The 65,209-nt window shown below is 35.6% G+C and overlaps 3 protein-coding genes and 1 non-coding gene across 5 annotated transcripts; 2 read left to right on the plus strand and 2 right to left on the minus strand.

Moving 5' to 3' along the window:
* On the plus strand, nucleotides 13,211–28,569 carry LOC109847939 (transcription factor TCP2). 2 transcript variants are annotated; one of them, XM_020417169.1, is made up of 4 exons: nucleotides 13,211–13,309; nucleotides 13,419–13,567; nucleotides 13,723–15,140; nucleotides 28,311–28,569. In XM_020417169.1, the coding sequence occupies exon 3, from the start codon at nucleotides 13,777–13,779 to the stop codon at nucleotides 15,121–15,123; it is 1,347 nt and encodes a 448-aa protein (XP_020272758.1). In that variant the 5' UTR covers nucleotides 13,211–13,309; nucleotides 13,419–13,567; nucleotides 13,723–13,776; the 3' UTR covers nucleotides 15,124–15,140; nucleotides 28,311–28,569. The 2 variants fall into 2 exon arrangements, with proteins under 2 accessions (XP_020272758.1, XP_020272757.1); XM_020417168.1 differs by having other exon boundaries at nucleotides 13,419–15,140.
* Nucleotides 29,702–34,289, minus strand: LOC109849728 (probable inositol transporter 2). Its single transcript, XM_020419592.1, is given in 7 exon segments — nucleotides 29,702–30,470; nucleotides 30,944–31,537; nucleotides 31,610–31,717; nucleotides 32,351–32,537; nucleotides 32,539–32,675; nucleotides 32,973–33,043; nucleotides 34,069–34,289. Coding segments are annotated over 7 exon segments (1,710 nt in total). The 5' UTR covers nucleotides 34,202–34,289; the 3' UTR covers nucleotides 29,702–29,990.
* TRNAV-AAC lies at nucleotides 50,790–50,863 on the plus strand. The gene has a single exon. It is a non-coding gene; the product is annotated as a tRNA-Val (tRNA).
* On the minus strand, nucleotides 59,111–65,203 carry LOC109850264 (p21-activated protein kinase-interacting protein 1-like; the record flags this gene model as incomplete). Its single annotated transcript, XM_020420241.1, has 3 exons — nucleotides 59,111–59,328; nucleotides 63,124–63,421; nucleotides 64,868–65,203. Coding segments are annotated over 3 exons (654 nt in total), but the record flags the coding sequence as incomplete, so codon positions are not given.

Genomic DNA, 65,209 nt, shown 5'->3' on the forward strand with positions numbered 1-65,209 from the left:
CATTCACGATCGACCGTGACGGTCGACCGTCAGCCTGTAAGTTTCCACGGTCGACCGCCACGATCGACCGTAGCTGTCTCTGGATATTTTCTCACTTTTGATTTTGCCTCGCGGTCGACCGCGAGTTTCCCACGATTGACCGTTGTACTATCTTTTCATTCCCAACGGCTATTTTCCTGCAGCCGTTGTTTGGGGCTTTTTGGTCTTTTGTTTGGGGTTTTTGGCCAACGGCTATTTTCCTGCAGCCGTTGTTTGGGGCTTTTTGGTCTTTTGTTTGGGGTTTTTGGCTGAGGCTTTGGGAGGCTATAAATACCCCCAGTTTGGGGTTTTTGGCTGAGGCTTTGGGAGGCTATAAATACCCCCATTGATCTCAGTTCTGAACTAACTAATGAGAGTATTTTAAATAAATTTTAAACAAGGGTTTACGTGTGTTTAGTGTCTATTTTGTTTGCGAAGAAGTTTTCTCAAGTGGAGGAGATCATCTTATTGTTTGGGCTTCAATCTCCATCTCTCCATTTTGTTATTCAGAGAAGAATCTCTAAACTCATATCTAGCTATTTATACGTTTGATTTACATTTCCATAAGCTAGTATTTGTATTGAGTTTAGATTTGATTTGATTTTCTCATTGCTTACACACACAACCATTGAGCTTATTGTATTTACATACATTGTATAATTAGGTTATAGGGAGTTGTAACAATTGAGAGTGAGCTACATTGAGTTCTCATCTATTGAGGAGAACATATTTGTTATTACATTGTAAGTATTGTAAGGTTTTCGGTGAGCTAGAAAACCGAGTGTGTTGTGAAGTTTTCGGTGAAGTAGAAAACCGAGTGTGAGGAGTGAACGTTGATCGGTGAGCGTTGAAAACCGACATTGTGAAGTGATTATGAACATTGATCGGTGAACGTTGAAAACCGACATTGTGAGGTATAAACGTTATTCGGGTGAGCGTAGAAAACTTGGTTGTGATAGTGGATTTCTCCCCGGGAGTGGGGAGCGGAGACGTAGGATGGAAGGTCCGAACTCCGTGATCATTTGAGTGTGTTTGAGTTTATCATTGGCGCGTTTGCTTTTGTATTTATCTTATATCACCAATTGTGCATTGCTCATTTATTTCATCTATTATCTTGTTTATGTTTATTTCACCCTTGTGTTAGTTTATATATCCCTGTATATATTTTTATCATATAGGATATATCTCATTGTTCATATTGCTTATCCTAGGTCATATATCTTATTGTATTTTATATTTGCTAGGATAACTTGTTAATTAATTTTAATTGACATAAAATCGGATTAGATTAGCATAAGACCCTAATCACCCCCCCTCTAGGGTCTAACAATTGGTATCAGAGCTTGATGCTCTTTGATTTAAGGTCTAATCGCCTTGAGTTAAAGATCCAAGTTATCTTTTTATGCTAATCTTGTTTTGATTGCATTTGTATCTTACTTACATATTTTTATAAATTATGGATATGAATGATGCATCTTGTTTAGGCTATGATTCTAGTATTGCTCTTAAATTCAATGTTTTCTCTTATGCTCAATGGTGTTTTAGATTCAAAATATTTGTTCAATCTAAAAATATCAATTTATGGGAAGTTATTGATTGTGCTTATATTGTGTCCACATTGGAGAAATCCAAGTGAAATAAAAATGATAAAAGACTATTTATTATGAACAAGCTCTTGTTGGAATTCTTACATAATGCATTTGATTCATCTTTGTCTAACAAGTTTGTTCATTTTAATAGTGCTTACACCTTATGGAAATTTATTAAAGCACATCAAGGGGACTTGGAGGCGATCCGACAAGCTTTGGAGGATCCGGCTTTAAGTTCATATGGAGCATCATGCACATGGCCACTAGGCGATAGCCCTAGTGAGGTTTGCGAGTTCGAAACCACTAATGATTTATCTAGTGATGAACTTGCTTGTGCTAGTGAAAAATTATTGCATGCCTATAACAAATTGCATAAAGATTTTATTGATTTACAAAGCAAGCATGGAGATTTAAAATCCGATCATGAGTTATTAGCATCTAAGTTTGAAACTATTTCTAATGGAAATGTGATCCTTAAAGAAAACAATGAAAAATTAAAATTGGATCATGTTTCTTTAACTTCAAATGTTGCTAGTTTAACTCATGAAAAAGATAATGTCATGTTAGAAGTAGAGAACATAAAAAATGATATTGCTTCTTTTATAAATGATTATTTATGTTCGATTATTTATGTTCTACTTCTAAAGTTAATGCTAATATGCCTAATGATGAGTTGAACAATGTTAAAAACCGTATTTCTTCTTTAGATTCAACTCTTACTACATGCATTAACAACCACAAGAAGCTTGTGGATATGTGTGCCAAGTCTAATACAAAATCATCCACTCATTATGCACACATATATAGCAAAGTTTACAAGTGTTCCTTTTGTGATCGTAAAGGCCATTTATCTAAATTTTGCTATGATGCACACAAATATAAGAATGCTAAAGCTCATTGTACATCTCATCAAGTTTCTTCATCACATACACATGTACATGCACACACTCATAAAGTTCATCATAAGCATGCTCATGCGTTTAAATGTGATCTTTGTGGACGTTTTGGCCATTTGGCAAAATTTTGCTATGATTTAAAAAAGACTTCAATTTTGCCAAATGATTTTAAAAGACCACAAAAGTTTAAGTATGATCGTTGTGGTAGATTTGGTCATTTGACCAAGTTTTGTTTTGATTTGAAGAGAGTTTCCCATTTGCAAAATAATTTTAAAGAACAATCTATTTTTACAAATGAGTCCCGTGCACAACCGTTTGGTCAACATATGCAAATGGATTTCTTTCATTGCATAAATTGCAATCGGAAGGGTTATTTGAGTGATTATTGCTTTGACCATGTTAGTACACCGCATATGCCCAAGAGGGTTCATAACCCTAGGGCTTTGAGCTTAAAAGATATGGGTCATGTCCCTAAATCTCTTGGTACCAAGAATTCTTGGGTACCAAAACAAATTTGATTTTTAAAACCAAGTATTTTAGTGTTTTTCTTTTTTCTTTTCTTGGTTTTGAAAATTATGTTTTAAGATCTTTTGGTTATGAAAACAATTTTTCTTTTATCAAATCTTTTGTTTTTATGATTATTAGTTTTGATTTTGATGAGAGGTTTGTATTTATATATACCCTCCGGGTTTATTAGGTGTTTATTCCCAAATCATGTTTACCGGATGCTAAAATGATTATATGGGTTGGAACAAGCTTAAGAGCTTGATATATTGTTGCCTCTCTTAAAATTCTTTTATTAAAGATTTTGTTTTGAATTATTACTTTGAATTCATTATATTTCACTTATATGATGATATTTATGTGTTTGTGCTAATGGATCATCTATTCGTGCTTTAAATTCTCTTGATTGATCAAACATCGTTTTTGGATTTAAACTTTGATTTATGATTTCTTTTGGTTGATTTGTTTTCATTTGAAAACTTTTTGCATGATTCTCATGTTCCTCTTCTTTTGTTTTCATAAATCTATTCTTTTATATGGTTTTTATATTTTTTTGTTAATGGGACATTATTTTCATTTTGACATATTTATATGTGTTCTCATTATCTTTTTTGTATGTGAGTTATGTTTAGCATGTTTTTAATCTATGCTTTCTCACATATGTATGCCTTAGCATTCATTTCATACATTCATGGGGCATTTTGATATGGGGAGCAATCCCTATATCTTTCTATGTGTTATACTCACCCATGCATATTGATAGGGGGAGCTTTCGCTCTCTTCATTCCTTTGTCCCCTTTTTGATGTTATCAAAGGGGGAGAAATATTGTGAGTATATTCTTTCTTATTTATATGCATGATATATTATACATTGTATATTCATTTCCTTTCATGCATATATCCTTTTTGTAAATTGTTTGTCATCATCAAAAAGGGAGAGATTGTTGGCCTTCTTGTTTTGATGATGTTTAACAAACAATTTACTTCTAATATTGTTTGTCTAGTGTTTGTGTTTTCATATTTATTGTAGACAAACATTAAGTTGGAAGATGGATGGAATAGAGCTTCAACGATCATATCCAATGAAGGTTGGCGGAGTAGTGGAGTGAAGCAATGTACATTCAAGTTAAAGATACAAGTTCAAGCTTCTTCCACAAGTGTACCAAGTCAAGCTTATTGAAGATCAAGATTGCTTGGGTAATATAGTTTAGGATTTATATTATGTGTGTTAAGTACCTTAAGCTCAATATCATATACACACACGTATTTGGTTTCTATGTATATATATAGTTATATATATTTATATACATGCATGGTTTTGGGTTTTCATGTTTATAAATATGAAATCACATATTTCATATTTAATAGATATAAAACAAATATATATTCATATACATACTCATATGTTTCATATTCTATTGTATTTGTGAAAATACTATATTCATTGTTTATAGACTTCATAACAATAGTTTATATCTTTCTTTAAGTCTATAAAATCATTTTGTAATGTTTCAAAACATGGTTAAGCTAAAATGTCAAAACTCATGTGTTCACATCTTCATGTTTTGGACTATTTTACAAAATGATGATATTTCTCATTTGGGTGGTTCTTTTTGTAAACCAATTTTTGTAGCATGTGTATTATCATGTTTACAATCATTTTCCAAAGTTTTACATTTTTCTGAATTAATTTGATATTTTTAAACAGGGTTTTAAGGTCACAAAAATTGTTTTCAAAACCTGTATTTTCAATATATCAGTTCTCGGTCGACCGCCATGGTCGACCGCGCCTGGTTCTTTTCCTGAGTGGGCAGCAGCAACTTTTACGGTCGACCGTGACGATCGACCATCAGCCTGTAAGTTCCCACGGTCGACCGTGGCTGTCTCTGGATATTTTCTCAGTTTTGATTTTGCCTCGCGGTCGACCGCGAGTTTCCCACGGTCGACCGCCGCACTATCTTTTCATTCCCAACGGCTATTTTCCTGCAGCCGTTATTTGGGGCTTTTTGGTCCTTTGTTTGGGGTTTTTGGCTAAGGCTTTGGGAGGCTATAAATACCCCAATTGATCTCAGTTCTGAACTAACTAATGAGAGTGTTTTAAACAAGTTTTAAACAAGGGTTTAAGTGTGTTTAGTGTCTGTTTTGTTTGCGAAGAAGTTTTCTCAAGTGGAGGAGATCATCTTATTGTTTGGGCTTCAATCTCCATCTCTCCATTTCGTTATTCAGAGAAGAATCTCTAAACTCATATCTAGCTATTTACACGTTTGATTTACATTTCCATAAGCTAGTATTTGTATTGAGTTTAGATTTGATTTTATTTTCTCATTGCTTACACACACAACCATTGAGCTTATTGTATTTACATACATTGTATAATTAGATTGTGGGGAGTTGTAACAATTAAGAGTGAGCTACATTAAGTTCTCATCTATTGAGGAGAACATATTTATTATTACATTGTGAGTGTTGTAAGGTTTTCGGTGAGCTAGAAAACCGAGTGTGTTGTGAAGTTTTCGATGAAGTAGAAAACCGAGTGTGAGGAGTGAACGTTGATCGGTGAGCGTTGAAAACCGACATTGTGAAGTGATTATGAATGTTGATCGGTGAACGTTGAAAACCGACATTGTGAGGTGTAAACGTTATTCGGGTGAGCATAGAAAACCCAGTTGTGATAGTGGATTTCTCCCCAGGAGTAGGGAGCGGATACGTAGGACGGAAGGTCCGAACTCCGTGATCATTTGAGTGTGTTTGAGTTTGTCATTGGCGCATTTGCTTTTGTATTTATCTTATATCGCCAATTGTGCATTGCTCATTTATTTCATCCATTATCTTGTTTATATTTATTTCACCATTGTGTTAGTTTATATATCCCTGCATATATTTTTATCATATAGGATATATCTTATTGTTCATATTGCTTATCCTAGGTCATATATCTTGTTGTATTTCATACTTGCTAGGATAACTTGTTAATTAATTTTAATTGGCATAAAATCGGATTAGATTAGCATAAGACCCTAATCACCCCCCCTAGGGTCTAACAATTGGTATCAGAGCTTGGTGCTCTTTGATTTAAGGTCTAATCGCCTTGAGTTAAAGATCCAAGTTATTTTTTTGTGCTAATCTTATTTTGATTGCATTTGTATCTTACTTATATATTTTTAGAAATTATGGATATGAATGATGCATCTTGTTTAGGCTATGATTCTAGTATTGCTCCTAAATTCAATGTTTTCTCTTATGCTCAATGGTGTTTTAGATTCAAAATATTTGTTCAATCTAAAAATATCAATATATGGAAAGTCATTGATTGTGCTTATATTGTGCCCACATTGGAGAAATCCAAGTGGAATAAAAATGATAAAAAACTATTTACTATGAACAAGCTCTTGTTGGAATTCTTACATAATGCATTTGATTCATTTTTGTCTAACAAGTTTGTTCATTTTGATAGTGCTTACACCTTATGAAAATTTATTGAAGCACATCAAGGGGACTTGGAGGCGATCCGACAAGCTTTGGAGGATCCGGCTTCAAGCTCATATGGAGCATCATGCACACGGCTACTAGGCGATAACCCTAGTGAGGTTTGCGAGTTCGAAACCACTAATGATTTATCTAGTGATGAACTTACTTGTGCTAGTGAAAAATTATTACATGCCTATAACAAATTGCATAAAGATTTTATTGATTTACAAAGCAAGCATGAAGATTTGAAATCCGATCATGAGTTATTAGCATCTAAGTTTGAAACTATTTCTAATAAAATGTGATCCTTAAAGAAAACAATGAAAAATTAAAATTGGATCATGTTTCTTTAACTTTAAATGTTGCTAGTTTAACTCATGAAAAAGATAATGCCATGTTAGAAGTAGAGAACATAAAAAATGATACTGCTTCTTTATAAATAATTATTTATGTTCTACTTCTAAAGTTAATGCTAATATGCCTAATGATGAGTTGAACAATGTTAAAAACCGTATTTCTTCTTTAGATTCAACTCTTACTACATGCATTAACAACCACAAGAAGCTTGTGGATATGTGTGCCAAGTCTAATGTAAAATCATCCACTCATTATGCACACATATATAACAAAGTTTACAAGTGCTCCATTTGTGGTCGCAAAGACCATTTATTTAAATTTTGCTATGATGCACACAAATATAAGAATGCCAAAGCTTATTGTGCATCTCATCAAGTTACTTCATCACATACACATGTACATACACACACTCATAAAGTTCATCATAAGCATGCTCATGTGCTTAAATGTGATCTTTGTGGATGTTTTGGCCATTTGGCAAAATTTTGCTATGATTTGAAAAAGACTTCACTTTTGCCAAATGATTTTAAAAGACCACAAAAGTTTAAGTGTGATCATTGTGGTAGATTTGGTCACTTAGGAAAGTTTTGTTTCCCATTTGTAAAATAATTTTAAAGAACAATCTATTTTTGCAAATGAGTCCTGTGCACAACCGTTTGGTCAACATAAGCAAATGGATCTCTTTCATTACACAAATTGCAATCGGAAGGGTCATTTGAGTGATTATTGCTTTGACCGTGTTAGTGCACCGTATATGCCCAAGAGGGTTCATAACCCTAGGGCTTTGAGCTTAAAAGATAGGGGTCATGTCCCTTTATTTTCTCATTGCTTACGCACACAACCATTGAGCTTATTGTATTTACATACATTATATAATTAGGTTGTGGGGAGTTGTAACAATTAAGAGTGAGCTATATTGAGTTCTCATCTATTGAGGAGAACATATTTGTTATTACATTATGAGTGTTGTAAGGTTTTCGGTGAGCTAGAAAACCGAGTGTGTTGTGAAGTTTTCGGTGAAGTAGAAAACCGAGTGTGAGGAGTGAACGTTGATCGGTGAGCGTTGAAAACCGACATTATGAAGTGATTATGAACGTTGATCGGTGAACGTTGAAAACCGACATTGTAAGGTTTAAACGTTATTCGGGTGAGCGTAGAAAACCCGGTTGTGATAGTGGATTTCTCCCCAGAAGTGGGGAGCGGAGACGTAGGACGGAAGGTCAAAACTCCGTGATCATTTGAGTGTGTTTGAGTTTGTCATTGGCGTATTTGCTTTTGTATTTATCTTATATCACCAATTGTGCATTGCTCATTTATTTCATCCATTATCTTGTTTATGTTTATTTCACCATTGTGTTAGTTTATATATCCCTGCATATATTTTTATCATATAGGATATATCTCATTGTTCATATTGCTTATCCTAGCTCATATATCTTGTTGTATTTCATACTTGCTAGGATAACTTGTTAATTAATTTTAATTGACATAAAATCGGATTAGATTAGCATAAGACCCTAATCACCCCTCCTTCTAGGGTCTAACAGAGAATGTGACACCTCACTACCAAGCACCATTTTTTGTGTTTGGTACCAAGCATACCCATTTTTCTCATATATATATATATATATATATATATATATAAGATTAATGGGTATCCTTGTCATAGGAGAGGATTTCCTCCTTGACGCCTCTAAAATCACATGATTTATTTAAGCGACATTATGGATGATCCGCCCCGCTTAAACTTGATCTACATATTCATTAAACCCTAACACACCAAGTTTTGCGGTAATCCGTCGGTCGTTTGACCCTCCATTCGAGCCATCGTGAAAAGTTGTCTATTCATTCAAAACCATAAAATTGCATACGAGTGGTAATGAATGGTCAAGACAAACGCCAGGCGTTCACCCCAAAACTTTGGTGTGTTGCGCGGTTTTAGATATGTTAGATCAAGTTCAACTGGAGCCCGATTCATCCACAATGATCGCTCAATTCATGCTGATTTTAGAGGCATCATTAGGAGGAAATCCCCTCCTATGACAAGGCATACCCATTCAATCTATATATATATATATATTATATATTATATATATATATATATATATATATATACATATATATATTATATATATATATATAATTATATATATATATATATTATATATTATATATATATAATTACTATATATATATATATATATACTATATATATGAGCGATATGGCCGTATACTTTGCTTTCGGCCCAAGCATTCCTTGGTAGGAACTGTGTTCTTTCGCACACATCTGTCCATACATCACACCTGGAGGTGCCGTGAAAGGTCCATCTTCTAGGTGCTGATGTATGGACGAAGATGTGTCCACATCACTACCAAGCGATCCTTCGGTACCAATTATACCCATTTTTCTCTCTCTCTCTCTCTCTCTATATATATATATTATATATATATATAAAAATATAGCAGAAAGAGAGCAGAGAGAGAGACGAGGCATGAGAGAGAGTGGACTGGAGAAGAGAGAGAGAGAGAAGAGAAGATGACGAGTATGCTTTGGTTACCAAGCTACAAATTTGGTTGCCTTGGTAGCGAGGTGACCACATTCTCCTCCCACTCATTTCAAATGGGGGACCACATTCATAATAATGTTCAGGGGGAGTGCATGCAGATATGCAATAATCTGATCATGGAGTAGAAGGGGATATGACACCTTACTCACCAAGCCCACTTTTTAGTGTTTTGGTACTTAAAGCATACCAATTTTTCTTTATAATATATTATATATGTATATATATATATATAATATATATATATATATATATATAATATATATATATTAGTATATGATATATATATAATATATATATATATATATATATATGTTACTATGTCGATCATTTCATTATTTTGCAACCAATGAAAAAATTTAAAAATACACACACATATGTAATTCAACTGAAAGTCTTGCCCAACAAGATATCAAAAGGCTACAGACACATTCACCAATATTTACATGTCATAGCCTTCAAGAGCCTTCAAGAGCCTTCAAGAGTCTTGGATGCCATGAAAATGACAGATTACAATATCCAAAATGCCATACATATCCGACCATTTTTTAACACATATCCAACAACTTTTTTACATTGCTGTCACAACTTGATGTTTTAATTTTGAAATAACAGAGGTTATAAGTTTATCGTGTAAACCTTTGCTTGAAGTCAACTCGTTTCACGGTGCAAATTTAGTTCCTCTAATTTAATTTACGAATGAATGTGATAAAAGATAATTTGTCAGTTTTAATTAATTGATTTAAATTAGAAGACTAATTTGATTTTAAGGAACTTATTTACAGTATCAACTTTTCAAAAACTCGTTTCAAAATATATGAGCTGGGGGCCAAATATCTTTAAAAAATTGAAAATACTTTTAAAAAAGATGTAATTACACGAGCATCTATGAAGTTTGTGTATTTATATGAGTAACCTCGTGATTACTAATTGTATTTACACATGTTATCTCGATATGAAAAATTAGCCTCCATAATAGACCGTATAATTACAACCAACAATTAAAGAACTATTTGTGCAAATTTACAGATTCCAAGGTTAGTTACATCATACTTTAGCCACCTTATTTTAACTGTGGAAAAATTATTAAATTTACAAATCAAAATTTTTAATAGAACTGCGTTTCCGATATGATATTTTTCTTCTTTCACCATGATATTATGGTATCAATATAAAAACTAATACTGATCTAGTCATCTTTCTATATAAAAAAATGCTAATTTGTTTATTTTTTATATTAAAGTAATACCAAATTAAAGTTAAATGTCGATGGTAGTATCATAATTTCACAAGTAAAAGAAAAAGCTTCATACTAGAAACATGGTCCTTTTACAATACAAGTATGATAACTTGGCTGACTAAATGGTACTTAAACATCCAATTATTTTATCATATTTATGCTTAAATATCCTAAATTATTCATCATTAGAATATTGTAAATATTTTTAAAAAAACTATTATGACAAAAATACAACTTCATATGGCAAATTAAAAAAAAAAGGATATGTATAGTGATAAATATGATAATAAAGGAGAACAATACAATTATAAAAATGTCAATGTGCTAATCACATGAGAACATTCCCATGTACATGTGCCATTTTTTATAACTTAGGTTACAAAAGTGATTTTTTAAATTATAATTTTAAATATATCGTTACTTTTTACAGCTAAGAATATTTAAATATAAGACTATCTCCAACAGGAGATATTTGGGGGGTTTTTTTGCTCCAACAGGTGGCTTTTAATGTGGTGAAATGGAAAACCGGAGCCCAAGGGGTGAATATTTCACCCCTGGTTTTTCTGAGCGCGTGGGTCCCGTGAATAGTGATCATCCCATGCAATGTGCCATGTGTCAAGGCTTGATTGGTTGGCGATTTTTGTTTTACTCCTAATTTTTAAATGATATTTTGGGAGATAAATACTAGGAATTAATTTATAATTTTTATAGCAATAATTTTTATTTTTTGAGCTCTATAAATAGAGATTAGTCTTGTGTAATTTGGACACCAAAAAAATCTGAGTTTTCAACACCTTATTCTCCTTCTCTTTGCTTTTGCTTCTATATTCTTCAAACTTTTTCAAATGGATCCTTCACAAAATTATCCTAATTTCTCCTACAACTTGTGTGTTTGACTTTAATGTTTTCAATAATTTGTGTGTGTTTGACTTTTTCGTATGCTTAATAAAATCATGTGTTTTTTTGTTAATATAAAAATATTATCAAAAATTAAATTAATAATATATATTATTTATGTAAATATTAAAAATTTATAATTATAAATAAATGAGTTATATTAGTAATAATAATAGTAGTAGTAGTAATATATATGAAATAAGAAAAAGAAATGAATAAATAAGGTGGGGTATATATGTTGGAATGATGGGGTTATAGTGGGTCCCAAATAAAGTAAAAATCTTTTGAAAAAACTCCTGCTGTAGAGATAATAGAAAATGGAGATTGTTGAATTATATGGAGGGGGAATAAAGTGATGTGGCAGGAGAGAGAATGTTAAAATTTCGACTTCTGCTGGAGATAGTCTAAGGGGCTGTTCGTTTCGCAAAATTTTTTGGGAAATCAAAGAATAGGAAATCAAAGAATAGGATTTCTTGAATTATGGTTGTTTGGTTGGTTAAAAAAAGAAGGAAATCAAAGAATAGGAGATGAGATGAGATGAGTTGTCATCATATTATTGGATGATGTGAGTGATTTTTTAAGAAAACTTGTTTTGATGTTGTTTGGTTGGTTAAAAAAATAAGAAAATGTATTATAAGAAACCTATTTCCTATAATAATTTTTTTCTTGTGTTTGGTTCATTCTTAAAAATAAGAAAATAGATGAGATGAGATGAGTTGTTTGTATATTATTGGATGATGTGACCCACACTTAAGGAAATCAATTTTTTTTTTTTTTTTTTGAGGAAATGGGTGGAAATGAAATGTTAATGAGATGAGATGAGTTGTCACCATATTATTGGATGATGTGAGTGATTTTTAAATATGAGATGAGATGAGTTGGATGATGTGACCCGTTTCTTGTGTTTGGTATATTTTTAAAAGTAAGAAAGGAGATAAGATGTGATGAGTTGGTGGATAAAAATAATATTTTATTGATAAAAGTGTATAGATTTCTTTTTCTTGGATTGAGTTTTATGGATGGAAGTGGATAAAAATAATATTTTAATAAAAAAATACATAGATTTCCTTTTCTTGGTTTTTAGGAAATCTCCCAACGCCAAACAAACGGGCCCTAAGTGAAAAAATTGTGAAATAATAGAATATTTAAGTGTCATTTAGCCAATTTAGCTTAAAGAAAATTAAAGGGGTGCCCCTGTAAATAACTCTACTGGCAAAAGGGTAATTAACGTCACACCCCCACCTCGCTCCTACGCAATCCTACGGCTGAAGTTGGTAGGTGAGTAGAGGCACATATTCGCTCGAAATCAAGCTACACCGTCCGAACGCCAAACGCCATTTACTCTCAACCAAACCCCGCCACCAAAGCAGGTAATTCCGTAGTTAGCCGGAAAAATCAAGGGCAATTTAGGTGGGGAATCCACTATACGAAGTGGAGACGGCGCGGTGCCTGTCCTTTCCCGATAAGCTCGGCGATTGCTCGAATGGGAACGCCTAGGGCATCGAAGCCCGAGCTCCCGTTAAATTAAAAAAATAAAATAATTTTTTTTTTATAAAACCCTAATTTTTCTGCCTCCTCTATACTCTCTCTCTCCTCGCAAAACCCTAAGCCCTCTCATCCTCTTCCCTTCAATCCTTTCTCTCTCCCCTCTCCGCCGGCGAGATCGAGGTCCGTTAAAACGACGCTCGATTTCAGCATTAGCGTGTGGAATGCGGCTAGATCTTCGAATTCTTTCGATTTGAGCTCAGATCCGAAGTCTCAATCCCTAGATCTGCGGTGAGCTTTTCTTCGTAAATTCTAATTTTGTGTGTAGGGTTTCTTTTGTGGTTTTTTGCAAATAGTGTGAAATTGAGGGGGTTTTGTGATTAATTGAGGTCTGCTGCAGTTTGTTGGCAGTGTTTGCAGTGGACGCAGCGCTGTAGAGAGGTGAGAGGAGGAGGCTCCCTCTGGAAAAAGAAAATTACAAAAACAAAAAAGGAGAGGTTTTTAAAGCAAAAGAGTCTTGATAATAGCTGACACTTTAAGCATTCAAAGGTGTCTTTTTTCTTCTCTCTTCCTTATCTTTTTTGATCAGCTCGTCATCAATGCAACAGTACAGACCTCTGCGTCCACCGCCATCCTCAGTTCTGAGACCCTGAAGGCTGAATCTCTCTCTCTCTCTCTCTCTCTCTCCTCCTTTCTCTCTGCAGAGAGAGAACAAAATTCAAAACCTTGGGCTTGGCTCATTGAGGCATGAAAGCGGGATGGAGATTGAAGAAAACCACCGCAACCACAAGCGTTCCCGCGTCGGCAACGGCAACCAGGCCGCCGCCAAGCTAGACGAGGACGAGGACGACGGAGACCAGAACAAAGAGCTAAGCATTAGCAATAACAACAGCAGCAGCAGCAACCGGATGAGGCCTTGGCACCATCCTTCATCGAGAATTTTTCGAGTCTCGAGAGCCTCCGGCGGCAAAGATCGACACAGCAAAGTCTATACAGCGAAAGGGCTTAGAGACCGTCGGGTTCGGCTCTCAGTTTCGACGGCCATTCAGTTTTACGATCTGCAAGATCGACTTGGTTACGATCAGCCCAGTAAAGCTATTGAATGGCTAATTAAGGCTGCGGAGTCTGCCATTGCCGAGCTCCCCTCGCTTGATACCACTTTCCCTGATCCGCCATTGGAGCTTCAGCAGCAGCAGAAGCAGCTTGCCATTGAGAAGGTGATGCCGAGCGATTCTGGGATTGATCCTGAAGCTGATCCCAGCTACAATCATCAGCAGCACAGCAGCGCGTCGGAGACCAGTAAAGGTTCGGTCTTGTCGCTGTCTAGGTCGGAGAGTAGGGTAAAAGCGAGAGAAAGGGCGAGGGAGAGGGTTAAGGAGAAAGATCGAGACGAAGCCCAAGTTGTTTCGCACCATCAGACTCTTGATCCGAGCTTGAACTCTCAGGGATCTTTCACCAAGCTTCTCACTGGAGGAAGTAGCAGCAGCACTGCTGTAACTGCGAGCTCCACTGCTGATTTCATCCACAACCAATTGCACAATCTCCCTCCAGTGACATCGACCACCGATTACTTCGGCATTCAGTCGAGTCTCTTGGGCCAGCAGCAGCAGCGGCAGCAGAAATCGACCCATCTGATTTCTTCAGCTGGGTTTTCCTCCCAAGCCCACTTTGGAAACAGCTCTCCCATCGGAATGGTACCGCTGTTTACCAATGCCGGCGACCATCCAACGACAGAGACGCAGCAGTTCGCTTTCGACCACTTTTTTCCGGTGGCCACGGCCACGGCCTCCACAGGAGGAGGAGGAGGAGATTACAGCCTCAACTTCTCCATCTCTCCGAGTCTTGCCGGTTTCCATAGGGGGACCCTTCAGTCCAATTCAACACCTCATCACCACCATCACCACCACCAACTCCAGTTATCTCACCACCACCAAGTTCAGGCACAAAGGTTTTCTTCAGCATTAGATGGATCAAGCGTGCCCTTCTTCTTCGGTGCACCGGCGACCACGACCACTGCCGGCTCTCACACCGAGAACCCGTACTCGTCGGCTTCAGGGTTCGATGGGTACAAGCATCTTCAGCTCAATGGGAAAGGGAAGAACTGAGTCCCTTCTTCTTGCTGGTAATTAATTAACCTTGGTTTAATTAATAGTAATTTAGTTGTTGTCTTATAAGCTTTTTGGCTTTATGTGTTTAATTGCTTCCTGCTTTTCTTTATAGAGACGCACACCCTAGGACTCGATCGTTGCTTGTATTTTTTTCTCGAGCTTGCATTGCATGTCAATTGTTTTTTTGGGGGGCAGTGAGAGAGAATCTATAGGCTGTGCCTTTTGAACCTTCAACAATTATCATGCACATATTTTATCTTTCCACTTAGTTTGGGAGCAACAGGTGTCTCTCTGCTATTAAGCTGATCAATGGAGAGATAATTAACTGTTAGCGAATAGCATTTTGACATGAGGTTTCAAACTGGTATCTTTTGGGTTGTGTAGTGTAGATATTCTACACGAATCCACTTCATTGTTCACTGAATGCTGCTATCGAAATTTGACTATTCTTGTTTAGGGAGAAATGAGTTCTACTGAGATGACAAATACTGAATTGGATTCTTTTTGAAACTTTGAACGAATTTATATTCCATTTAAGTGAGGATGTGAGGGACATCTTGCATCTTTGTCATTCCAAGTGTGCTGTTGATTACTTGTAGTTCAAATATAAGAAAAAGGTCACTGAATATGATGATAGGGTTTCGGTCGAAGAATGGAGCAGGAAAAAAAGGTTTATTTAGAAGAAAGATATTGTACTATAACTTCTTGATGGTATAAACAAGCTAAAATTCATATATATATAAGATCAAACTTAGGAGTTTCCTAGACCATTCAACTTTCTTCAACATCTTAGCTTTTACCATGGCTGGCAGCAACCTGATATTGGTGTAAAATAAGTCTCTTTTATATTATGTTGACGTGTCATCCTTAGCCCAAAGACATCCTCATAACTGTATAAAGATTTGAATGTAATCTAATTATAGCTGCGAAAGCCTATGTTTAGGATTTAGGAGAGTTTATTCTCTTAGCGCATGCATGTTGCATAGGAACGTACGTTTTACTAGGCATCACCTAGTTTACAAGGCATCTTTAGTCCTTGTGGTTTAGATTTTGCCTAGAGTATCGCTGAAATATTTATACTTGTTACTAAAAATTATAAAGACAATATACTAAGGGCCCAAGGGATAATAGCTTTTGGTAATATATTCTTTCAAATTTTCAATATTACTAACTGCTTTGAAGAAGCATTGCATGTACGAGAAGGGATACATTACATAGGTTTGTCCTTGTATGTTATCGTGAGGTGATGTTATAGTAAGGTGTAATCTTCTTTTCTTTAAGTAATAAATTTCACAATGTTTTTCAGTTATATCTAAGCATATTCCCAAGTTTCAATGTTAGAAGTGCATGATTGATGAACACTACATGTAAAAACCACTACCGTCATTGGAATTTCTCATAAATGTAAGTATCCACATTCATCTCTAAGCGCCATATTAAGAGAGCCAAATGGAATGATTGGGAAACAAATTTTAGTGATGAATGTCTGACTTAAAATTCTTATTAACATATGGTTGAAGTTTGAAAGCTAAAGTGTGTATAATCTTGACTGACTACCATTAGATAATGATATGAAAGAGTGGGTGTATTATAAATTAAATAGGGTAAAAATGTTATGTCTCCTTTAAAGGATCCAACCTAAAGCCTATCTCTTTGCTTGTATATCTCCAGGCATATTCTAAAGTTGCAATGTTAGAAGTGCAATACATGTAAAAACCGCTATCGTTATTGGAATTTCTCATAAATGTAAGGATCCACATTCATCTCTAAACGCCATATGATTAAGATTGCCAAATGGAATGATTTTGAAACAAATTTTGCTGAGTGGCTGACTTACAAACCTTATTAACGCGTGCTTGGAGTTTGAAGGCTAATGCGTGTATAATCTTGAATGGCTACCATTAGATAATGATATGAGGTGAGGGGGTATTACCAATGATATAGGGCAAACATGTTATATCTCCTTCGAAGGACCCAACCTAAGGGTGATCTCTTTACTTGTTCATTCAAATGCCTTTTATACCACAAGAAAGTTTTATAATTGATAGGGTAAACTACTGCTTAAAATAAAGTGTTGCGTTCAATTAGTATGAGGTTTGGCTCGCAATCATTGTTTAAGTAGCAATCACTGTTAAAATAGGAGGTGGATTATGGAAGGTCTCATGTTCAAGAAAGCATTGCATTAAATTGGTATGAGATTTGGCTTGCAATTAGTATAAGGTTTGGCTCATATGATATTTATTGATATGGAAAAAAACCTTATGATAAAGAGTCGAGAGAGATAAGTAGTGGAGTTTACAAAAGGAACAAGTATCTATCGATGTGTATGTGAGCAAGTGCTTGTGCGTGTGCGAAATAGAATACCAACCTGGATAAAAGCAAATTAAGGAGAGATAAACCGGTCTCTATTATCATATGTTTATTCAAAGATCAACTTTAAAGTTTAAACTTTCTTCTTGTGTTAGTTAATAACTAACTCATTAGACATACTCAAGATGATGTTACAATTTTTTAATTGAGTTACGTTTTGTATATTATTTTCTGATTATACAATATTAGTTGATGAGAGTATGAGGAAATAATTTCTAATGTAGAAAGATGGAAGGATGCTCTCGAAACTAAAGGATTTGAGTTAGTAGAACAAACTAACAGAATACATGGGATATCCTTTTAGTAAAACTATGAATAAGAATGAGCTATAGTACATATGAGGCTCAAGAAATATCTAAGGGTAATCACTTTCGCTTTTTGGATCAGTCACTTGTCAAGAAGGTGAGTTTGAGGGTGATGTTATTAATCACATTAAATCAACATGATTAAAATGGAAAACATATTTAGGTCATGAAATATATAAGAGTAATCACTTTCGTTATTTACATTTAGGACCAACCATTGGTCAAAAGATAGTGTGTTTGAAGGTGATGTTAATTGAATCAAGTTGACTTTGTTGAAATGGAGGAGTGTTTTTGCAATCCTATATGACCGTCAAATACCTATGAAACTGAACAAAAATTTATAGGATAACTATAAAACATTTTATGGATTAAAATATTGGGTAACTAAGAAACAACATGTGCGAAAATGATTGTAGTAGAAATGAGAATGTTAGATAAACTTGTAGATATACACTAAAAGATATGATATGAAATGAGTACTTTGGTAAGATGATAAATATTACTTTTTTTAGAAACAAAATGAGAGAGAATCAAATGAGATTATTTGGCCATATGCAACGGAGGTAAAAAGTGCACCAATGAGGAGAAGTGATAAGAAGACAATAGGGAGGACTCGAGATATAGGCCTACAAGAACTTGACTAAAAGCAACTAATGGCTTATGATAGTGATTAACATCATGGAGGAAATAACCTTAAACAGAACTGAATGGGAGTATTCATGTAGCCAGCCCCAACTTTGGGATAAAGGTTTTGTTGTTCTTATCATTGTTAAAAATGATTTTTAAATTGATACTAAAAGTGGTTCTACCTCTTTAAGCTAATTATTTGAGTTTAGGTGTCTTTTGTCCATGCAAGTGATAATATAGTCCTGCAACATGGATTAACCCATGCAGAATAGAGAGAAAGATGGTTAAGTAGTTACTTATGTGTGTGTGGGGTCATGCGCAATGTGTATGTGTGGGTTGCGTGTGTGTCTGATAGAACATACTCATAGTCAGTTTTTGTATTTCCAACTTGGCTGTAACCTGAAAGTAATTATTTTGGGTGTTTAGACCTTGAGAGTTTGCTTTATGATTCTCAGTCCATTTGTTGTGCAAAGTCATAATTTATTGTATAAATATAGTTACACCTGCAAAATATATCAATTTTTAAGGTTTCACATGATCTGCTCTGATGCATAACTGTAAATGCTCTTATAAATTTGTTTTACTAGGTTGATGCGATGTATTATATTATATCGTTCACTATGCTGGTAGCACAGATTTGGCTTGGCATGACAACAATCAAGGAAATACTCACATTATACTGGAATTTTCTAAACCGTTGTCTTGACTAGATATTATATTTACCTCCCTTATGTATGATGCAATTTCAAATTCTAGAATGGAATCTTTTTTATAAACAAGAATGTGTGGACATCATCTTGAGTTGTGTTTTTTTGATTGTTCGTTTTATGCAAAGGTGATTTAGTAGTTATGTTCGACGACCACTGTAGTTTGGATTTTTCTCGGAGAAAGGTATTTTGAGGTATTCTCTTGATGTCTGAGTTGACCTGAACTCAAGGAAAGGAAACCCACTTCAAACATTGTCCCATGAACTTCACCGGCCAGTTGTTTTATTTATTATGATGGACTTGTTAGACGTTAGAATTTAAGACACTAGTATATAGATTGCATGATAAAAAAGAAGTCTAAGACAGTATGGTGTATCTTATGCAGACACATTCAACTTCATATGTAAAAATAATGTTGGTCACAATGCTAAATTGAAATGGATGAAGCTTGTATATTACCATTGAGAATATCCTAAACCTCTAGATTTTTTTATCATGCCATACTGCAATCTGACAGATCCAAGTAGGAATTTCATTTCTAAACATTTAGACTACAAGAATGGCTGCGGAAGGAGACTGCTTTTTATGATGCATCTGTTGTGCGCAACAGTCAAATTGTTGTGCTTCGAGGAACCAAACCAAAACGTCGAGATAGAAAGCTAAACAATCCAAGATAACGACACAAACTCAAACACAAAAGTTTAACGTGGTTCGGTAAATTGCCTACGTCCACGGGGCAAGAAGGGGATGAGTTTTGCACTATAGAGAAAAAAAGTATAAAGTAGAGATTACAAGATCACTCAACTAACTTCTCAAACAGATCTCTCAAATCTCACAAACTAAATCCTTAAACAAATTGCTCAGAAAAACTCTCTTTTCTGTGCTCAAAATCTCCTTCAAGCTACCCCAAAAGTGATCAATATGATCCAATAAACCCTAACCAAATCATGTTCCTATTTATATAAACATGAAACCCAAACAGAACAGGAAACTAAGCCCAGGCCCAAAACTACATCGCGGTCGACCGTCGAGCTAGTCGCGACCGATCGTGGCCAACGACAAAGAACAAAAATGCACTACAGGGTATCGCGGTCGATCGTGAATCCACTCGCGGTTGACCGTGAAAAGTCCAGAGACTTTTCCAAGCTATGTGCACGTTCGCGGTCGACCGTAGCGTCACTCGCGGTCGACCGTGAAACATCCAAAATGTTTTCTACCTTAATTTTCCTTAGCTCGTCGCCTTCGCCTCCAATTCTACAATTCTTCATCTCGACGAAGTTTTTCCAAAACTGAACCGATACCAACACCAAACAAATGTCTTACTTGTTGTGTCCAGTACGAAGTGAAACAAAATCACGATAATGGACTCAATCCATAACAAGTCAAGACCCAAATAAGAATGCGAACAAACTTCAAAACGTCGGTATCAACTCATCAAATCGGCTGCATCAAAATTGACTGCCTACGTATCCTCTTGCCAAAGGAATCAAGCCTTCACATAGTTCCCCAAATGACCTCCAATGCGTCCTCAATCAAATAAAAAAGTTTTCAACTCTTCACTAACAAATATGCATCTGAGAGTTCTCCAAATGGCCCCAAAGTAAAACAAATCAAACACCTCCACCTGAGATGAATTAATGACCGTATCCAAATCATATCCACCAGCTGCATTCGAATCAACCAACTCATCATCTGCACCCAAATCCAAATGATCTTCTAACTGTTTCGTCTCAGCTGAATACCAAACGATGTAGTATGATCTGGAGTATATGGAGTAATCTCCAATCAATATGGAGTAGCATCACTCTCCACCCGTTGCGATACATTTAAGGTTTGTTCAAAACTCTCCATCTGCTGAGAGTCAATTAGCTCCCTCATTGAAGCCTCAACCGAAGTGACACTACCAGACTAAACATCCAATTTAGTCGGCAACCCTTTAATAAGATGACTCGAATATGTCAAAGCCTCAGTCCAGAAACTCTTCTGTAAATTTTTGCTTGACCACAAACACCGATCCTCCTCCAGCAAGGCACAGTTCTCCAAATTTATCACCTCATCTAGTTGCCCCAAGTTTTTTTTCCCAACGAAGTGTCTTGAAATATCGTGAGCTTGCCTCAAATGCAGAAACAGGTCTATCTTGTACCTCCTACCAAAATCAAAATGAAGTACCTTCACACCTTCACCTTTCTGTCAATTCCACACTTCTTCAATCTGTTGGAGACTACTAGGACTTTATCTAATCGGGATTTGGTTGTAACCCAAGCATGTTTAGAACAACCGCCAACAAAGAAAACCAAACATCTATTACCTCCCATTGATGCCTCTTAGAAGACCCCCAAACATCCACATGAACTCCATCTGAATGACCCTCCGTGGGGTGAATAAAGGTGCCAAACTTCACCTTGGTCTTCTCGCTCACATCAAAATGTTCACTGGATTTTAAATTGTAGGTCGATGCAGTATTTTCCAAATCAATACTGGAATGACCAAGTCTCAAATACCGCAGTCTAGTCGAATTAATAGAAATCGTCAGCTCTCTATCTGTCATCATATTTCCAATTAAATAGTACAAGTTATTCTTCCTGACGTCCTTTATTAAAATACGAGAGTCTTTCACAATCTCGAGAATCATATCCTCGATACGAACTTTACAACTCTCTTCAACCAAAGCTCCAATCGAGATCAAGTTTTTTCTTAAAGAAGGAACATATTTCACACTATGTAACTCTCTAACTGTCTCGTCATACGTATTGATACGAATTCTTCCTATCCCAAGGATCTGACATGCACGGTTGTCATTCATGTACATCACATTACTCTCCAGCTTCTCAAAACTGGCAAACCATTCCCTTCTGGGACACACATGACAGGTCACACCACTATCCAACATCAACTCGGATTCCTCCGAATAGCAACCCGTGGGACTGATAGAAAGCGATAAACAAATGAGTAAGAAAGATATCATCCGATATAATAATGTTTGCTTCTGATGATAGTTGTTTTTCCTTTCTCTTCTGCTTAATTCTTCATCCATTCACTGAGCTTTGGATAATCTTTTTTTCAATGACCAGTCTTTTTACACCAAGCCATGGTTTTAAATATCGGCCGATAATCCGATATTATCGCCGAGTTATCGGATTTGGTATCTTTCCGCTAGGATAAGTAGGATTTTTAATCGGTTATCGTTTTTTGAGGTTTATCGACGAGTTATCGGCGATAAAGGTACTTATCGGCCGATAAGTAGGCTCTAAATATCGGCTTTATCGGCCGATAAGTAGGATTTGGGAGCTTTTACTTTCTTTTGGATTTGCTCTTTGAATGTTTACAAATTATGAACTATTTGTTACTTTTGGAACTTGGTTGATTAGTGATTAGCTTATGTTTGTTTATGGATATTGATAATGGCCCATAACTACTAAATATCAACTTAGTAAGATAGTTTATGAATCTCATGATTAAACAATAATTATGTAGATGAGTAGATGGTTCTTCATTCTTGATGTTATCTTATTATTTGCTAGTTTATTATTCCATTTTGACTAACATTATATTATTTTTCAAGCTTATGTTTGTTTATTATTTGCTAGTATATTACTCCGATAAATACTATTTATTCTCGATATATCCCCGATTTTCGCTATCCGATAAGAATTTTGATCGTCCGATAAATCCCCGATAACCGACATTTAAAACCTTGCACCAAGCACATTGATCTTCGTCAACTGTAGGATGCCTTACTCTAGACTATGATTTCCAATTCTTTCGTTTTGGATTCTTCCCTCTTGCGACTAACACCTTCGTTATTGTCTCAATTGAAGTCTTCTTATCCTTCTTTCGAAGCTGATAATTTATAAGTACAGCGGTGATCTCACTATATGAAAGAGATGTCTTTCTATTAATAAGAGTAAGGATGAAGGTCCCATATTCCTCGTCAGGTAAGAAACTCAAAACCAATGCATTGTCCTCATCTTCAATCATAACATCTACATCCACATTCGTCAAATCCGTAAAAAGCTTCGTGTAGTGATTCATGTGATCACCAATGGAGCTTTCCTTCTTCAATTAGAAGCGATAAAGCATCTTCTTCAAATACAAGTGATTTTCCACACTCTTGGTCATATACTTGCTCTCAAGGGTCTTTCAAATCTTCTTAGTCGAAGTTTCATTCATCACATTATACTTTAAATCTTGAGTCAAACAAGACCTAATCACACCATACCTATCTGATTCATCTTCTTCCAAACATTCTCTTCAATATCATCTGGCTTGCCATCCAATTTTAAAATATCCTCCAAATTTTGCGCGTTCAGCGCATCCAAAACCTCACATCTCCATAATCCAAAATTGTTCGTGTCGTTAAACTTCTTAACATCTATCTTCATAGAGTGGATATTCAAATTTTAAATGGTCTTTACGCCAGAAGTACCACCCTCAACACCCGAAGTACCTTCTTTCCCAGTCATCTTCCTCAACACACCAACAACTAATACGGAACAAACTGAAGAATAGATCTAAAACTGAGAAAAGATAGAATTTTTACCAAAAGACCCCACCTTTAACTTCCAATTGAAACTCTAGATGGACTTTCAAAGCAATCTACTCCGACGAATAGCCTAAGTATAGTCCGAGATCTGATACCAATTGTTGTGCGCGACGGTCAAATTGTTATGCTTCGAGGAACCAAACCAAAACGTCGAGATAGAAGGCTAAACAATCCAAGATAACGACACAAACTCAAACACAAAAGTTTAACGTGGTTCAGCAAATTGCCTACGTTCACGGGGCAAGAAGGGGATGAGTTTTCACTATAGAGAAAGAGAGTATAAAATAGAGATTACAAGATCACTCAACTAACCTCTCAAACAGATCTCAAATCTCACAAACTAAACCCTCAACAAATTGCTTAGAAAAATCTCTTTTCTGTGCTCAAAATCTCCTTCAAGCTACCCCAAAAGTGATCAATATGATCCAATAAACCCTAAGCAAATCGTGTTCCTATTTATATAAACATGAAACCCAAACAGAACAGGAAACCAAGCCCAAGCCCAAAACCGCATCGTGGTCGACCGCCAAGCCAGTCGCGGTCGGTCGTGGTCAACGACAGAGAACAAAAATGCACTACAGGGTATCACGGTCAACCGTGAATCCACTTGCGATTAGCTGTGAAAAGTCCAGAGACTTTTCCAGGCTATGTGCACGTTTGCGGTCGACCGCAGCGCCACTCGCGGTCGCCCGCAGCGCCACTCGCGGTCGACCGTGAAACATCCAAAATGTTTTCTGCTTCAATTTTCCTGAGATTCATCGCCTTCGCCTCCAATTCTACAACATCAAGCCTATATATACAAATAAGACTCCAATCCAAGCACCAAGAATACCTGACTAATTGTGCATGTAGGCCATTCTATAGAGATAGAATGACAGCATATATAGTGTGCAACACATATTTTTCTTTTTTTGTGAATAACTAATAGGGTTATTCTTTTCAAAGCTCACAATGAAGCGCACACGTGGAAGAGTTTTCTGCATGAAAACTATTAAAATTTAAAGTATAAGGTGATAATTCTCAATATTAACTTTATAATAGTTACATAGAGAGTGAAAGTCAATATTCAGAAGGTCATAATCAATCAACGTACCGATAAATGGTTTCAACTAGATTTCAGCAGCTCGTAGAATTTGCGTTTTGATGAATTTCAAGCTGTTGGATTGCTAGCTTGATAATAACTTCGAGCATTTGGAGATGATGTAATCATTAATTGCTAGTTGTCCCCTCAGGGTAGAGTGGAGACGATGAATCAAGTTGTGGTTAAAATTATGAAAATGGCTATAACCAAGAGCTCAGTTAAAATTGAAGCTCTGTGAGATTATAGACAGTCTTGAGGAAACCAGTCAAATAAATTAGGTGACAGTCAAGTTAAATACGTTATTTCAATTGTGGAACCAATGGTTAGAGGCTATACAAAGATGTCATCTTGGATGACATGCTCAGTTCCACTGATACAGAAAATTCTAGAAACAGACATAGCAGAATTATCATGTTTGATGTCTGTCCTAGACAACCTGGCTAAAAAGTTAAGTAGTTCTTTCACTGGGGTCTGTTCGTACAATGAATAAGTGTATAAATAGTTATAATGTGATTAATTAAATATAGCATTAAATATGGAACATCTTTTTCATTTTTATTTAGACCTCCAGAAAATAAGCACATTCTGTCTTAAATTCACATTTATTAAATATTTATCCAAAATATACAAGCAATGTGGAGCAGGAAGCGTATCAAACTAGACACGCATATTGGATTGTTATAGCTCGTTAGTGTATTTAGATGCATGGTAACTTACCTATGAGCTTAAATTAGTTTGTTATATTTGGATGGTACATGTATCAGTTTGTGCCGTTCTGTGATTGTGTAGACAATAGAGATTTTGATGGAGAATTATGTCTTTGCAGTTCAGCGCAAAAAACTTGTCAGCACATAAAAAGTCTGCCTTTGAACTAAGAATTGTACAATATGACTTGAACTTGGCAAGCTTTTAACAAGCATCTTGATCGAAGATGAGTGATTCTAGAGCTGCTCTAGTTTTCTTTATGCTCTATCTTATACTAGATATTGTCACAACTTTGGTAGGATTTGTTAGCGGCTCAAACGACTGGAGAACCATAATGAACAGCTATAGTGGTAGAAGTTATTTGTAGCGTTAGATTTTTTTATTTTGGTGTGTTTTTTCTTTTGGGTGGGTTTTTTTCTTTTTCTTTTCTTGGGTGGGTGGGTGGGTGGGTGGGGGGGCTAATTTGTAGAGGTAGAAGTTAATTATTGTCATTCCAGTTGGTTGATCGAGGATCCTGATGAGGAGAGGACCTGATAGTGAAATCATTGTGATGTATAGCTATATGTGGTGTCATACTAGGGAAACAACTCTGGACTACAAGAACTACTGAAGATGGTTGTTTTCTACAGTTCTATGGTCTCTTTGTGTATTTCTTTCTCTCCCAGACGTTTTCCTTTTGGAAGGGTGCTGCAAGAGTTGCTGGAAAAGGGGAAATATGGTTCTTTAGGTCTCAACCATATAATTTTGAAGTCCTAAGAAGTTGACGACAATTCCTGATTATCTGCCTCTTGCCATACCAGAACTGTGATGTTTGAAAAGTAAAGTTTTTATAGCTAGCAACCCTAACAACTAATGAGAAACCATCTTGACATTTGTATCTTGCAAAATGCACATAAAGAATTATATCCTATGCATGCAAAAGAAATCATAGCCTGTAATAGTATTAACACGGTCTGTGAAGATGCTTACTTGTTCTTCAGTAGGAAGTTAGCATTTGTCATTTGCAGGGTGGGTCATAAGAAATATGGACATCATTTGCTTTGTAGAATTTACACAAATAAGCTGTAGAATTAGTTTCATTATAATAGGAAGTTTAATGTGTGAATGACCACAAGAATTAAGAAAATTTGCAATGCGAGATCATTTGTGGATGTGCTAGAGAAACTTCCAAGAACAATGCTTGTTTAATGTCCAAATTTCTCAAGTAGTCCTAAAAGGAAACAATCATATTTTAGCATTTGCAGATATTCATTTGCCAATTACCTCTCCCTCATTTGTGGCAGATTCATAAACAAGCCCAGACGCGAAGGTCGAACCCCGCGTCAAACAAGCTCAGACGCGAAGGTCGAACCCCGCGTTAGACAATCTTAGACGCGAAGGTCGAGCCTCGCGTCAGAAAAGTTCAGACGCGTGGGTCGACCCTCGCGTCAAAAATCTAATTACCTCTCCCTCATTTGTGGCAGATTCATACAGTATCCATATTCTATTCTTCTGTGAATGACCTTGAATGCTTACTTGTTCTTCAGTAGGAAGTTAGCATTTGTCATTTGTAGGGTGGGTCATAAGAAATATGGACATCATTTGCTTTGTAGAATTTACACAAATAAGCTGTAGAATTAGTTTCATTATAATAGGAAGTTTAATGTGTGAATGACCACAAGAATTAAGAAAGTTTTCAATGCGAGATCATTTGTGGATGTGCTAGAGAAACTGCCAAGAACAATGCTTGTTTAATGTCCAAATTTCTCAAGTAGTCCTAAAAGGATACAATCATATTTTAGCATTTGCAGATATTCATTTGCCAATTACCTCTCCCTCATTTGTGGCAGATTCATACAGTATCCATATTCTATTCTTCTGTGAATGACCTTGAAAGACATTAATGTTAAGTTCTGCAAGTAACTGAGAAACTTTATTTTCCCTAAACTATTACGGTTCTCATAACAGTTATCTTTTAAGCCAAGTACTTGACGCCAACTAGCATAAGCATTTTACAGATGGTTGCCATTTAAAAAATATGTTTAATGTAATGAATACTTCTATCTGGAAATGCTGTATTAGGATTGTTATTTGCGAGTCAGAAAAAGATATCAGATGCTTTCTTCTTGTTTCTGTTTTTTCCCCATGTGTCTTGCTGGTTGCGACCCTGTTCTTTTTTAAGATCACCTCTTGAGCATATCCTTGTCGATGCTTGTAGATTGATCCTCATCCACGCATGAACTTTGATTGAAAACATGCAAGTGAAGCATCATTATGTGAGGATGATAGTTAAGATTTCTGCGTGAAATGCTCCTTCAAACTCTTGTAACTGTCATTACCAGGAACTGTTTGTATCATCTTTAGGTAAACGTTAGGTTGTCTAGTACCACAACCGTCATTACCAGAAACTGTTTGTATCCTAGTGATGAAACATCAACCTCTTCTTGCGTCTTTCAACTAATAGCATGTTTTCAAGTAGTTTGAAGATTTTTTAATTACACTTGTTTCAATAATAATATTGTGAGGGAATCCATGGTTAAAAACATGTTATCCCTAGCTTTTTTTAAATATCTACAATATGGTTGTGGGCTGACTTTGCTACTACAATTGAGAGGTTTAACTTTTTGTTAAGTATGGTTCTTAGTGAATTATATTTAGATAGCAATTCAAAATTCAATTGAAGGATATGGTTTTAAACAACTGAATAGTGAAAAATGGTTCATGTAATTGTAAGGATCGTATACGAATATACTTTATTTGTTTTTTTTCAGTTATGGATATTATTTGACTTCAGACTGTTCGCTTCTCTTCATTATGGTCTGAGTATTATGTTTCTCTAGTTGCACTCAAACCAGTGCTTGTTGCAGAGATGCAGGTAGGGGAGGCCCAGCAAGCTTTTGGTGAATGCGAGCCCGTTCAGCGCTGAGCATCCAGACATTACCATTTATTCTGCTACAATTGTTTTAACTTATATTTTCGTCGGTATCTCTTTTATCTCTGTATTGATGAGTTGCCTTCTCATCTTTGTTAAAATGATTTTATGTGTTGTAGCTCAAGGGATGAAACTTTTATCATATTTATGTAGTCCTTTGTGGTGTTCCCATCAATCATCTTCTTTGAAAATTATATCTGAACCCTCATTCTGTGAAATCTCTTTGACCTGAAGCACCTAATTAGGGACTGTTGCAAGCTTGTTATGGTGCTCTGCTGCTACAATGGTCTACTACTTGGGATGCTTTTAAATTTACTGCAAAGTGAGGGGGTTTTATGCACCCATTCAAGATAAATTACACTTAGCTACTCTATTGTTGCCTGACATTGCACCAAAACACCCCAAGTTTGAAACCCTACACCTAATTATCCTAGGGTTTCTGAAAAAGTTGCACTCTAGGAAGTTCATGGGTATCAGAGTGAAGCTTTTTAGAAACTTTAAGATATTTATTCAAGTGTAGGTTCCAAACTTGGGGTATTTTGGAGCAATATCGAGAAAACAATAGGGTATTTAGGTGTACTTTACCCTTTCAAAAATTATGAAGTTTAAGTTATAAAAGTTTATGCACCCACATTATTTGTTCTGTGGAATACTCTTATACATCTAATTATTTAGGATAACACCGACGACAACACATACATCCAGCTTTTTGGGCTGGCTGCTGATTAATGATTGTAACAGACAGTAAATGTGGTTTATTGGAAGCAACTGATTATAAAATGTAATTATCAAGGCTAGCTAATATGTTTCTTTAGTTGCAAATATGCACTTTTTCCTGAGATGGTGGGAATTCATCATTATTAGTATCATCATAACTACTACTTACTCTTAATATTATTACTACTATTTATTATTTCTATTATTATTATTAGGAAAAAAATGAGTTTGTGAGTTTGAGGTGAGCCACCAAGAGATACACGTGCGATGAAACCCACCTTATTTGTCACATCAAAAGTATGAGACTCACCACTTACTCTCTTAGTAGCTCATTTTGCTGAATGAGCCATCATCTTACAACCATTAAACCTTTATTATTATTATTTAGAAAAAACATATTCCATTAGTAAAGAATTAACGAAACAAGTGAACTAGATAAAAGGAAAACAAACACAATATGGTCCCCGATTGGATGGATAACATAACGTCTGCAATTACTTATGAATATACAAAATGTTTGCAGTTAACCTATCTTCCTTTTTATTTTATTTTTCTTCTTTCAACGAAAATATCTAATAAACTGAAATGTAACAGAGCAGTAACAACAACAAAAAATAAATAAATCAATAGACGGTAATATACTGAACCCAAATCCAAATCACATTAGATCACGTATATTGTTCTAAAATCATGCACATCATTCTAAACATCAGGACAGATAACAGGACGAAAAGAAAGAAGTTTCTTTCTTTTCCTCTCACCATCTTCTTTCAAAATTACTTGCTGTGCAGACAAAACACAAACAGGGGTTCAGTTCCAGTTATAGAGACTGAAAACGTCTTCTATCATAGTTCAATCATGCTCTTATTCATAAAATCAATAACCATTAACATTAGTATCAAGCTTCCAATCTCTTCGCTTGCTCTGGCTTATTACTCCAAAACCTCCAATGAAGACTCCTCTCATCGAGCATCGCTTCAACCTCCTCTATCGGCAGTCCCTTAGTCTCTGGCACACAAACAATCACGAAAAACAATGCAACCAACGAAATCACCCCGAAAATGAGAAATGTCCATGACGTCCCTATCGTTTCTGTTAACGATAAGAATGATTGTGCCACAATGAGATTTGAGACCCAGTTGGCTGTAGCAGCAATGCCTCCACAAACTCCTCTGAACCTTAAGGGATAGATTTCTGAGTTTACGATCCAGGGTACAGTTCCCATCCCGGGAGAGAAGAATATGATGTATAATGCTAAACCGACCAACGCAAGCCAACCAAATCGACTAGGGCATCCTCTAGTGTACCAGAGCCTGCCTTCTCCATGGCAAGTGTCTTTGACTGTAGAGTTTGATATCCAACATGCACCCGGGAAAAGCTGCAATAAAGCATTTTTATTAGAAAAACCAAAATTAAAGTAGAACCCATGTTCAAATCTCACCGGCCACGCATTTAAAGAGGATCTTAAAAAAGATTAATTGCAGATACCCCTGTACTACAGGGAGTTAAACCATTTATTAACCCTATATTTTTGTTTTATTCGCACTTAGATTCTTGGATGTTTTAACAGAGTTATATCATCAATGTGTGTACCCATCAAGTAGGTGTCCGGTTACGGCAATGTCTTTGAGAGAGATCTATTGATATTTCAATGTGTTATGTAAAGACTCCTTGTTTCAGTTAAAAGGTACAAATACAGAGGTAGCTCTATTTAGATCAGCAGCTCTAGGTAATAAGCGGCTAACCTCCATAATATAAGGGGTTGCATAAAATTATATCAAAAATTTATCACTACCTAGAATAGCTTATCAATCCATGAAAAAGGTATTCAAACTGTGTTATTTTCATTACCTTACTGCTACTAGAAGCACAAAATCCGCATTCTGGTGACGAAGCTTTCAAGCAATGCATACAATCCCAATTCGACGATGGCTGAAACGCTGGACAAGTAAAAGAACCAATCTTCGCTGTCTCTGCAGCACTAATTGCTGGTGAATGCGTAGTAGTCTGCTGAAAAACTGCAGTTAAAACTGCAAGAGAAAGAACCACACCGGTCAAACTTATAATCAAAAGCTTCTTCCTCCCAGTTCGATCAATGAAGTAAATACTAACAATTGATCCAATTGCATTTAGCCCAGAAGTGACGAGCGAGAGAGCGAGTGCAGTTTGGTTCGAAGCAAAGCCAGCAAGTTGAACTATAGTAGGGCTATAGTACATTACAGTGTTGATGCCCACAAATTGCTGGAAGATTTGAAGCCCAACTCCTGCCAGTAATCCTCTTCTCACTGTTTTTGTTTTCCAGAGCTTTATGAAGCTGATCTCCTCTGCTGAGCCTTTCTCTTTAATTTCGGAGGCTACCGATTCTTGAAGTGCTTGGATTTCAGTATCTACTTCGTTCGCTGGATAGATTTTTTTCAGAATGGATTTTGCTTCTGCTTCTTTTCCCTGAAGATGAATAAAGAAGGAAAACTATAGTGAGATGTCCGCCGAGTATTTGTATTGAATTTTGGATTATACCTTTCTGTAAAGCCAACGAGGCGATTCTGGCAGAAACATCATGAGGATGAACTGCAAGAGTGCAGGAATTCCAGCGATCCCAAGCATCCACCTCCATGTTCCAGGGGCCTGAGAATGAGGAATTATGAACATAATTACTGAAGACTCCCTCATATATATCCGTAAGATACTACTGGACAAAAAAATTGATATTTGACAACATCATATGTTATTCTAAAACGACAAATGGTTCCATAGTCAACTCATTAGACTGTAAGGTTCTGCCTTAAAACCTGAAGGTAATGGATTCAAGTCTCACAAACAGCCTTTTCACATGCGGGGGTAAGGTTGCGGATGTCTGACCCTCCCCAAACCCACATTGTGGGAGCCTCGTGCACTTTCTTGATAGTAACTTTGATTATAATTATATTTAGTTAGGAGTTGCCCAAAATATTTTTTTCGATTTACCGAATCACACACTATAATATACTCTATGTATAAAAGTTATCTCAAACATTTTACAAAAATTTCTTTATACAATTTAACTATTAATGTTTCACGTTGAGCATTTACAGATATTAACTATATCATGCATACACACATATAAATGTGTCTATGACTGTATCTTGTGTCAATGTCACATACCATATCCGGTTTCTGTGTAATCTAAGATTTTGGCAGTCAACCGGCAACGAATGTAAACACCAACCTTAATTCTGTTATAAATAATTTTACATCAAAAACTCAAATTCAGTTCTTTACCTTAGTGAATGCCAGATTTATAAGGTAAGACAAAAACTGGCCACCAGTGATAAGAAAACCATTAGTACTAACAAGAGCTCCTCTGACTCTGGCAGGAGAAGCCTCTGATATATAGAGAGGAGCAGTCATTGATGCCATACCGACACCAAGGCCAACAAATATACGGCCTATGATGAGAACTGTCGAGAGCCATGATGACAGCTCCAGTAAAGAAGAGGGCGTCAGCGACTAAGATGGATAGTTTTCGTCCGAATCGATCGTTTGCCCATCCTCCGATGGCTGCTCCGATGATTGCACCTGCGACAGCCATGCTCACTATGATCTCCTGTAGAAACCAATAAGATAGAAGTTTGATTTAATCATTTTCTGTATTATGTCGAAAAAGACATGGAAAGCTTTATTTGTTTATTTATCTTTTTTTTGGTCAGCAGTCGTTGATTTTGTAGCAGTCAAAAAGGAAAACATTGGAGATTTCGTTTAAATACACGATTCCGCCATAATTCGAATTTTATGCTGTTTGATATCTGAATGGAGATTTTGTAGTTACAACCAATTTTGTTTATTTCGGTGCAGCAGGGTGCATGTATGCAAAAAACACAGGGAATGTAGAGGGGGGTTTTACCTGCAACCAAGTTTTCCTGTCAACCTCCGAGAAATCATCTCGTATGTAAAGCAATGCTCCAGAAATAACCCCTGAACAAAATGACTTACATTAGACCACTGAAAATGCACCAGGGAAATTTTCAGGTTAATATCTGAGCGGAGTTGTCAGTCCTTCAATGCGTTTAACTAAATTCCATTAGTAAAAGAGATAAGGCTATCAAAAGCTCAAAGTATTTGGGCTTCTTCTCTCTCATGAGAAACTTGATTATCATTATATTATTCTGATCACTCAGAATTTCGATTATAGCGTGCAACTTTACTGAAAAAAGTGTAAAGCTATTTCCACAACCACCAATATGTCAAACTTCAAAAAGACACAGCCAACCATACACCACAAATCTTATCACCAACAATTCCTCCAATTGTTTGATATCCTCTAGCTATCTAAATACAGTCTGCCTAACATAATCGAGATATTGCACTTTTTGCTTCATATAAACTTTTTCAGCCTTCCAGTTCCTTCTTGGGTGCCTTTTTGTGAGCCGAAATCCATTTTAATTAGAATTTCTTGACCTTCAATGATTAAACCTGAATTGCTCCGACGATAGCATGTCCCGCTACAACAGAAACTACAGTGAAGGTTGAGGGTTACAAGTTTACATAGAGGAAATTTTTTATAAGAACAACTAGCTAGGTGGTGTTCAACACTGTTAAGATAAGATATAATGATTGATGTTCTAAACTTTATGTGAGTCCATCCTAATTTCTATGCTATAATCTCTTGTAATATTACCCTAATGCTGAAGTTAAAACTCCTATAAGATCATACATCTCGCTGTAAAAATCTGATAATAAAGCACAAAAGAGGATAGACAATGAATTGTTAGCTATCTGGATAACGCAAACTTATAAGATCATGAAGCAAAACTAACCCACGTCATCCTTTCGATATAAGGATCATCTAAGTTCTAGTATTTGAAGCGCAGAGAAAGAGAGAGGAACAAAAGCTAATCAAAACTCTCTAGGACATGAGAAAAGGTAACAATGACTTAAAACTAAAAACCCGCAAGAAAACAAATCAGATAAAATCCTGAAAATTGTATAAAATCCTCAACCTGTATCATAACCAAAGAGCATTCCACCAATTCCAGCAGTGAAAGCGAGTCTCAAAACATATGGATTCCTCCATGAAAGAGAGAAGCACTCCTTGAAAGCAGAAGCATCTGCTTCAATTAGTCCCCCCTCCATTTTCTAAGCTTATACAAAACTCACCGCAGAATGCAGAGGCAATTATAAAGAGAGCTTATCAATAGAAGGACAAGGAATCGCTTAGGATTTGAGGAATCTGAAACAGGGGAGTCAAGTTTCCTAAAACAGAGGAGAAATACAAATGGGAAATTATAAGATAAAGTGTCGTAATTAAAGAGGGAAATGAGGAGATTGATTCTTAGGGTGGCTTTGTCTACTTCTCCTTTGACTATGATTTATTCTGATGAGGTTTTTTCCACTTCCCATTTGACTGTTGTTTTGTTATTTATATACTCTAAATACAATTGTTAAGCATTTTTGTTGAAAAATTATCTATTAGTGAACAGAGTAAATATTATACTATGAAGAAAACAAGTACTAACAAACACCCATAGAGAGAATCTTTTGTAACTAGGGAATTGTTGTAGATAAAATTATTTTTAGTGCATGTTTGCCTAGAAAAGATTTATTTTTTGTGCAAATTATATAGTGCATGAATTTGGTGCATCCCCATGAATCCATGTTTTGGGCTGGAGAAGCTAAGGTGCAAAGAGTACGAAATTAAACATTTTACTATTTTTACATGAAATTATCAAGGAATTACGTCTGATTCAATAAAAAGGATTGAATCGGGTTATGAAATGAACAAATTGAACATAACCTTCGGGGGGGAAATTATTATTTGCTATCCCATAAGGGCTTACAATAAATATAAATAAAAGAAGAAACAATTCACATGGCAAACTTCATTAAAAACTTTGATACTTGGAAGGATGTAGCCTCTGCACATGGATGAAGAATAATCCAAATAAGCTATTTTTGCCTGCGTTGGTTTGCGCAAATTATTGTTTTCAAGTTGGAAGTAAACCTACGAAGGGCCAAAATCTTGTTCATTTATTGGATTGATAGTGATAAATAATAGTTAGCTATTAAATTGCACATGTTGTTAGTTTCTTTGTAGGTTAAGAGGATGTTTGATTTACTACGGTGTCAATTACATTCAATATTTGAGACCATTTAGACCAGTTGTGGTTATTTATTTCACAGGGACTAATAAATTTAATTGCAATTGCAATTTAAAAGACCATTAAATTACAACCAATATTTGCGCAGTCTACACGCAAGTCAGAGTTGCAATCTTCTGAGGTGGCAAAAGAAACTTAAATTCAAAATTTTACAATCAATCCCAACAAAAAGTCCAAAATATTTTTATGTCACCAAAAAAACGACTGTAATTACAAACCGTAAAATTTTAAAATTGAAGAAAACAACTGCTTATGACAACAATTACGACAACTCTGCTTGCATCATTCCATGCAACTAGCACTTTGATTATACTAGAGTTGCAACCAAACAAAAAGCCCTTAAAAATGTAACCTAGAAGCAATGTTACAATAGGAGTATGCCAATATTAGAAGCATATGATTTTATCAAATTTCGTCATTTTCATTGAATAGGAGTATGCCAATATATTAGAATCATTTGAGGTTACTAGGTTGGCTCCTTTTTTTTTCTTTTTTTCTTTTTTTGGAGTTGATAATGTTTGGCTATTTATTATTGCTCATTAAATCTCATTATGTTTTGGGTCATTTTCCTTGTAACCGTCAAGTTAGTGCATTGGTAGGTGTGAGTGCTTTGGGATAAGGATATTATTGACTTATATTTGGAGTTGTAGGAAGAGTCAATAATTCTGTTTGGTTGGTGAATTTCTAATTCCTAGTCCTATATATATCCACTCCCTTGAGCACCCTGGTCCGGTGCCCCCCCCCCCCCCGGGGGGCATTGGCTGTGTGGATATTATTCACCAGTGTCTACATTTTCCAATTTAAATCATTAAACAACAACTTGTGTTGATCAGAGGAGATAAGTAACACAAATTTTTAAGAGAGCTTGCGGTTGAGAGGTTTAAGAGGGTCTGAGGGAGGCGAGGTTAGTGGTTTCCCCATTTGATAAATTATAGGGTTAATTGCGGATAGACCTCCTATAGTTCTATTGTTACATATGAACTCACAGAGTGAAATGTTTTGGACTCTTTTGTTCTTAGGTGGTCTATCAATCTGTTAAGAAAAACAATTTTTTACCTTTCTCGGAGGGTAAAGAGTCAAAATAATTTCACTCAAATCAACTCTTAAACTATATGATGGGTCGGCTCCATCTAATATGTTGTTGTGCTAGAGAGAGAACATATCTCTCGTTGCAATTATCTCTGCTGTCCGATTGCATCGTATCATATATACGCGATCCATGAATATTTGTATTCACCTTTACTCCAATTTTCTTGTAAAATAAATAGTGAGATTTTATAGGATCTCATTGAATTTGGATTCCTACAACTATCTACTTCAAGGAAGATAAATAAGGAATTATCTCAGAATCTTATCTCTATGGAACAAAAAATATATATATAAAAAAAAGGAGGTACTAAGGATCGGATCGAACTAGACGACACCAAGTACCAAAAGATCTATACTCAGTTTTTTTAGCAGAAGCGATTGAATATAAAAACTGACCAAAAGTGAATATAGTGATTCCTATCAGATAACTTAAAGTATTAAAGAACTTCTTTACAAAAAAAAGTACTGAGGTCATAAGCACAGTAGAATATACAATCATGCCTTTTTTAAAAATGTCAAAATTTTAAAAGGGGTCTTCTTGTGGCACTAATTTGAGAAACATATTTTGGGTCAATAACAAATCTTAATGAAAAGTGAGAAACAGAAAAATAATAGTAATAAAATCACCCCAAAATGCCATTTAAAGCTACAATTTTTAAAGGCAACAAATTAAAAGTAGAAGCTAAACCTGTGTCATAACCAAAGAGCAAGCCCCCAATTCCAGCAGAGAAAGCAAGTCTCCAAACAAAAGGGTTCTTCCAAGCTAAAGAGAAGCACTCTCTGAAAGCAGAAGCATCTGCTTCAATCACTCCTCCCTCCATTTTTTTTTTTTTTTTTTGAAAAAGGTTAACTAAAATGAGAAGTTTACTACAAGAGCTATAAAATCTCAGGGCCTTATATAATGATATATACAATGTGACAGAAAGGCAAGAAGAGTTCAATAGGGAATTTAGCTCTCTGCTCTCTGTGCATTTTGTGTTTTTATTTTTGAGAGAGAGAGAGATAAAGTGAGAAAGGGAGGAGGCCAAGTGTCATGGAGTGAGCAAGAAAGAAAGATACCAAAATGACTTTTTTGTCCACTTTTTATTGACTCCAAATTTGTTGGCCTTATGCATAACGGAATATATAATGAATGAACATGAAAATGAGGTCAAAACAACTAGTTACTTTTTTGTTCCATAGAGATAAGATTCTGAGATAATTCCTTATTTATCTTCCTTGAAGTAGATAGTTGTAGGAATCCAAATTCAATGAGATCCTATAAAATCTCATTATTTATTTTAAAAGAAAATTGGAGAAAGGTGAATACAAATATTCATGGATGGCATATATATGATACGATGCAATCGGACAGCAGAGATGAATGCAACGAGAGATATGTTCTCTCTCTAGCACAACAGCATATTAGATGGAGCCGACCCATCATATAGTTTTAGAGTTGATTTGAGTGAAATTATTTTGACTCTTTACGCTCGGAGTGAAATTATTTTGACTCTTTACACTCCGAGAAAGGTAAAAAATTGTTTTTCTATCTTTATTATATTAGTTTTTTATTACCGATAAAATAAAGCTAAGGTCTTTCCTAGAAGAATGACTTAGCATGTAAATGTATTGAGTTCTTACTGCAAACAGTAATACTGTTGTAGGTGTTTAGTTAATTCAAGTCTTTTGAATGGAATGCATGGACTTACTTCTCATAATGTCTCTACCGAAAATAATTGAAATTTAGTGAAAAAGGAATAAGAGGCTAATTTCTTAAGAGTTCCACTAAGTTTCATGTGCACATGTAGTGTCTAAAGTATCTACGGCAACCACATAGTATGAAATGGACTTGAGAGAAGCATTTTCTAGGTGAAAGCTGATCATATTCAGCTTTATTTATTTTATTGAAATATGAGATATCTAACTGGCTTTGGGCACATTGTGCTCTTTGGTCTACGTTGCATTCATTCATGTAATGAATAAGTAATGTGTTGCTCTATTTGTTGGTGTTGGAGATCAACGACGACGAGAGGTTCGTCCAATTTTTTGGATTAGCTACGTGAATTTTATTATATTCATATCTATTTGAAATTGCATGCACGAATCTTACTTTTCCATTTAATTATGTTTTTAACCAAGAAAAGATATCCATATATTGCTATATTTTGCTTATAATACAATCTCCTATTGTACAAAACAAGTCTATCAGAATGCAACATTTTAAATACTAGTACTTTTGCGATTGTATATAGGATCTCTTCCCCAAAAGTAAGACTTAATTAGCTGCTGCTGTTGTTTTTTTTAAATCAAATACATTGTTTGTTTTTATTTTTCTTGTAATGAATTTGGGATTGTTATATAGTAAAGATGAGCCGAATGTGATTCACAAACTTATGTTGATTCGCCTGCATTTGTGACTTTTAGTCACATATTCTCAATGAAATACATGTGCAACCAAACAAAATTTTGTTGAAATATTTTATCTCTCATGCAGATACACTTTGGGGCTGTTAGGTTTGTTGATTAATCTTGATGCATGTCATGGATTTTGAAAACTCCATAACTAAAATCATGTTTTTTTTGTGATGTATATTAAAGAATGTTTATATGAGAGATAAAAGGCAATCAAATTTTGTTTGGTTGTACATAAATTTTATTGAGGATAAATAATTATATTCATAATCCGGTTAAAATCAACATAATTTTAGGGAATTATATTTGATGCGTTTATAACCTATGTGACAACCCCATATCCGTGTATTAAATAAAAATAACAAAATAACAATATATTTGCTTAAAATCAATAGTTTTTAATTTGCAGGTTCCTTCTTTTTAAACGCAAGAATGTAAATGCATGAAAACAAACATCCTCTTTAATATCTAGTATAGAGGACGAACAGCATTTTGGGTAAGGATTTTTCTAGATCCATAGCATTGCATCAAAATGCAATCTTAAAAACAAAACAATCCCACCAAACAATCCCCTTATTGATTATGGTATACTTGGTAAAATTCATCAGTAGAGATTTGCGGGTGCTATTATGGAAATTGATTATACCATATTTGGTAAAAACATGACTAAATGCCAATAAAACAATATTATTCCTTTTAAGGAATGTAATACGATTCAAAAATGATGATTCGCTAACTCTGGAATCTAACCAAATCCCTAGACAGTGCATTCACAATTAATTAGCCAATAAATAATAAATAAAAATACAATTAATACTAGAAAATTGATCCCCATTTAAAAAAAAAAGGAAAAGGAAAAGAAAGAAACGTCTACTAGAAAACAACTTCAGCCATTTATCATTGCAAAAGGGTTTTAACCCATATATTATAATCAACATGAAACTAGAAGCAATTCAAAAAAATATGAAATAGATTAAATCTACAAAAATAAAAAAATATAAAGATAAGGATTTTTTTTGAAATAGACCTTTTCAAAAATAAAAGTATCAATTTCGACCTACTTGCAAAATATTTATCAAAATTGACATAGTTTCAGCCCCGTCAGCAAAACTAGGTCGATTTTGATAAACAAAATATTTCTGAATGCCACAGGATTGGCAACCCCGTGAAGTTAAATTGTGTTTTAAACTTCCCGGAATTCCCAGTCCCGTAGAGTTCGCGAACTTTTATTTTTTCCAAAATCGACCTAGCCCCAAAATATTTATCAAAATAGACCTAGTTTCAAGCTAGGTCTATTTTGATAAATATTTTGTGACTACGTCTATTTTGGTTTTTTTTCTTTTTTGGGAATAAATCTTATTCCAAAATTTGTCCTAAAAATAACCTGTATCATATCCAAAGAGGAGACCACCGATTCCTGCAGTGAGAGCGAGGCGAAGAACGTACGGATTCCTCCATGCAAGCGAGAAGCACTCCTTAAACGCCGAGGCACCGGCATTTGGAACTCCTCCTTCCATTAACCTCTTTTTTTTTTTTTTAATCAACACTTTTTTTTCCACGAAAGTGAGAGCAAAATAAAAATACAGAAGATGAGAGTTATATGGCTTATTAGACCAAAATGTAAATGATAAATGAAGATAAAGGATAAGTGTGATGGTTTGTTGTGGGTTATAAATAACTCCACAAGGCACGGATCGAGTAATGATGTTGAGATATGGGCGGGATTTTATTTCCAACCATTTGTTTACTTTTAATCTCATTAATTAATTAATTTCTTTACATAAAAATGTACTTGCCAAAAAAGTTTTGCTTTGAAAACATTTGTCTTCTCGAACTTTAATATGTTCGTATTTTGACATCCTACAGTTTGAACAAAATATTTCTCTCTCTCAAAAAAAACATATTAATAAATAAATAAAACATTGTGCTTATCACTTGGTTATTTTTGGATCCATACTCTCATTACTCATGTAATTTTGAAAGATATTTCTAATTAATTAATATACTATATCTAACTCATGAAACTTGTTATTAGCAAATGAAAAACATTACTCATCGACATTTTTCCTTCTTATTGTAAATGATTAATTACCAAGTTTTTAGAACTTTTTTCCAACTAATAAAACTTTTTTCCTTCTTATTGTAAATGATAAATAAAACATTTTTGAATTTTATCTTCAAAATTCAGGATCTGAACTTTCAGACTTATACTACATTAAAATTAAAAATTAGAAGTAATGACAGAAAAGTTACATTTATAATAGATACAATAATATATTATATTTCTTCAACAAATTGACTTCACTATTTGGCATAGGAGGAAATGCCAAAAGGACCCCAAATATGGGACAGGGGGAGGGGACAGGTGAGGTGTCCCCTCCCCACTGCATGATACACTGTTCATGAACAGTGTATCATGCAGTGGGGAGGGGACACCTCACCTGTCCCCTCCCCCTGTCCTATATTTGGGGTCCCCCTAGCACTACTCTTGGCATAGAAAGCGCCCACACAATAGGATGTTCTAATAGACCCCTACTCCTATAATTCTTAGTCCTGTAATTTGAAACTATAATTGTTAATGTATGGATAAAGGGGTGTTTTCACTTTCATTGCTTAGATAGTTATATATAGTTGTTATTGAACTTTAGGGACACCAAGTACTCCCATAAAAAAAACGTAGAATGTAAGTTATTTGAGACAAAGTAATCTAATCATAAATAAAGAAATGAAGAGGGGGGGTGGGGGGGTGGGGATGCAAAATCTTGATTGGGGAAATTTTGATTGATAACAACACGAAAATATTTTAAGCGTAAAAAAATTAACAGAACAACACAAATTTTTGTTTTGGTTGAGAAAGTTATGGAAATAGAAGTGATGGCCACTAAGTTAGGCTTGCCCATTACAGGTACATATATAAAGGGTGATGAAGACAAGAACAAAGGACGGATGCATCTAGAGAAAATTAGAGAATTTCTCATCCTTTATAATAATGATTACTTAACATTATTAGCTGCAGTTGCTCCTTTTGGCTCGCTGAAAAAAAAAATGAAAAGTTAATTATATGGAGAAATTTCATAAAAACCTTTTAGATGAGTCATTTTTTATGTTAACCGAACCATCCCAAATTAAAAGCCAGAATCATACAAGGTTTATTTTCACCATAATACGGTTTAATAGAGGAATGTTAGTCAACTCTCCAAATCACAAGCGCTATCCGTGGTGGGTTGTTCAACTGAGATTCAAAAGGATATGTTTGTGGATATATTAGATTCTCTCAAATTAACATCTATGCCGATAGGATATAATTGCAAATATAATATGATTTTCTAATTTTTATAGTGGAAGAACGTGGATAAGAATTTAAGTAAAATATTTGGATTTGTATCCTGATAATCCAAATATACATCAATTAAATGCTTAAATTTATTTTGATCTTAAATTACTGAAACGGGGCCAATTTTTAGTTTTTTTTTAAATATATTACATCTCGTGAATTGCATAGTTTTCCTTATCCATTTTTTTTTTGTATTGGCTTTGTACCCGTATATTTTTTTGAGAGAAAAACATTGGATATACCATGTTCATTAAAAAACCAAAAGAAGTACAGATTATGTAATTACAAAAGTTAGGATACGAACTGTATCCGATTGTTAGAAGATAAAAAATAAAGTTTCTAATACTAGGGATGCATAACCTTCTTCTTCAGAGATCTATGAAAATGAAGAGTGAGCATTGCCGTCATTCATCGTAAACATAGATATAAGGAAGAACAAAAGTCGATTATACATATAGTAGATAGAAACTGGATGTTCTATTATCTAACACGCAAAAGATAAAAACATAAGACTAAGTATCTGATGTTTATACAAAACTGATATAAACTCTCGTAACTTTCATCATGCTCCTAAAAGTCCACGATCATCTCAGACGTTGCTCCTGGGTATAGGTTTTTCCTCTAGACTTACTGATACACGCTGCACTTTTTATCCACTTCCAGCACCTAACCAATCAATTAAGCCAGAAATGACATAGTTAATAATAGTAGAGCAAGAGAATACTTTGTTTTATCAAAAAGAAATTTATTTCTTGAAAGCCATAAGCTCCAGAAAACTAATGATAATATGCTATGCCATAAGCTGCATTTGATGCTATTCAGTTTCTCTAAGGGTTGAAGTAACTCATTCAGAGATGTAGGCCAAAGGAAGGGAAAATAATAACCCATGAAGTGTCTCCATACCTGTATTGTTAAAGAACAAGAGAAGAAAATGTGATATCTTGTTTCTAAGTACAATCCACATAATGGACATGTTGGATTGCCTGTCCAATCTTTGGCAGTGAGATTATCTTTGCTTGGGATGAATTAAATTCCAGGTAAGCATAAAGAATGGAGATAATATTCCTCTAGAATTTAAGAAGGTATATAATGACTTGACTGAGTAGACTCCATTTGCTGTAAGAGACCAGTGTGGTTTATCTGGTATATTTGAGATACTTCTGGAACCAATTAACTTCAAGAGATCTGTTTTAGAGGATATAGATATAGATGCGATGCTTCTTTTCAACAAGGGGTGCCAGTGCCATTGGTGATCATGTAAAATGCCTTGGCTATGTATGGAGACATTTGAAGAGAATGAAAGCTCATACAATGAAGGAAAGAGACTAGCTAAAATGTTGCAACTAAGCCATTTGTTTTCCCAAAATCTGATCCTATCACCTTTACCAAGTGTCCAAGATATGTGATGTAAAAAAGCATTTTTGTTGGATAGGATTACATTCTAGAAGGGAGAATAGGATGTGTTACTTAGTTTGGTTTGTAGAATTTCACCTCTTTTAATGTACAATTGATGAAGGAATGAGCCTACTAATGATTCTCAGTCCAAACATTTCCGTAACCATTTGGATAGTAAGGATATATTGAAGATCTTAATATCCTTAATTCTCAAACCACCTTCAGATTTGCTTAAACATACCTTTTTCCAATTAACCAAACACTTGAAAGAATTGGCCTCTGCTTTACCAGACCAAAGGAAGTTTCTTTGAATTTTGTCTACTTCATTGATTAGCTATTGTGGAAGCTTGTAGAATGACATGAAGTATAGAGGTATTGTCGTAAGCACAAAATTCAGTAAAACGAGCCTTCCACCAAAATATAGACAATTGCTTTTCGAAGAAGCCAATTTTTTATGTAGATTTTCCAGAATTGGTTGCCAGTCAGAGTTAGACAGAGTGCCATATTTCAGAGGTAATCCCAGGTACTTGATAGGGAGTTTATCCATTTTACAATCAAGAGCAGAAGCTAGATGATCTCTGGTTGGAATTTTGCCAAAGTAGATAAGAGATGATTTAGAATAATTAATTCCCAGACGAGACAGTTCTTCAAAGATGTAGAGGATTGATTTGAGGATGTTTATGTCTCTTGGTGAGCTTTTAACAAAAAGCAAGGTATCATCCGCAAACTGAAGGCTACGAATTTGGTTTAGGGGTTCCTTAATGTTCAGATTTGATAGTAAACCTTCTTCCACATTGTTCATAATTGTTTTAGACAGGACATCAACTACAATGTTGAAGAGCATAGGAGATAGGGGATCACCTTGTTTAAAGCCTCTTTTACAAGAAAAGAATTTTGATGGAGAGCCATTGACCAGTTCTGCGCAATTGGAGGATGAAATGATGTGATGAATCCATGAGCATCATTTATTACCAAAACCCCTTGATTTGAGTAGATTGATAATGACCAATCTATGGAATCAAAAGCCTTTGCAAAATCAAGTTTGAGCATAGCAACCTCCCTTTTCCTTTTGGAACAGAAATGAATTATCTCGTTTGCAATAAGAATAGAATCCAGAGTTGATTTCTCAGCTTGAAAAGCAGATTGTGTTAGTGTAACCAGATCTGACATATGAGGAGATAACCTATTTGCAAGAACTTTTGTGAAAATTTTGAAGATACAATTGATGATGATGAAGATACAATCACTGATGAGCTCTCTCTAAGCTTGGGAATAAGCGTGACAAAGACTTCATTCACTCTGTGCAGGGATGATGAGTATTGTTGGAAATAATTCATAAGAGCAATAAGGTCTGATTTGATCAGATCCCAGAAAGACTGATATAACATCATAGAGTAACCATCAGAACCAGGAGCTTTGTTTGAATTCATGCTAAAAACTGGTTGTTTGATGTCAAATTCTGTGAAGGGAGATTCGAGCGCGGAAAGGTTTAGGTCTTGTTGAGGCCAATTTATGGATATGTTGTTATTGTTTTCTTTTCCAAAAAGATTACGTTTATCATAGTTTAGAATGTAGCTTATCATCTGGCATTCTCTTATCTTGAGAGCAGTATGTAGGCTGTCTAAAAATCACTACAGATAGTTTATCCCCATCAGACACCAATGATGGAAGTTACAATCTGATGACTTCCAGAAGGCTACAATTTGAAGAGTTTCACGTAGAAGGTTACAATCTGACGACCTTTACAACAACTAATGAAAGCTCTAATTCAACAGCCTTCACAATCAACATTGAGAGTTACAATCTGATGACTCTCATATTTTCAAGGAGCCAAGACGAAGGTTACAAGGTGACGATCTTTGCAACGCTCTAGCGAAAGAGACTACAAATTGATGGTCCTTTCATATTAAAACGTAGATATCTCTCAAACCGTAAGGAATTTAGCAAAACTGACAGAGCAAACTGAACCCTATGGGGTTAGTTTGGTCGGCTCCGTCTCGTCGAGATAGTCGATTTTCATATATAATTCGTTCAATTCCGACTTACGGTTTGAAAGTTATGACCTGTTCTTCGCAGCAAGTTATGTTCTGAAGTCCGTCTGCAAGACTGGACTTCGTCTGAACATTGGACTTAGCCTGAAGCTCGCTGAGCCCGCCTGAGACTCACCTCTGCATCCAAGATTCGAAACGCAGAGGTCATGCCCGCGTTCTAAACTCAAAACGCAGAGGTCGTGACCGCATTTGAGATTCAAAACGCAAAGGTCGTGGCTGCGTTCCAGATTCAAAACGCAGAGGTCGTGGCTGCGTTCCAAACTCAAAATGCAGAGGTCGTGGCTGCGTTCCAAACTCGAAACGCAGAGGCCGTGGCTACGTTCCAGAGTCAAAACGCAGAGTTCGTAGACTTAAAGCGCAGAGTCCATGCAGAACCCAACTCTGCGTCTTAGGTCCAAAACGCAGAGTTCATCTCTGTGTTCCAACTCTGCGTCTCAGGTCTAAAACGCAGAGTTCATCTCTGCGTCCCAACTCTGTGTTTCAGAATTACAACGCATCGCGGCCTGTGCATTCAGCCACCCAACATAGGCCCAACTCTGCGTTTTTAGTCTAAAACGCAGAGTTCGGGCCCAGAACGCCATTTTCGGCGTTTGACTCGTTCAAACATGAACCGAACAGTTCCAGGAACCGTTTCCCCCCCTATGATTTGAGGGATTTCCGCCCCACTTAGGAGCATATTAAGGGGGTAGTTACCACCCTTAATCCCCTATAAATACCAGAAACTCAATTGAGTTAAGGGGTGGCTTTTTGCATCAAAAAACAGATCGCAAAAGGAGAGATCGGCAACCTCTTGAGCAGATCATCTTCGGATCTTGGGGATTTCTCGGATCTGGAGATCAAAAAAGGGGGGTCTTCGCTCAATCTCTGGAGCATTCCTTGGAGCTTTCATCCCTGGCTTATTAACCGATTTTCGGTTCAAATCAACTCTGTTACAAAGTTTAAACTCGTTCTGAGTTTCTAAACTCGATCTGAGTTATCAACTCGTCCAGAGTTTCAAACTTGCTTTGCAAGTCCTTCACAACGTCAAATCGTGAGGAGAAGACCACGTTCCAGTGAATCAAGACGTTCGGATCGTCAACGGAGAGCAAACTCGACGCGAGCATTCGAGGGAGGCCCATCGCCATCGTGAAGAACCCAGAATTAAACAAATAGGAGAATCCAGATCATTCTCCTCTCTTTTGTAATCGGAATTCAAATTGTAATCGAGATTGAGAGGGTTGTAATCATTCTTTTTCTAAGCAGTTAGAGAGAATAAATCAAATACAGAGGGTTGTAATCATTCTTTTTCTAAGCAGTTAGAGAGAATAAATCAAATACGATTCTTTCATTATTTCTTTTTCAGTTAGAGAGAATAAATCAAATACGATTCTTTCATTATTTCTTTTACTACAAATTTTCCCACAAACACAGTACAAGAACCACCACCTCGCATCACCAAATCTTTTTTTTCTTTTTTTACCTCTCAAATTTCTTTTTTTTTACATTTATCAAATTTGTATCTATTTTCAACTTTGCTGAATATGAACTATAGACTGTTCTTACATAACCCTGTTTGATCGAATACTCATATTTTTATTGGTGAGTGAAAAATGAATATGGATATATATTTAAAGGCTTTAGTTTTACGTTATTCCTATTTGTAAATTATTGACTTGAACGTTGAAGGGGCTTTCGCTGGAACCAAGATTCTTTCTAGGACAAATTTTGAAAACCATCCTATTTGAGAAGATAATTGCAAAAATCGACCCATACACGAAATATTTGTGAAAATCGACCCGGTTTTAGCCATCGGGCTGAAATTGGGTCGGTTTTGAAGAAAAATCTTCTGAAACTTCACAGGACTTCAAGTCCCGTGAAGTTTTTATACATAACAAAACTTCACGGGACTTGAAGTCCCGTGAAGTTTTTATACATAACAAAACTTCACGGGACTTGAAGTCCCGTGAAGTTTCAGACATATTTTGTCAAAACCGACCCAGTTTCAGCCAGACGGCTGAAACTATGTCAGTTTTGACAAATTTTTTTAGAATAGGTTAGAATTTACAATTTTTTTTGTAAATATGATGGTTTTCAAAATTTGTCCTTCTTTCTAATGTGTTTGCATAGAGTAAAGGCACTCCAATCATTGGATTTGCGAAGTTCGCTCCCTTCCACATGAACTCAACATGGTCATCATCATTCCCACAAGCTCATCCACTTTCTGTTGTCTAGAACTTGCTGCGTCTTATTTCTTAGGTAAGTAACACCCTTTTGAATTTCTTATATTTACACTACTTATAATTTTTTTTTTGTTTTAATGTAAACTCATAATACAGTTACATCATGTTTGGTGTGCAAGATTCGAATCAATACAAATGAAAAGAAGCAAGGGATGAATTTGAATAAGTGTGAGAATAGAATGCTCATTCTCATTCTCATATTTCTACGAGATTTGAGAATGAAAGAGGGGAATGTATATCTTTCTTTAATTTTAGTATGAATAACTAATAAATAAATTGAGACTATTCGGTATGTATTTTAAATTTTTCATTCTCATTTTAAGTGGGAATTGCCTAGTTCCTACCAACTCAATGAGAATGTTTATTTTTACAAAATGCGGGAATAAAAGAGATGTGGAAACGAGCATTCTAGCTTCCAAAAACATAGCATATTTGATACACATAAATGAGAAATGAAAACGGATACTCTATTTGCACTCATTCTGGCGTACCAAAATGGGCTTAATACTAACCCATTACTTTTTATTTTATTTTTTTGGTTTTTGTGCCAAGAAGTTAGGTACCAAATTGTAGCCGGACCGTTCCCGATCATAATCCAAGTTTGTTTTTAGCACTCAACTCGTCATTGTCATCACTCACCACTCATCAGGCTTTGGACGCAAGCCAAGATTCCAAATAAATAAATTAAAGAGAGGGCTTACCAAAAGAGGGACAAATTAAATTTTACACATGAATGAATCTTTTGTTGATTGGACTAAAAAATAAAACACAGCCTCATATTTTTCAACTAAAGTTGTGTAGAAAGTTGATCCCCTCTCAAAAGGGAGATCCCAACACCGATCCCACAGAAGGGGATCCCCTCCTTTTCGGTAGAGTTAAAAGATAAGAGATAAAGACAATTAAGCTTGACTTGAGTAGGGCTTCAGAATTTAATATTGCATTATCAGCCTATAATCAATATATATATCTTTTCACAATACCTTTATGAGGTGGACAGCTTTATGTTTGGCAATTCTGGTAGGTGCCTCAACAAATATGAAGAAGGTTCAAGAAGGATCTCGTTTGGAGTCGGTCAATTAGTAGGGAATATTTTGAACAATATCTTATTTGAGTAATTTAAATCCTCTTTATATATTGTTTGCGTACAAAGTTCTTTGTCGATGGCGCGGTGGAATATACAGTCTACTTCTCATTCTACATAAAAATCTTCTATTATTAAGGGGCTGTTTGGTTCGTTTCCTTGATATAGAGAAATACAATTTCATGTAAAGAAACATAAGTTTTGAGTTTTCCAAACTTTTCTAAGAAATAGATTGTTTTGTTTTGGTTCGCACATAAAAAATAGTGGGAAACCAATGTATTTAGTTTTCTTGTGTTTGGTTCGCATAGAAAAAAAAAACTTTTGTAAACAAAGCAGAGAAGAAAAAAAATCTGACGTGACAGAGTTTTCATCAATTTCACTTGGTTGGGGAAGGAAATCAGAGAGGGAAAAAAAATCTTAGTTGGCACAAATTTCAGCAGAGTTTTCCCTCTTCCATCCGAGAGAACCAAAGCGGCACAAAGAAATGGACGGAAACAAAAAAACTGACGTGGAGAGCTAAAAATCTGACGTGGAGGGGTTTTCTGAGTTTTCCACCCCTTATAATAGAGAACAAAACAACCCCTTAAATAAAAAAATCACATCAAACGAGCAGCGTTGCAGCGGTTAGAGGCATAATGCTCAAAATTGGAATGGATATAAGATGGTGATCTTAATTGCGCGAGCTTTCTTGAATGAGTAGACTGAGTCCTCATAATGTAAGAATCCGAATTTTTGTGAGCTTTCTTGGAAGGATTGAGTACTTTCGATATTATGATTGCTCATTCTTGAACTCTCCCTTGGGACATAATTAGATATAAAAAAGAATCCTCTTGTGAAGAGATTATGAGGAGAGGAATGTTTGTTTGAAATGGAAATATATTTAAAAAATTCAGATACTAAATATAAAGATTTCGAGGATCAATATGAAAACGAATAAAACAAAAAAGAACATCGTGATTCAATTGTTTTCACATGTTTGATAGTGGTCCTTTTCAGGGGTCCCAACCCCTACGAAAAAAGAGGATGAAAGAGGATAATAAAGTTGCAATATCCATTCCCCCCAACAACTTTTGAAAAATCAAAAAAGAGAGAGAGAGAGAGAGAGGCCGCATTCTAAGTTAGGCTTAATTATTTTTTTATACCAACTAACCCCATGCTCTTAAAATTCCTAATTTAATTGACGTATTCTCAATTTTACTCCAACATATCATTTTCAGAGGAAGAAAAATATTATTTTTAAGAAGACATACGTGTCATATGACTAGATCATTTACTAAAGTGGGCCAAGAACTAAAGAGTCCGCGGACCATGATAAAAATTTGCATAAAACTATTTTTGTTGTTCTGTTGCATCTTACTTTTCTTACGCAAGGAATTCAACGATTTTGAACATTGAGGATTTATTTTTATGGCCATATTCTTAGGGACGGCCAATATCTTGCAGTTTTGTTCTTTTCTATTTTTAGGATTTCTTAATATGTCTAGGGGTAACAAACTTAGTTACACGCACATATAAAAATGCCTATTTTCCCATCAATATTGTTAATCCTGCAAATATCTAAATTTCCATCAAGCCTAGATAAAAAAATTACATGGTTTGAAAATTTATATTGTATGATATAGGCAACTAAAAAAACCCCCGACTTGTAAAACCATTCTTTTTTGGATCACGAGATGCATGTATCACAAAGAGTAGTTTGCGTCATTTATGTTGATATTTAAAATTTATTTTAATGTATGTGAGTGACTAACAATAGCTTACCCTCTATATATATTTATTTTGTTGTCAACGTACCTTCGAACTTAGCTTAGATGCAAATTTATGGAGACCCAATAAGATTATATGATAATTGCTAAAAAGGTTGCTTCTTATTACGTGTCACATATCTCTCTCTCTAGAGCAATAATCGAACTTGAGCCTTTATAATAACAATTTGGCTCGATAACAAACCTTTATATCATATAAAATAAGAGTGTAAAATCATAATTATATCCACCATCGGTTTCGTGGTGTAGTTGGTTATCACGTCAGTCTAACACACTGAAGGTCTCCGGTTCGAGCCCGGGCGAAGCCATATTTTTTAAATCAATTTTGTTGTATTCATGTCCTTCCAAGCTTGCGTTATTAATATGTACTCCTTTAAAGTTATATAACTCATACACGACTCATGCATCATTAATATTTCCTATAATCAGTGTTTACAATTTTTTTTTTAAAAAAGAGTGTTCCGTACAATTGTTAATTCCTCTAAACTATTAACTATGTTACGATAAAAGCTCAAATTGCTGACGGTATAGCTTGTCTCCTTTGCATAGTTGTTATAATATAGACAAGCAGATCAAGTAAATATTTAATGAATGAAAAGTATACTCCTAATTAAATTAACAAAAGTTTTATGGTATTAGGCAAAATTTCATTTCGATCCCGATCCAAACAAAGACAAATGAAAATCAAATTTTAGGATATATTGTTTCTCAATTTGAAGAAAACACGTATAAATGCTAGTTATTTTTTATTATCTAGCCGTCAGTTTGGACTGTATGAGTGGCTTCACTTCCTCGCGTCGTTCTCAAAGTTTTGTTCCAAGAATCTTGCTTTATGAATGATAAGGTCAACAGGTCAACCCTTCAAAATTTTGTTTAATTTATGCTGTCAGCTTGTGATTTGTCTTAGGAATTGGAAAATTGTGTTTATCGAAAAAAGTGTTAATGCGATATCTTTATCTCCCCATTTACTTTAATTCAATTAGGTTCGATAGCTTCTATTTTTCTAAAACGATGCCAAAATAAGGATTTGAACTTGAGAGCCAACTCCCTTGTTTGTAATTAAACTTGGAAAAGACTGTTCCTGTGTCCTACAATTATTTTTGTTAGGTTGGGCCTCCAAATCAAAATGTGGGCTGGCCTTTAGCAAGCTTTTTACTGCTCACTTGGGCCTTAATCTCAATTTGGATACGTTTTTACAATTTCTGACCAATCCTGATCCAAGACTTCCGCAAATTTATCTCTTCCAAGTTTCGGATTTACACATATGTTATATTACGCCCTTGAAAATAACATTATAATTGCTTGTCAACCTTTTGAAATACATTAAACTGTTTTTTTTTTTAAATTTATTATATTAGCAGCTATGTATACAAACTGTTATTTTTAATTCATTTGATGCATTAACATCATAAATCAATCCTGCTAAACTTCTTAGGCCCTCTACACCAACGTTCTGGTGAAATTAATACCAAAAAAATTTCCATTCGATTTGTTCGCATTAGGTGCAAATAGAATTTTTGAATCCTCTAAATGCCAAATTAAGTTCTAGTCAAGTACCGCCGACTAGTTCTCCTCTAGCCACTACCTACTGTCGTGCCCAAAAAAAGAGTCACCTATATAAAAAGCCGTACAACTTTATTGCAAGATCTTAAAAAGAGCTCTCACTTCCAAGTGGAAAGAGAGCATAAAAGCACAAAGGGGCTGTTTGGTTGTTGCTGCTAAAATTGTGTATTTATGACACATCTTGGAAAGTTGTTGTCCACCTCATCAATTTCACTTTTATACTTTTCTTTGTTTGTTTTTGATTCAATTGGAATCATAAATTGCTTGTTTGGTTTGCAAATGTAACTTTAATTGTTTGTTTGGAAAGTGTAAAAAGTGGTCCCTACTCAAATGATCATATTGGTTGAAATTATTTTTTATTATTTTTTTCTGACTTCAATGTCAGCTTTCTCCTAAAATCATATCTTTTTTTTATGAAATCACTTTACAAGCCACATCAGCATATGAAATCACTTTACACTATTTTTACAACTACAAACAAACAATTGAAAGTGATGAAAGCTGACATTGGGACCCACTTTTTTACACTTTCCATCCTTTTACATGGTAAAAACATACAACCAAACAGTCCCAAAGAGAAAATGTTAGGAAACTAGAGAAACAGTTTTTTTTATAGAGTGCTCATGAGCACTCTATAAGAGAGGAGAGAGAGAAATGAATTATGCACAGAAATTAATACAAATCAGGAGGGGCTCATGAGCTATTCATTTCTTTCTATCTCTCTCATCTCTTATAGAATATCCATGTGCACTCTATAGAAAAACCTAACTAGAAAAAGGAGCATGGCGCATTTGCATTAATACTGTCAGCGCGTGCCAAAAACGCATGCAGAAGAAACAGAAAGCCGTGGTCTTTTCTTCTAGGCTTTACGACCCTCACTTTGACTACTGCTATAATAATAATAATGGGACGATATATAGTTAAGGACCAATGTATTGTATTGTCGTATAATTTTTTTTTATTTTTCACTAGGGGACAAGGGGCTAAATTCCAAACTCTTTAATGGTTGGGTATCCAAAGGCCAAAACCCTCTTGGTCCGCTTTTGGTTTGACTCGAGCTTTGCTAGCTCTGCCTATCTACGGTCTGTTTTTTCTCATACGCCGAGTTGATGTCTTGATTTGTTTTACGATTTCATTTTTCATGGGTTATTTAGATATTAGTCCCTCAAAACTTTTACATTGTCCGAGCTTCTCTCAAATCCTAACAGGCCTTAACAAATTAATTGGCCAAGTTTACCAATAAGTGCGTCGTGAGGGTTTTTTTAGTAAATCGAACGTTGAGTTAAGGGTTAACCCAACCATAATCTAAAGATCTAATTGAAAAACTAATAAATTAAAGGGGTATCAATTTGTAAGACCCGTTAAGATTCGAGGAAAATGTGAGGAAATTTTCGGAGATTGAACGGACCAACATAGAAGTATTGAAGATTTGAGGGACTAGTACCTAACTAACCCTTTGCTTAATCATTGTGCCAATTTATTTCTAGCTAATGGCGCAGGTGATGTATATAATGTACTGATTAGTGTTATTTTAATCATGGGCGGTTGATGCGCCAGGTGATAAATGTCCTTACATATAATATTCTTGTCGCGGTTAGTTAGTTATTGTGAAGGGAGAGATCAAAAATGCAGCCATGAGTAGCTTGTGGCCTAATCAAATCAATCTTTGTGTCCTCTAAAAACAAGAGTGGTGTTAGGGGCCCCCCCCCCACCACAACCCCAACCATACTACCCCCTCTCATTGCTACAGTAAACCGGGCCCCACATGGGATTTTAAAGAATTTAAAATCTCATGTGGGACCCGGTTTACTGTAGCAATGAGAGGAGGGAGTGTGGTTGGGTTTGTGGTGGGTGGAATTTAAAATCCCATGTGGGGCCCGGTTTACTGTAGCAATGAGAGGGGTAGTGTGGTTGGGGTTGTGGTGGGTGGTGTGCCTCTAACATTATTTTAAAAACAATTTACCTAATCATTATATTCTGTTGTACGTCAACAGAATATAAGACTAAATAAAAAAAAAGTTATAAGACTAGTATAATAAGCTAAGGATATATTATATTCATTTGGCTTGCTGTCAATTAATTAAACAGTTCGGAACTACTTAATATTTCATCCTTAAAACTAGGAGCGCTGTATAAAAGGAATGTTGTATGTACATGATAATTAAACATCATAGTGAAGTGGACATAAAATCGAGAATTTACGCAAGGGTAGTGAAGAGATGAAAATCTTTAACAAAGGATTAATCAAATTATCTTTTAGAGAAGAGTTTGCATTTCTTTCATAATTATCTGTCATATAGTTTCTAATTACGAGAGCAAGAGCGATATAATTAACAATTAATGAAACATTTTGAAAAGGGATTAATTACACACAGACCCATTGTAGCATCATTATTAATATTATCCCTGAAGTTTCATTTTAGCCTATAGACTCCCGGCTTAAAATATTTTTTGAATCTTTTACTCTGGTCAAAATTTTGGAAGATATCGACTTTAGATGAAATTAGTGAGTCTCAAGGTAAAAGAGACAAACTTTACTTGGAGGGATGAGCCAAAGTAAGCAATCGGATAAATTTCACTAACACCAAAATAATATGGCCGTTTGGCACTTTTCACCAAAAAGTTCGAAACTCTTGCTAAACTCCAACAACATTGGAAATATAAAAAAAAACTCTGAGTTTGGGTGTTCGCCAATTAACCCCCATAATAGTGCCATCTCATATTACGAGTTCCCAAACAGATAATGTATATCACATGAATATCATAAAGTCGTAATTGGAGGTTAAGCAAAATAAAGTAAAATAAAATAAAAAATCAAAATCAAGACATCTAATTTGATAGTTTCTGAAAATTTCGAAGTTATTGGGGTCTAGTGAGAGTTCCAAAATTTTAAGGTGTTAAAGCGCAAAACGCAGAAATTTACTAGGGATTTATTAGTGAAGTTACCCACAAGAGTAGGCTCCGTCCCTTGTTTCCGAAGGGAATGCGAACATGGAAACGGGTACCGTACGGACTTTAACGGACGACAACAGGGTCTAGAAATACGAAACGTCCGTCACCGTAGCCTCCTCAACCGACAGCCCGACAACGTAACGTCCTGTCCGCCGCCGTTTGACCCACTACCTGTCCTCCGGGACGGAGATCTTAACGCCGTCAGTCAAAAGTAACGGCATCGGGAACGCAATTACGCTCGGCGCCGCAACGTCAGCCCCCGACCGTTCCGTACGAGACCGCTGTTTGCGTGCATGAGAAATGAAAACCGAAACGGATGGCATTTCGGTAATTAGGGGGACATCACGTTGATTGTATGGGCCCTATCATCTGGCCGCTGGATGGAGGTTTCAACGGTCGGGATTTATTGAGGAGTGAAACGAAACGTCGAGCTTATATAGGTCGGGGAAATTTAAATAGCAGTTACCGGGATCGAAAATAGTAACGAGGTTTTAAACAGCAATAGGAATTAAATTTCGTTATAATGTCTTGTGGAAATTCTATACTATACATATATTATTTTTAAAAAAATTGAATCATTTATGTGGAAAATTCTAGGCAGAGAAATGGTTCTCTATGTCTACAAGGTATAAGATAGAGGATAAAGATTATTAAGAGGATGAAAATCACTATAATAAATATAGTAATTCGGTGAAAAATATTAGTGAAAAATTAAACTACTCTGTTCATAGTTAAGAGAATTAAGAAGGCTATTTTCGGAAGTCCTTACTAAGTACCATCTACACTCTCGTTCAAAAAGAAATATGTCTTCTATTTTTTACAGGTTAATGATCAATTGAACTATACCTAGATGGATATAGCAAGGAGTATGATAGTTAATTAGTCCGCTTAGACTAATTAGCCACAATTAACGATAAGGATTTACGCCGGCAATCTACGGTTAAGATTGTCGGCGTTGAGCAGGAAGAAGCGATCATTTTTGTGCCAAAGGCCGTAACGCCAACCAAAAATTAATAAAAAATCCCAACCCCCCCGCACACCCCCTCAGTCGCATTTTTAATTAATTTTAAGTAAAGAATATATAAAACTTTTTTGCAATGCCCTATATCCGCGTTTCCCTAACTCTTTTCCCTTTCTCCTCTAACTGCAGAACACAGGGAGAGAGGAACGCAATTGCCTTCCCTCTCTCTATCTCTCTTCCTCTCTCCTCTAGAATCCGCCCTCCTATTTTTTTTATACGAAACCCATTAAACAAAAGCCGGGAAAAGCAAAAAGCCCATTTCCTGAGATATGGAGAAAGCAAAAATCACATTGAGGTTCTACGAGGAAGGAAAGAAAGGAGGGGACTCGGTTCGCCCTTTGCGGGCGGGGGGCTTGAACGCCCGCGACGCGGCCAGCGTACAGGGTGGGGGAGCCCCGTACTGAGAGGGTGCTCGGCCATGGCCCGGGGGAATACGCCGTGGGTGGGTGTTTTCAGCGCCCCAGCCGGGCTTGCTGCATGGTTGCCACGATGGTCCAAGGCGCCCCGACACTTCCATTGCCCCGTTGCTAGGCCCCCTTCGGCCGTGGGCCCGCCCAAACCCGTCCTAAACGAGGGGTTTGGAAACCGGGAAGGGCTGCGGGCCCCGAGATTCCAGGGCGGCGCTCCGCCAGCCCCTGTCCGTTCGGGAGGGGGACATAGCCTCCGGCGCCTCCCGGAGTGGGCCCCGAGCCGGTGTTCGTGCGGGAGGGGGAGGCTGACTGGGGGGAGTACGAGAAAGGGTGATGGCTTTTTGGTCCCAACATCAATACCGGTCCCGCTCGTGGCCGTTAGCTCAAGCAAGCGGGGTGCCGCTCTGGCATCTTAAGAGATGGGGGAAGAGCCCCCTGAAAATTGATTAGGGATAGTTTGAGCCGTTTAATGTTTTATTAATTTAAAGCCTTAAAACGACGCAAGGTTTAGATGGCTAGCTATAGGGGTTTTTGCCTCTTACCGATCGATGGTATTTCTTCATGTGTACATATAACAACGCGTTCATCCCGGTTTTTTATTTAAAATCAGAAAAAACAATGGCAATAATGGTAAACTGCCGGGCGTAAAAAATCGAATATTCCCAAAGTTAACCTTAATTATAAATGAAAATTTTAATTAGAGTGTGGAATTAGTTTATCGTAGTGATCGCCGTTTTCAAGAACTTTTAAATTTTGATTTATTCTTGTTTGTCCCCATTGAACGTTTCCCCCTAAAAGAGACCCCTCAGTTTTTTGAATTTTCGGTGCAAGACAAATTTTAAAATCGCAACACCTAAAAGAAAATATTGAATTATCCTTTTTTATAGCATTAATGAAACAATATTTATTGAAAACGAATTCCCCCAACGTAACATGAATGGACTTTTGCAAAAAACTTTACAGGGTCTTCCCCCTTACATTGCCTTGCAAACATTTAAAATATATATAAATTATAATATATAATATATATATAATTATTATATATTTATATAATATTATATATATATTATTAATATATATATATATAAATAGCCACATTGTCGTTTACCGTTTTTTTTTCCCCTGTAATTTATTTTTTCAAAATTTTTTAAAAAAATACGGGAACTGAAAGAAAACGACAATAGATTTGGTTTCCAAGTTTTAAATTTTTTTGGCATCACCAGTTTTTTGCGCGGGAGGGGTAAAGCAAGCTTTTTTTTCTCTCGTTTCAAACGGTTGGTTTGAGGTTGGGTTTTAAAATAGGTTAGTCGATATCTAATAATTTCCAAACCGCTCAAAAAATTCCCTCACTTCTCCGAGAGATCAAAAAACTGCAAAGAATTATTTATTTAACACGGGATGTTGTTTTAACTTAATTAAAATATCAAAAGTCGCACAAAGGAAAAATTTTCCCGATGCGATCCAACCTTCGCCAAAATAATTCCCATGCAGCATCCACCCTCCAACCGCTAGGATCAAAACTGCAGCTGGAGAAGGCCGTAAACTTTGGGCCTCTCAGCTTGACTGAATAAAGACTGCACAAGCTTTTCCCATGTGACATTCTTAAAAAGGGCCCTGAAGCCCAAAGATTTCGTCCTATCATTTGCTGAGTACTGAATACTCATCGCCCTGACTCGTAAATTTTTTTTTTTTTTTACCGACTTACCTGCTCCTGTAGAAAATGATGTATCAACGAATAACTACCGCATCAGAGTCCTTCAGAAAACTCTTGACCGTATAAGATTTTGACCATGACATCAAATTTCCCATTATTAGTACTCAAATTAGAAGAGGAACAGACCTAGGATTTGAATGGGTTCGATACCAAAATGGGAATAATCAATACAGAGTACAATAATGGTTACAAAAATAATAATCATAAGACAAGAACTCTTCAAATTTGTTAACTGAAAAGTCGTCAAAAGGGTTACTCACTCGATGCACATAGACCTACTATAGTATGTCCGTTTTGACCTTGTTGCCGGTATAGTTTTACTGTTGCAGAAAGACCTCAGTGACTATTTTACCCTTAAAAACTGGCTACTATCACCTAGGCTAGGGACTATCTGTCAAAATTACACCGAGTGTTAAAAAGCGAAAATGATTTATGGGCTGTTTGGATCGGGTATTTTGAAGGGGAAATGAGGGGGGAAGCTGTCAATTTGTCAGCTTTTTGGCAACTTTCCCCCAAAATCGCCTCTATAAGAGCCGATTTTGAGGGAAAGCTACCAAAAAGATTTGGCTGCTTTCCTCCTACTTTCCCCTTTAAAATACCCGATCCAAACGGGCCCTTAACTCAAGGGGTCTATCAGCAACGATGAAACTACAGGTAGTAAGCTCAAAACAGCAATAGTACGAGGGGGTATATGTGCAATTAGTTCCTTGTTGACATGGCCGGGCATCTAATAGAGCTAAGAAAACCAGCAGATATTTGGATTCATGACACAATAATTACGCACTTCAAATAAATGGCAAAGAGTAAGTTACATAACTGGACATACAAGAAAGCCTATGAAAAAGAGATCAGCACAGCACAGGCAGTATAAAGTATTCTCAGAATGGAATCTGTATTAATCCAGGACAACAAAATTCATATACTTTGATTGCTTCAGAAATATTACATCAAGGTTTGTGGGTCTATTAACTTACAATAGTTAAATACAGAATGCAAATGGAATGAAATAGAACTGCTATAATTGTCACTCAGCTAGAATAAAAATGCTACCAAAATAAGTTAAACAGTGCAAAAAGTCTTGGTCAAACAGAACTCAAGTGTCCAAAACCACCCCTGAAATAAGATAAGAGACGACCATAAAAAGATTGAAAAGAGTGGTCAAAGATAATAGAGTAACTAAGGCAACAACAGCAACAATACTAACAATAAATAAATAAATAAATAAAAACAAAGATAACTTATGGTATGTAAATGGATATTTTCAGGAGTTCCCCAATGTACACAGAACACGATACACTTCAAAACCCAATGCATTACAATTTATCGTTGACGGTAAACTACATGCAAACCTGAAATATAAGTGAAGGTATCCAGCAACAGCAATAAGAACGATAAAACTTCTTTATCGAATCTTCAGGTAACATTGTCACAATAAAACGTAGCAACCAAAAATCAAAGCCAAGGTCCCGAATATCTTGAATTGGCCATATTTAGCTATTCAGCTTGATAAACAATAAGACATTGGATGCCAAGAGAACAGAAGTGTAATATCCAACAGTTGACACCTCTAGGATTGTCAAAACAAGGAAAACTGAAGTTTTTGTGTGTGTGTGTATTTAATTACTGAAGTTTCAGACTTAAAATTGATATCTAAGAAGGAAAATAGTATAGTAATACAAGTATACAACCACCTAAGGTCTCCAAACGAGATTCACAATCATGCACTTCAATCTGGGTTAGTTGGACACTTTATCTAGGCTCCCATATCCGTGCCTAACACCTACCTGTATCCGTGTCCATGGTGGGCGTTCCTTGGACACTTCTGGACATATATTTTAAAATTATATATCATCACATGTTTTAGTTTTAAAACCTCGTGATACACTTTCTGAACATATATTTTACACTTCACCTCAAATTTATGCAACTTGTTGGACTCGGGATAGGTTCATTTTAGCACTCCTAACTCATAAGTATTGATTTTAAAGAGTTGATATTGTATCTAGTTAAAAAACAAGCGGTTTTTAAATTTATAGTCTACTCAATAAAAGAAACATAAAAATGGTATTAGAATTTTAGTTCTCATAACATGTGAATGAAAAACAATATTGATCTCAGGTAGATTATTAGTTTTAATATGTATGTATATAGCCATGTCACCGTATCCTATGTTTTACAATTTACCCGTGTCTTGTATCACCACCCATGTCCGTGTCCGTGTCCGCATCCATACAACATAGACTTCAACCTCTTAACCAGTTCTATGTTTTTTTAAAATTTGTTACTGTTACATGCACCAATAATGTACATTAGTTTGACTGTGTTTCTTCTTTAGAGTCAAGGTTAAGCTGAATCACACAAGGCTAAGCTAAATCACATTCAGTCCGAGTTAGCCTGTGCTAATGACAAAAGTTAAAATTCCTACGCATAAACTGGGGTTAGGACTGACTGACTACATCATTCAACCATCTCATAAAATGCTGACATCTACAAGGTCATGGAAGCATCATCTTTGATCATTAGCATAATCTCTTTACCTAGTCATTTTCCCCATGAACTGGGTTGATAATTGGAACATATGTTTAAGAAGGCTACACTTGAATCTAACAGAACAGTGCAACCAACTGGTACGGGAAACAATGTACATTGGAGGGACTTGTCATAAAACCAATCAGGTTTTTAAGAAGGAATTCTGCCACACTCCCTCATTAGTTATATTGTTAAGTTTATGCAGCCGCAGAGCAAACCCCTGAAATTCATAAGACTGATAGACTCAACAATAGGAAAAGATGAAAATGTTTACTTAGGGGATATATTCTTCTGGCATGATACAAGGCAAAGAACTACCTGAAAAGTATTCAAATATGATGGTGATGGGTATACAGACTATATAAAATATCACAAATGAGATTGTAAACAGGTGAAATATAACTCAATCTGCTGAAATTGCAACCAAGATGTTTTTTTTTATGGAACCAAGATGGTGTTTTTAGGGTAACCACTCACCTACCTTCATTCAAACAGCAGAATGGGTTGGTTTTAGATTACAATCACGAGGCTCTGTTTCTATTAAAAACATCAAGCACACCATTTCTCAGGCACTTCTCAAAACATGCTGAAGTTTTCATGAGAATGTTCTCCATTCAAATTGGCTAGGTTGCAGAAAATATTCAACTAAGCACAACAGTAGTTTTTCTTTTTTTAGTTCCTGCCCACAGGGTTGAGTGGAAACAGCGTGTTAACAATGCCCTCAGTACTTGGTTCTTGCTTTATGACAGAAGGGCTCAATGCCTGACCCTGAAAAGCTTACACTAGAAAAAGGACTTAGGGAACAAGGGATTTGGAGATATATTAGTTTATTGTTTGAGAACTTAGGATATGAAGATAGGAGGGTCCAAAAATTAGAATGTAGAAATATGTTTAAACATGTGGATGAAAGAACATCGCCTCTAAGAAAAGACTGGGAGGTAAAGATTAAATCTGAATTTATTTAGTTTGAGAACATTTGGATGTGAAGAGAAACATGAGAAGTTTTAATGCCTTCTTCTGGGTTTAAGTTAATGACCTTCGAATGTGCTGTAGTTTTCTTTGTATTCATTTATTTGTAGATTAAATGGATTTTGGGAGGAATCCAAGCATTCATAAATTGATTTGGATAACTGAATAAAGCAGAGAAAGAAAACAAGGCAGAAAAGAAGAAAAGTAAAGTTAAATATTGTGGATTGCCTATTCTTTTACATTTATAGTGTACTTGATTTCTATTAGTTTGCAGCTTTTGAAGTTCTGATTTAAATTCTTTTCAGGATCAGGATCAGGATCAGGATTTTGTAAGCGAGGAAACAGAACTTGGAGGTAGAAGAAGAAAAATGTGACTATATGTTATAGAAGGGAACTTTATCCAATTATCCCAAAAGAAAAGTCTTGTGCTATGTACATGGGATATTATAAGGGATCTCTAGCAATGCAATGAAGAAGGTTGCAAAGTTTCAAGGTTCTTTGATGGTCAAAAAGCAAAAAAAGAACTTAGGGTACTTAGGTACCACCAAGAAAAGTAGATAAAATATACGCATTTGTAGTGAAAAAGTAGTATATATAATCAACAATTCAACCAAATATAGTCTATTTAGAAAAGTTGAGCCACTCGTCAAATACATCCATAAAGCTTCAAGATTAACTCCTAATATATGAATTATTTAAAAAGGAAATAGGTAGAAAATGTGCAAAAAACTCAACCTCAAGAAGTCCAACATAAAGGTGCGGATTCCATTTTCACAACAAAAACTGGATGTTAACGGAAAACATATAGAAGACTTTCAATGTAATGAACATTACATTAAGCAAGTCCATAAAAGATGAGTTTCAGATATGAAAAGTACAAATGCATCAGACATTGAATCGTATGCTAATACGAAAATTAAATTAATTGTCAAATATAGAAGTTCTACTATCATCTATATTTCAATGAAACAATGGGCACTATTTTTTATTTGTAATCCTAGTTATTCCAAGTCCTATATTTCAGGGTTTAACTCGTTGACCGTCAATTCCACACCAATGCATTTGCAACAATGCTTCATAAGTTTGGACCCAAACATAGATTCAGCAGCAAAGTAAATAAATCTTACTGCTGTTGGGTCTATGACAGTTATATAATTGATTCTAGAGTGCAAAGTTGTGTAGACCTTTGAGCACTGAACCTTCATACTGATGTCGTACTGAGAGTCACATCTAGCAGAAGATACCACTTAAGCTTTGCATAGGCAAAGCTAACTTCTAATATTGGCATCAAACAAGGAACACTTAATGCTATGGACGTTTTAGTTGTCTAACATGGAGCAATTATCAGACACTGTATTTGCAACTTCGATTCAATTTTTTCACGAAGAAATGTAAAGGCAAAGCACTCACGTTTCATGGAAGAACCAGCAAGACAAGTCAGCCTGGATTTTGTGTTAGCCTCTGACAACGGACTGGGTTTCTCCTTTGCAATCATTCTTATATCCCAAATTCGTATAACACCATCAGACGATGCAGAAGCTAAGATGTTGGGTGTCTCAGAAGTTTGACCATCATGTTTATTCTCAAATACAACAAGCCCTTTTACACGAGTCGAATGGGCATCTTCTACAGAATATGCAGCTTTACCGGTTGATGAATCCCAGCAAGTGATACTCCGGTCCTCTCCACCAGTAAACAAAAGCCCACTCTGTTGCATTCAAATTAAAATTAGATATAAGTAAACTAATGCATTGTTTAAAAGATGCTAGCATCATAAGCATATAGCATATCTCAGATAAATAACACAAATACACAAACACACAAAAAAGGGGGGAGAAAGAAAAAGAAAATCATGCATCCACACACGTCCACAAACAACCAGAAAGACATAGGGAGAGATATTCCACCATTATGTGAAAAGGAGAAGAAGAGCCATCAATAGGAACAGGAACAAGAGAAGCATGAAACTAACATATTAACAATTTAACAGGAAGGGATTTTTCCTAGAAACCACCTTTAAAATAGGGTTATTATATGGAAACCACATTTCATTTTCAATTTACATGCAAACCACCTTTAACGTGGCATTTTGTTCCAATCAACCAACACAAGTTAAACTTTTCAATGAAAACCCAAAAATACTATTAGAAATCTAACATTCAAGACACGTGACTCACTTCGTCAATGTTTAGGTCTAGTCAGGATGCAAGTCACGCACATTAAACATGCATTTTTAAGATTATTATTTGTTTTTTAGTGAAAATTTGACTAGGTGGTTGATTGAAACAAAAACCCACTTAAAGGCGATTCACATATAAATTGAAAATGCCAGGTGATTTTTGTATATTAACCCTATTTTAAGGTGGTTTCTAGGAAAAACCCTAACAAAAAACACAGTGCAATCCTAATTCATTCAAAATAGCATTAACTAAGGTATGAAAGTTGTATGACTTTAAAGTTAAAATAACACTAGTAGCAGGACTCAGTTGCAAGAAGGAGTAATAGTTTTATTGCTTAGTTTATATTGGCAGTTTAGGTTAACAACGTTGTGTACAAGTATGTAAATGTCTATGCCATTAATATACATTTCCAGATAAGACAAGAATGTGACACAATATGCTTAAATTAGGCCACAATCTGAGTGATGGTTTCCAATGTGCTCAGTGCAACACCTATTGCTTAAACTTTTCTTTTATAACTCAACTAACTAATAATAACACAAGCATGATGACCATCAAACAATTACAGCTCAATTATAACACCTTCTGGATGCCTAGGATATTCATCCTAAAATAGTATTAAGGTCTCAAAGTAAAACCATGTTAAGAGATCTTAGTAGCATGAGGACTGAGCTACAAAACCAGTAACAGTTTCATTGCTAATTTGATAGTGAGGGTATGAATTAGGCAATGTTGCGCACAACATGCTGGTGCTATATCGATATATAAATCTCTATGCAGTTTGCAGCTAACGGTAATAATGCTAAACAGTAAACACTATGCTTAAAGAAAGTACTAGTCTAACAAATGCAACAATTCCTCCATTAATTAATTACACAATAAGCATGACCCAATGAATCAGCAAAAATTATATACATCTTTCACACTTCCATCACTAGATCCTATAGTTAGCTGCAAAAAATGAAGTCTTTTACCTTGCCAACGGCAACGCAAAGAACCCTCTTACCACCCTCTATCTCGCAAACCACCTTCGCATCCTCGGCCTCATGAACCCCAATTTTCTCCTCGCTCACCATAAAAAACTTCTCCCCATCATCACTATACCTAACAATCTCCGCCTCCTTAACCAACCTGCAACTAAAACTCCTCCTCCCCCGAACCAAATTCACCATCCCCAAACAAGAATCTCTGCCCACCGTCAACGCCACTCTCCCCGACGAATGAACAGCCAAATCATTAATCCCCTTTCGATGAACCGAAACAGTTTTCAAATGAACGAAGGGATCGGCGTCGTAGATGCATAGGTTCCCGTCACC

Source organism: Asparagus officinalis, chromosome 7, assembly GCF_001876935.1.
Source record: "Asparagus officinalis chromosome 7, Aspof.V1, whole genome shotgun sequence".
NCBI classification, from domain to species: domain Eukaryota; kingdom Viridiplantae; phylum Streptophyta; class Magnoliopsida; order Asparagales; family Asparagaceae; genus Asparagus; species Asparagus officinalis.

Coding starts and splice junctions, on each gene's coding strand:
- LOC109847939 (XM_020417168.1), top strand. CDS start 13,777: ATGGAGATTGAAGAAAACCACCGCAACCACAAGCGTTCCCGCGTCGGC.